This window comes from Trifolium pratense, linkage group LG6 (assembly GCF_020283565.1).
Source record: "Trifolium pratense cultivar HEN17-A07 linkage group LG6, ARS_RC_1.1, whole genome shotgun sequence".
In the NCBI taxonomy this organism is placed as follows: domain Eukaryota; kingdom Viridiplantae; phylum Streptophyta; class Magnoliopsida; order Fabales; family Fabaceae; genus Trifolium; species Trifolium pratense.
This window is the reverse complement of record NC_060064.1, coordinates 245,340-298,658: the sequence shown is the minus strand read 5'-3', so window position 1 is coordinate 298,658 and position 53,319 is coordinate 245,340. Positions and strand designations below refer to the sequence as shown.

At 33.8% G+C, this 53,319-nt stretch overlaps 6 protein-coding genes across 14 annotated transcripts; 3 read left to right on the top strand and 3 right to left on the bottom strand.

The window, feature by feature from the left end:
• The first annotated feature begins 671 nt into the window (after window positions 1-671).
• LOC123889525 (protein CURVATURE THYLAKOID 1B, chloroplastic-like) lies at window positions 672-2,651 on the top strand. Its single transcript, XM_045938896.1, has 6 exons — window positions 672-1,535; window positions 1,617-1,777; window positions 1,887-1,973; window positions 2,075-2,137; window positions 2,282-2,319; window positions 2,422-2,651. Exons 1-6 carry the CDS (start codon window positions 1,364-1,366, stop codon window positions 2,480-2,482), a joined length of 582 nt encoding a protein of 193 aa, XP_045794852.1. The 5' UTR covers window positions 672-1,363; the 3' UTR covers window positions 2,483-2,651.
• A 4,297-nt stretch (window positions 2,652-6,948) lies between these two features.
• Window positions 6,949-8,648, bottom strand: LOC123889524 (anthranilate N-methyltransferase-like). The gene is made up of 4 exons (XM_045938895.1): window positions 8,089-8,648; window positions 7,669-7,979; window positions 7,516-7,580; window positions 6,949-7,399 (listed from the first exon to the last, which is right to left on the bottom strand). The coding sequence occupies exons 1-4, from the start codon at window positions 8,538-8,540 to the stop codon at window positions 7,103-7,105; spliced, it is 1,125 nt and encodes a 374-aa protein (XP_045794851.1). The 5' UTR covers window positions 8,541-8,648; the 3' UTR covers window positions 6,949-7,102.
• Window positions 8,649-13,856: 5,208 nt separating this feature from the next.
• LOC123889523 (caffeic acid 3-O-methyltransferase-like) lies at window positions 13,857-17,544 on the bottom strand. The gene is made up of 3 exons (XM_045938894.1): window positions 16,649-17,544; window positions 16,483-16,547; window positions 13,857-14,292 (listed from the first exon to the last, which is right to left on the bottom strand). Exons 1-3 carry the CDS (start codon window positions 17,382-17,384, stop codon window positions 13,996-13,998), a joined length of 1,098 nt encoding a protein of 365 aa, XP_045794850.1. The 5' UTR covers window positions 17,385-17,544; the 3' UTR covers window positions 13,857-13,995.
• Window positions 17,545-26,147: 8,603 nt separating this feature from the next.
• Window positions 26,148-35,257, top strand: LOC123889521 (protein LATE ELONGATED HYPOCOTYL). Of its 9 annotated transcripts, none has more exons than XM_045938885.1 (9): window positions 26,148-26,279; window positions 26,428-26,514; window positions 26,754-26,779; window positions 26,957-27,158; window positions 27,242-27,353; window positions 27,452-27,513; window positions 32,737-32,961; window positions 33,057-34,493; window positions 34,579-35,257. In XM_045938885.1, exons 4-9 carry the CDS (start codon window positions 27,120-27,122, stop codon window positions 34,969-34,971), a joined length of 2,268 nt encoding a protein of 755 aa, XP_045794841.1. In that variant the 5' UTR covers window positions 26,148-26,279; window positions 26,428-26,514; window positions 26,754-26,779; window positions 26,957-27,119; the 3' UTR covers window positions 34,972-35,257. The 9 variants fall into 9 exon arrangements, with proteins under 9 accessions (XP_045794841.1, XP_045794840.1, XP_045794847.1 ...); XM_045938891.1 differs by having other exon boundaries at window positions 26,160-26,279; window positions 33,060-34,493; XM_045938887.1 differs by having other exon boundaries at window positions 26,161-26,279; window positions 26,963-27,158.
• Window positions 35,258-38,863: 3,606 nt separating this feature from the next.
• On the top strand, window positions 38,864-40,427 carry LOC123889520 (soluble inorganic pyrophosphatase 1-like). The gene is made up of 8 exons (XM_045938883.1): window positions 38,864-38,993; window positions 39,097-39,125; window positions 39,220-39,285; window positions 39,368-39,475; window positions 39,627-39,692; window positions 39,775-39,895; window positions 40,126-40,207; window positions 40,323-40,427. The coding sequence occupies exons 1-8, from the start codon at window positions 38,864-38,866 to the stop codon at window positions 40,363-40,365; spliced, it is 645 nt and encodes a 214-aa protein (XP_045794839.1). The 3' UTR covers window positions 40,366-40,427.
• Window positions 40,428-41,154: 727 nt separating this feature from the next.
• On the bottom strand, window positions 41,155-51,530 carry LOC123889519 (endoribonuclease Dicer homolog 1). The gene is made up of 20 exons (XM_045938882.1): window positions 50,259-51,530; window positions 50,027-50,140; window positions 49,533-49,743; window positions 48,982-49,376; window positions 48,677-48,908; window positions 48,132-48,304; window positions 47,911-48,033; window positions 47,652-47,812; window positions 46,602-46,835; window positions 46,355-46,505; window positions 46,087-46,269; window positions 45,186-45,347; window positions 45,002-45,097; window positions 44,275-44,906; window positions 43,862-43,962; window positions 43,573-43,772; window positions 42,586-43,497; window positions 42,123-42,287; window positions 41,655-42,022; window positions 41,155-41,550 (listed from the first exon to the last, which is right to left on the bottom strand). Exons 1-20 carry the CDS (start codon window positions 51,078-51,080, stop codon window positions 41,373-41,375), a joined length of 5,613 nt encoding a protein of 1,870 aa, XP_045794838.1. The 5' UTR covers window positions 51,081-51,530; the 3' UTR covers window positions 41,155-41,372.
• Window positions 51,531-53,319: the final 1,789 nt, after the last annotated feature.

Sequence of the window (53,319 nt, the reverse complement as noted above, 5' to 3'; positions counted from 1 at the left end):
TTAAGCACACGGTATTTTAATATAGAAACTTTACATATAATGATGTAAGAAAATCAATGTTTTTTTCATTTATTTTGCACGGTATTCTAATATAGAAATTTTACATATGATGTAAAAAAAATTAATGTTTAAAAGATTAAAATGCACAAGTTTTAAAAGAAAAGTTTCTACATTTATTTTTCTTAACATGTGCCCTCATTCTCTTTCAATTTTAATTGATATGCTGCTCATTTGGTTTCAAATGTTGATGAAGTTTGTAGAACTGTAGTAAAAAGAGCAGTTGATATGTTATATGTACATGAAAAAAGTCCTTTCTTTTTGTATCACCAAATCCAAATTTTACACTACTGAACAATTCTGTTATTAATTAATTCATTTTTTCGTATTTTTTTTTGCTTAACAGATAAAATAACAAATTATTGAAAACTCATACATACAAAATAGAAGGATTGAAGTTCAAACACCAATCATGGTCCAACCTAACAATTTTGCATTTTTGCTAGTTAATTTAGAATTTGTGGATTTTTCGTCAATTGTTTTTAAAAATAGCACAAATAAACTTGATAATTTATTGTTTAATTAGAAGTTTGAACCATATCTTTCCATAATTTTCACTTCTAACATGCTCGCATATTTATAAAAATTTAGGGGAGACGCAAGAAGAGTGGGGGCGTGACAAAAAATTCACTCAAATCATTGCTTGTTGTTATAGATAGATAGATAGATAGATAAAACAACAAGATAGAACTATAGGAAGCATGTCATGTGGTCCGCGATACTTTAGCAAAATTGAAATATCAACAACATGAATAGAATTAAAGAAAAAAAAAAAGTATTGTAAGCTTTTAATGAATGATTTTGATCAAATTAATGAATAATTTTGAGCCTTTGATTAAATTAAGATATTCTGTTAGAGTATATAGCGTTAGAGCTAAGAGTGTCAAAATAAACTTTGACACCGTTGATGTTAATTGATCCCTTTGAGTTATAATTCTTATTGGAAATATGATATGATCACTCTAAAGTAAGGCCAATGCTTGGATCTTTCTTTATAAACTATATAGTACTCAGTTGCTTGGGTAGAAAGAAAGTGAATTTTGTGGAAGATATTTTGGAAGGTTAGTTGTTAATTTATAATTAGATATGAAAAAGGTGAACCAGGAAGGAAGTTAGTAGTATCCAATGAAAGGTGTATGTTGAAGCCAAGTCAGCACATTATCCATTCCAGATGATATTTGGAAATGAATGAGTGGCTCACCACTTCAATTCAAACTGTGGCACCAGAATCAATATTGATCTTCATTCATTTGTAGATTAGATTAGTATCAATCAAACAAACAACATCCAATTTCTAAATCAATTAATGGCCTCCTCAACCTCATCATCTAGTTTCTCAATAACATCCACCCTTATTGATGGAAAACTTCCCTGCAGACAATCATCTGTATCTCCACAATGTGTGAGCCTTCCCACTCTTCCACCTCCACCTGTGCAGTCTCATACTCGTACTAGTCCATGGAAGACCACATCATTCTGTAAGAGTCAATTAATATAATATATAACTGAATGATATATATATGGTTTAATTAATTAATATATATATATATATTCATCAGGTAGGAAGATTGCTCGCAATGTTATGTCAATGGCTTCCAGTAGTACCACAACAGATCAGGAAACCACAGCAGCAGTCGTCGATGAGGTTGCTGCAGCCTCAACTGAGCAGCTGAGTGTTAGTGATGATTCTCCTGAATTTCTCAAGACTGTTCAGCAAGCTGTAAGAAGAATACAACTTATAAATTTGTTTTCTTAAATTGATACAATTGTATATATCTCTGTGTTGGTTGCTAATGTTATTAGCTTGCTGCTGCTGCATATATATACAGTGGGAGAAAGTTGAAGACAAATATGCAGTGAGTACACTAGCGGTAGCTGGTACCGTTGCATTATGGGGCACGGCCGGGGTGATCTCAGTAAGTTATTGATGATTACTTACTGCATTTGATCAAATTTATTGTTATTAGTGACTGACTGACTGACTGACTTTGTTTGTTGTATTGTATGTATATAACAGGCAATTGATAGGCTTCCTTTAATTCCTGGGGTTCTTGAAGTTGTAGGCATTGGCTACACTGGGGTAATAATTAACAGTACTACTATACTACTGTCATGGTTACATATTTACATACATACATATATAGTGCACTTAAGTTACACTTTGTATTCCATTTCACGAGATTATTAAAAAATAATAATAATTAACATGTATCATTTTTTGCAGTGGTTTGCATACAAGAACCTAGTTTTCAAGCCAGACAGGTACATACATACATACACACACTCTTCAATAATCTATTACTATACTATAATTTGGTAACTTAAATGAATTCAATTCATGATTGAATTATTCCACATTTTCAGGGAAGCTTTGGTACAAAAAATAAAAGACACTGTTAAAGAAATTACCGGAATCGAAAGCTAAAACAGTACTGGGAAATGAAGATTCTTCATTTTGTGCCAATATAAAACCTTCTCAACATAATTTGTTTGTCCCAAATATGCAATCTAGCCAGAAATTAAATAAATGTAACTTTTTATGCATACATATATTTTCAATAAAATTAATGCAATTGCTACGCTTAGTTATCCCATTTGCAATTGAGATTATGGAACATTAAAATTTTATCATCGTATATGATCTTACGTGATGACCTTGTTCGGTAGTGTTACTTTTCAGCTCCGGTGAGTGGAGGGGGTTTTGTACTTATCGGTATTCCGACGCTCAAGTCATATGTCCATGTGTTTTATGCACGAGAAGGCTTTATATAGCCCCCAACGCGGAGTTAAGGTCATCAACAGGAGGACGAATATGACGACCTCGCCATTAATGGTTTTCGGAGTAACGAGTGAAAAACCATGATTGACAGTAAATGTCAATCATTCCGATATTCGCCGTTATGAAAGGCCGACTTGCTTGACCGTTGAGTAGGGGAAGACGCTTTTGAGCCTTCGCGTGATTTGGGCCAAATTCAACATTTGGGAAGGTGGATCTCGAGTTTTAGGCCCAGTCCAAAACAATATATTATCTGCCATATTATATAATTCTAGGGACTGTTTCCATTCCATGTTATGTGTGAACTATATACGAAGAGCACTACTAACTAGTACTTCCTCTGTATTAAATTATATGTCACTTTGAGAAGAAAAAAATTGTATCAAATTATAAGTCATTTTACGTTATCAATGAAACATCTAATGATATTTTTCCTATTATACCCTTAACTATTTATTACTCTCTCTTCTTTCGATTCTTCAATTTTTCTTTCTTATACCATTAATGAAGGACAATTTTATAAATTAACTCATAATTTATATTTTTCATATAACATTAATTATATTTATTAATTTGTGTAATTTGGTCAAAGTGACATATATATTGTGATACGGAGGAGGAAGTATTTAGGAGAATTACTGAGGTTATTTGAAAATTATCTATGCAATGGAAATATAGTTAATTTGGGAAGTGTTGGTTGATGATACTTTCCTTTCCTCTAATTGAAGAGAATAAGTGAGTGCTATTAGTAGTTCGGAGAATTGTTTGTTGCCGCCTAATTGGGCCTTGGCCCATTAGCTAACATCGTACATTCATCCAACTTTTAACTTATGTTTTTCTTGATTAAATAAAAACTTCTTTTTTTCTTAAAAACAAAAAGTGCTTTGGTATGTCCGATAAGTCCTAGTTCAATTGGCACAAAATGCCAAAATTATTAGGCTGAACGTCGTGACTCAGGTTCGAACCCGACAAAAAAAAAAGTGTTTTGGTCTCAAATAATAACAAAACTGAGTAGGAATTAACATTTGTTTAAGAGATGAAAATTGTGATTTTTCCTTTTGGTGATATGAAAATTGTGCTTTTATCCTTGCAATGGTTTGCACTTTGCACCAGTGTGTGGTGCATATTGGTGATCGGTGAATTTCTCGAATTCCTATAATTGCTTAATTGGGTTCATGCAGATAGGGATGGACTAAGGTGGGCCACAAGCCACCTTGATCTCAATTTTTTTATAGATAAAGTATTAATTCAAATGTATTGTTAATGATTTTAAGTTATTTAGTATATGTATTAATTTATAGTTTATTATTGACGATTGTAAGTAATTCGGTCCACATATTAGATAAGTATTGTTGCAAATATTAATTCATACCGTAGTCTATTTTTGATGATTTCATGTTCCTCAATATACGTAAAGTATTAATTTAAGTTGCACAGTTACTCAATATACATAGAGTATAAGAAAAAGAAACCACTGTTACTTTTTTTATTACTATTAAAAAAAATTGTAATTTTCTTTTTGAGGTAGGAAAGAAGAGTGAAGAGGAACAATATTGTTGAAGATATTTTGTGTAAAAGAATTATATTTTTTGTTTTTTTTGAAATTTAACTATTATGTATTTTTGGTCATTTTATATTTATAATAGCTAAATTTATTAAACACTGCAATTTTAATAAGTTAGCTTTTCAACTATAAGCTATAAGCTAGTTTATTAGTTATAAGCTAACTTTTCAGCTATCAGCTAGCTTATTTTTACCAAACAAATCCTAAGGTTCTGCCACACTATTTTTGCCCACCCACACTATTTTTTCCAGTTCTGCCACTAGGTTCAAGAACTTAATTTGGGATCTATAGATTTTGAGCTAGATCGAAATCAGTGGTGGACAGTTTCTTCTCACAATAAATTTGTTGACATTGGAGATATTGAGTCTGTTTGTTATAGATTTTTTGAAAATAGATTCTTATAGTGTTAAATAATTTTGTGTAAATTTTTTTTTACAAAGAAACCTTTTATAAAAGCTTCAAATGAAAATTTGGTTTGAATAGTTATTCTTAAAATGTTATTTTAGGTATTTGATCATTTTATTGAAACTTTTTTTGGATATCAAAATTTCGAAAAATCACTTAATTTTGAAGTTATTTCAAATAGATTTTCATAAAAATCATTTTTGAAATACAACTTTTTGAAAAAAAAGTGATTTTGACTATATTTTGATTTCAATAATGTGTGTTTATTTTATATGATGTCTAAATTAGTGTTTCAATTTAGAAAAAACGAATATAAAAAACTTGTAATATTTTGAAAATCGGTTTTAGAAAATCTATTTTAAAAAATACAAAGAAAAAATCATTTTTTTTAAAGCTGAAACAAATATGCCCATAATTTACGATTGTAAAACTGTCTTTTCTTTGTATGTAAACTCTAGTGTTGAATTTAGTGATGTTATTTACAACGTTGTTCATGATCTTGTAAAAACGACCACATTTTCGACTAGTGTCCAAATACTGGTTGACCTATATTGGATTGTATTGAATACAAAATTGATTAATGATATGCTATATAAGTACCCTTTTATAAAATAAAAATTGAAATGTCAATTGAACTAAATGACTTATAAGATCAAAATTTGCAAAAAAGTAAGGAATTAAGATTTGGAAGGTCAGAGTGGTTGATGCCTAGGAATAAAAAACTAAACTGAAATGAAACTAGGACACGTAACACGTTTATATTTTTTTGGTAAAAGAAGAGAGGACAAATTAATAATAATAATAATAATAATAATAATAATAATAATAATAATAATAATAATAATAGAATATATGAGGAGGAAGGTTCATGAATGTACTATGTAAGTCTGCTTGATTTTACTTTTAGGTTTGTTTTTGAGTGAGTGGAAGGAATATTATTTGTAAAGAATAATATATTATTTTGCGCGTGAAAAAGAAGATTGTCTGGCTGGCTGTTGATTCACTTCAACAAAGCAGATGGAGAAAGGCAATATGAAAATGAAAATGAAAACTAAACTATAATAATGATATTGATTTGACCCTCACCCAAAAATCATTTCCTTTCAAAGTTTAATTAAACTATGTTAGCCGTGTTTAATTTGTCTTAATTGGTTTGGTAAACAAATTCACGAAATTTAAAATGATATTATTGACTTGAAACCTCACCCAAAAATGAAAACTAAACTAAAATGATATTGACTTGACCTCACCCAAAAAATCATTTAGACATCTCCTTCTCTGTCCTTTCAAAGTTTAAACTATGTTTTCTTATTTCATAAAATTATCTTGTTCTATTAATACTCTCAATTTTTCTTTGGCTTTCACCACCAATTTAATCTGATTCGGGAATCAGTTCTGACATTAAGTGATTTCAGCTTCTTCCCGATTAATACTCTCAATCTTAAATACTACAGTAGTATACGTTAATGTTAATCATGAGTACGTAGTATTTATTTATCATTTTCTAAAAAAAGATTTGATTTATGTTCTTCACATTAATTAAATTAAATTTCTTAACATTGTAATATTTTCAATCTCATCCCTCTTTTCCTCCCCTGAATTTGGGGTCGTATGTGGGTGGGTGGAGGTGACAATGATAATATAGTTGTCTTAGATGTCATTTGTTTTTGTCTTAATTGGTTTGGTAAACAAATTCACAAAACAAGCCAAGTCAGTTGTTTTCTAATGAATGAAAGTGGATATATATAGTATATACTTCAATGAAAAACCTAATGGCAAAGTGTTTACGCAATACCAACTAATTAAAAAATTAATAGAGCTAATTAGAAACATGTTTAATTATTGTCAATTTGAAAAACTTCATAACTGAGTTTTTGTTTTGACGCAATAACTGATTATTTTTTTATTTTTCACCACCAGTTTAATCTGGTTCGAGGGTCAGTTCTGGCATCAAGTGGTTCCAGTTCCTTCCTGATCGCAATTGCGGGGGATCGAACCGTGGTCCTCCCTATCAAGTTCAGCGTCAATCACCACTAAACCAACTAACGATTGGTAACTGAAATTATCAGTAAGCTGGTACTCCTGTTCCAATATCTTAATTTTAAAAAACTGATTAACGAACTCATTAAGATAGGACAAATCAATGTAATCATACACCTTTCTAATCCCATATTATTTATTGTAATCAGTAAAAAAACAATCAACATTTGAATTAATGCACAAATTAAATATGTAAAACATTTGTTGAGACACAACACAAACTAAGTTGAGATACTCCCAAGTCCCAAACCAAGATATGATTACTTAAAGAACTCAATAACCCATAGTCCAGAGACACAACATATAGGTTTTATGCCACTAAAACCAGATCCTTTTGCCAATTCTATGAATTGCTGCTCAGTTCTCTCTTTTCCTCCTGGATTTTGAGTCATCATTACAAGATCAGACGCATAACCAAACTTGGCACTCCCTGTTGTCTCCGGCATGGCCGGAAGGATTGAGTCCACAACAATAACCTTTCCATCCTCTGGAATAGCTTTGTAACAATTTTTCAACACCTTCAAGCAGTGTTCATCACTCCAATCATGAAGTATCCACTGCAAATTATTTAATAAAAAAACTCAACAACATGTTATAATCCAATCAATGTTAATGTAATTAATTAATTAATCACATTTTTTGTTTTTTAATTCTAAGCATAAATAAGTTCTACCTTCATAAAAACGACATCCCCTGCAGGAACGCTCTCAAACATATCTCCTCCCACATGTTCAACACCTGCATCAACATAATAACATTTTTCAATTTAATTAAAGCATTCCTATTAGTAAATAGATAGTTAATTCTAATACTAGTAACTACCTACCTGGGTAGTTAGGAGCATTTTGGATGACATGAGGCAAGTCAAAATTAATTCCCTGAATATGAGAATATTTGGCTGTGATCAATTTGAGGTTATGTCCAAGACCACCACCAACGTCAACCACCTTAGTGACATGCTCAAAACCTTGATAATGATCAAGAATCCTCTTCATATTTATAGTGGTTGAGTTAACCATAGCTTTGTTGAAAACATCATTGAACCTTGGATCCACACGTGGATACTCAAAGGCATGCATTCCATATACTCTATTGAACGGTATTCCTCCTTCCATTATCGCTCCTTTCAGCTCCGACCTATTATTAGTAATTAATTAAGTCATCATCATTAATTATTAATTAGTACATTAATATTAATACTACAACCATGATTAATTAACTAATCAATCCAATTAATGAAACTTACCAACTTTGGTAGAAGACATTGTCGAGGATTAATGCCAAGGTGGGTCCCAACGAGATACCATCAGCATCGGTGACAAAATATTTGGAGCGATTAGAGAGGCTGTAGAATATTTGAAGGCTTTGTGGATGTTGAGGAACAGATGAGTTTAGAATAGAGTGACTGGCCAACAACCTAAGAAGACGATCCAACATTGTTGGTGCTTCCGGGTTGTTGGTTCCAATCTCAACAGCAATGTCTTGTGCAGATAGTTGTGCTCCTTCACCTGCTTTGGCTAGGATGTCAAAGATGCCAAGATCAATGGCTGACCGCAAAGCCAATGGAACAACAATGGAACCTGTTATTTGTGAGGCAAATTGGAGGGCTTCTTCATCATCTTGTTGTGTTTTCAGGAGATTCTTGTCTTTTCCGTTGGGGATTTGTTGTTCATTAGACTGTGTTGTTGAAGGAGACATGTTTGGTTTGGTGTGTGTGTGTGTGTGTATGATATGAGTTTTTCTTATTATGAACTACATACTAACCAATTACTTATATAGAGATATTAGAGAGGCGGGTCCAATCACGTCTCTCTTGTAAGTTGTTGTTTGGGTATATTAAAATCAAAGTTTTTCTATCATACTTTTTTTTTTATGATTGAGAATAAGTCATTTTATACATGTGAAATAAAAATTTATTAAAAATTAATTGTAAATATCACAAACAAATTTATTTTATATGTCATGTTCTCATTAAAAACAATAATATTATTCATTCAAATCGATGAATTACATCAATCAAGATCATCACATATTCAAAATCACTAAAAATTAAAAAGAATGAATTTGCGAACAAACTCACAGCATCCGAGTTAATAACATAAAATGTCTTTATCTTTAAGTCTACAATTGAAATGACGAAATACAAATGTCCAAAATAGTCATGCTCCCGGATCTGCAACGTTGAAGACACTAAAGTCATCGAATCTGTATTTGATCTAGATCGAAGCAAATCTGAACAAAATAAACACCGTACTAAAACGGGACTCAACACAACGGTTGCTTGTAATGAATTATGTTAGAATACAATTGTTAAAATATTTAATTTTATGTCATGTTCTCATTGTTGAAAAAATACTTGTAAATTATTAAGAGTAGCGTATAAGATTCACTAGAAAAAGTCTCTATCAAATAGAACACCTTCATAATTAATTTTATTTTAAAATACCTCGTACACATCTTAGGCTCTGTTTGGTAACACAAATAAGCTAGCTTATAGCTTATTATATGAGCTTATAAGCTTGTTTCAAAAAATTAGAGGTGTTTGGTAACAAGCTTTTTGTACTAGCTTATAGCTTTTTTTCAGATGCTATTTCAAGTAGCATTTGAGCTTATAGCTTATAGCTTTTTACACTTTATTCCATTTTTACCCTTTAATTTAATAACTACCCACTCTAAAAAATAAACTACCCACTATCAATTATGTAATTTTATATTTAATAACCACTTTAAAAGCTAATTTTACCAAACACTTTAATTTCAATAAGCTAGCTTTTCAGCTATCAGCTATAAGCTAGCTTTTCAGCTATCAGCTAGCTTATCAGCTATCAGCTAGCTTATTTATCTCTATCTCTCTCGTAAGAGTTGTTGTTTGGGTAATATTAAAATTAAAGTTTTTCTATCATACATTTTGATAATTTAGAGACATTTATCTAATAATTAATGAGAATAAATCATATAATACATTTAAAATATATTTTATGTGACTTATTCTCATTAATTATTGAATAAATATTTTTAAATTATTAAGAGTAGTGTATAAGATTCCCCTAAAAAAAGCCTCTATAAAAAAAGATTCACCTAAAATAGAACACCTTTAGATACTCCCTCAGAATACAAATATAAGCAAAAAAATTTGTTTACGCAGTTTTAAAAAATTTAGTGCAAAAACATGACTTAAGTTTACGATATTACCCATTTTGAAAAGTGTAAAAGTGTAAAAGTGAAATAAATGTCTAAAATAAAATAGAATTAAATAATAGTATATTAGGAATAGTAATATTAATTAGTTTAAAATTAGTTAACTTTTGTTTATAATATTGACCAAAATTTGAAGTATCTTTTTGCTTATATTTATGTACGGAGGGAGTATACGCATGGCTTGCGCAGCATTAGCCGCTATTAGTGGTTGTAATAATAAAACCAAAATGTTAGTAGTTGGACAAACAAACAAAAAGTTGTAACATTCTTTGAAGCCCCCTACATCCACTTTGATTGACCACTTTTTGCTTATATTTTGGGACGGAGGGAGTATATGAATGTCAATTATACAAGTAAATGAGGATTCTCGTATAAATCAACCCGTTTAGGATTTTGAATGCGGAGAATATTTTCCAGCAAAAGTGAAAATGAGGAAGAAAGTTCCTAAAAAAAGTTTGGATATGGACAAGATTTTATTTTCCGAATATTAATTAAAATAATATTTATATATTAAATTTAAGAAAATGTTAGGGGCACTAGTTAATCATATTAAGGTCCCGTTTAGATTAGCTTATTTTTGAGCTTATGCAAATAATTTATGCAATATAAATTAAATTTTATGCTATTTTATAAGTTCACACTAATGAAAATTGTATTTTTATAAGCTATTTTATCATATATTACCTTGATAAACTTATAATAATACATAAAAATTACATAAGCTGTTTGCATAAGCTCAAAATTAAGCTAATCCAAACCTGGCCTAAAGGGAAATCTTAGATACCGAAGAAATCAATGACCTTAAGTTTACCATAAAATTTCTAAACATTTGTTTACTTTTCTTATTGACAAGATGAGGAAAAAATTAACTAGCTGGAAAGCAAGCTCTCTTTCTTTTGCATGTCGTATCACCCTACCCTACCCTACCCTACCCTACCCTAGCTTAATCTTCTTTGACTAATCTTCCTAGTTATGTTATGCAAACTTGTTCTATTCCTATTTCTATTTTTGAAGATGTAGAGAGAATTTGTAGAAATTTTATTAGGGGATCCATCAAAACAAAAGAAGTGTCACATTGTTTGTTGGAGTAAGATTTGCTCATCTAAAGAGGAAGGTGACATTGAATGTAAAATTATTGTCATGTTGAACCAAGCCTACATCTAGAAGCTAGCCTGAAATATTGTTGCTAATACAGACAAGCTTTGGGTTCGGGTGATGAAAGCTAAATATATTTGTGACCCTAGCTAATGCTCTCCTTCCTGTACGAATAAGACAAAAATGTTCAAACATCTGGCGAGTTATTTGTAATTGAGAAGACGCAACAACTAATAATATATGGGTCATGTTAACTTGTGCCCTAAGGGCACATGTTAAGCTACCTAAAAATAGAAATATAGCATTTAATGATACAAAGAATTTAATTTTTAGATAATTAAATACACCACAAGTTCAATAAATTTTTTCCACATTTATCTTCTTAACATGTGCCCTTAAGGGCACAAGTTAACATTCTCCATAATATATCTTGGTCCATTCAAAATAAAATAGATACTAGGTTATAGAATGATAAATAAATTATTTAGAGATGTTCAGGGTGACCTTATATATCCAAGGTTTCTATTGCAATCTTGGTCGCAATAATTCTTAGGATATGTGGAGTTTACTTCATGCTATGCATTGCTCGTCATCTTCACCTTGATTATATTATTTTTGAAATAGATGCTACCCTTGTTGCAACTGTTGTCCCTAATCGTTCTACCATCATCTCTTATCTCAAACTTCTTTTAAAGATGTTATTAATTTACTACACCTTCAAGATTGGTCTCAAAATTGTTTGAGTGATGCCAACTCATGTGTGGATTTTTTTTTACAACTCGTGTGGATTATTAGCATGAAAAAAAAAAAGAGGATTTGATTTTTTTTTAATATTAATAGGTCTATGTGGAAATATATGAAGATATGATACGAAGAAAGGATATTCCTCAAAACAAAAATTGAAAATAAATATAGTATTTTAGATTGTAAGTAAAAAAATGAAAATACTCAGCCACTTAATTCATGCTTTATGGACATTCTTATTTCTTACTCCCTCCATTCTTAATTATAAGCAAGAATTCTTTTTAGATTCTTTAAAAAGTGATGTATCTGGTCTACATTATAGTCTAGATACATAAATTATTCAATGAATTTAAAAAGTTGACTTTTACTTATAATTAAGAATGGAGGAGTAGAATCATACAATCCAAACTGTCGGTATAGTATAGTACTTATTTTTGTCCTGTTCCTGTCCATTAGCAAATGATCCATCGCTGAAAGTGTAGGGGGGCTGATTCTCTTGACCACTTCTACATTTCAAAATAAAAATATTATTGAACACGTTTCATCAAATCCTAAATACTATATCAACTACTAGCTGTATATATGAATTACTCCTTAAACAAATATTAATCAGGTATTTGATATTTGACTTTTGAATATAAATTTTTTTTAATTTGTTTGACAGAGTAATAAAGATTAATTATTGTTAAACGGGAGTTAAGATTTTATTACTTATTAACATGTGCATGGTAACTTTTTTTGACGGAAATTAAACATGCATGTAACTAAACATATATATAAACATGCATGGTATGAAAACTGGTTATTTAATAAAAACTGGAGAAAATATATAGAAATATTAAATCAAATTACTTTTATGTAAATTTAGTTGTATTATAGAGAATTTCTAAAACAATGTACAAGCTATATATATATATATATATATATATATATATATATATATATATATATATATATATATATATATATGAATTTGAACTATGAAAAATCCAAAGTACAAAAATAAATCAAACCTTTCTAAAGGGAAGCACAAATTTTCATCCAAATTTCATGTTTACACTTGCTTAGACTTGTTGATTCACTCGGATCAAAGAGACGTCATGAATGAGGCAATATTGTTCTAGAACCTTTATTTATCTCTTTCTATCTTGTTACAATAGATAAAAGATATTACTATAGTATAGTTCTTTCTTTTCCGTTTATGCGGTTGTTAACCATATCACATCTCTTACCTACTCTCTTTTTGTTTTCTATCTTTGTATTCACTTTTAGTTGTGGTTAGTTAAGGTAAATGATTAAATATTGCTATTAGTCTTATCTTCCCACAGTCCAAGGAACTAGTACAGCTAAGCTAATCCCATCGTGTTCTTACCTCCTAGTCATCATTCACGCTTAAAATTATTGAACCTCCATCCATGATTTTTTTTAATCTACCTTTTCATAAATTGAAATATTTACCCATCAATCAATGAGAATAAGTCATACCAGTTTGGCCAGTTCATACCGGTTTATTAGCACAATCAGCGCTATTGAGAAGTTAAAAATGCAATATTTTGCGTCGGTCTAAATTTGCTTAATTTTTTATTTTTTTAATGATTTTTTGTTGTTGTTTTTTTGGTATCATTTGGATGTAATCAATAGACTAATACTACCTTTCAAAACTCAAACTATTTACGACTAACTCGTACCTGTTTAATTCATTTGTTATGATATGATCGAAAAATTATGGTTGCTCCTGGTCTCCTTAAATTGATCAAAATCCTCTATTTTCTCCATCTATTGGGTGATATCTCCTGGTAGTGCAAATCTTACCATGAGATGTTTTTCAGTGGTGTGTGTTGTTTTCTAGTGTGATCAATCCAAGGCGGGGAAGAGCACAACCAAGTAGAGAAATAGGATGAAATACATTGGTGAAACTAAAAAGAAAAATATCAAAGTTATTATGTTTCATTTTCACTTTCTCTATTAGTCTATATATCATTCAACATTTCACACGATTGGGGTATTCATAAACTGAAATAATGATAAATGTAAACACACTTCAACTGTTTGTCAATTTTGCAATGAAAATGTTATGAACAAAAACAAAAATCGCAATGAGCAGAGCGGATGGTATCTACTTAAAGAACTCCATAACCCAAAAAGTATGGACATAACACTCATATCTAATGCCACTAAATCCAGCTCCATTTGCTAAATCCATGAATTCTTGCTCAGTTCGCTCTTTCCCTCCTGGATTTTGAGTCATCATCAGAACATCTGACTGGGCTGCAAATTTCCAGGCAGCATTATTCTCGGGTATAATAGAAAGAACTGCCTCCAAAACAATCACCTTTCCATCATCTGGAATAGCATCATAGCAATTCTTCAAAAGCTTCAAGCACTGCTCATCACTCCAGTCATGAAGTATCCACTGCACAAATTATCAGCATTTATATATAATAACATATCAGTCTCAGTAAGTTGCATATAAATATAATCTATCCATAGCATTGCATATAACTCATCCAAAATGCATTATTTTGCTATTTACAGAGCAAATCACAATTCTGGGCTATTAAAACTTTATAAGCCCAAAACAACTGTCCTCGTCTGCTAATGGAATTTATTTTGGAATTGTGGACTATGTAAGCCCAAAACAGTGAGCATATTTGCTTTATGCTTCTATTTTTCATTTCTATTTTTAGTACTCTAAAATTTTAGACGACAAATTATGAAAATCATTATGATTATGATTAATTTTCAACGAAAACTTTCACTATATTGTCTTTATATAGTTAGCATTTGCTTTATGTTTTCCTTCTCATGTCATATGCCCCACAACTCTGTCTGCATGGTTGTGCAAGAACCCAAGATTATACAAAAAAAATGCAGTGAAGAACCCCTGATAGTCTCTTTCAACTCCTCAACCAGCTGCTTCTTTGCCTTGGTTAAGAGAAAAATCTACCAATGTCCAACACCAGGGGGTAATGCAAAACAAAGAAGACCCTTTGAGCATATCTAATTCATGCTTGTTTATCGTTAATCATGATCCCAGTAGATAGAGTGGCATTCTAAAAATACATGTTAGTTACTATGATTTCCGATAGTGGACGCCACAGTCCTAAACAACAAACTCCAATCGTCTTAGTTACATGTAATTATTTCATAATCCAAGTTTTAATTCAGCCAACTTTCAACATACCAATTGAAAAAGTCTTGGCATAGTTGGTATGAAACAAAACATTGCCAAACATTTGAAGCTTTAAGTCAACCCTTTTTTACGTGTGGAGCAACGGCACAGGCCACTTTCAGTAATTTGTCAACTCCAACAGCTGGCATTGGTGAGAAGGGCAACTTGAGAAAACAGCCATATTCTCTGAACTTGCCTTGAGAAGGTAAGAATTCTAAGACAAATCGGTATCCAAACTTTCTTCATAACTTCCGTATATTCTCTTAACCCTCACCTATGATAACAGCTACAGTAAACCTTAGACAGAAACTATAATCTTTAGATCCTTCAAGTCATAGTATCAGTAAAACTCATTTAGGATGGAGGACTCGTATTAATAAATCACGTGCTAATCTAAACCAATAACCACCATGTTAATTCTCCAAGTCCTAACTGCCAATCAGTTTCAAGATTTCTGTTACTGATACTTATAAATTGTCCGGGGTAATTGATCATATAGCCTTATCAACTAGTAGACCAATTAATTTATTTGAATTATGGGTACAATTTGATTTTAGAATTATCTTCGGGCCTCCATATGATATTCTCTTGTATCTTCAACTTGTCTTCACATATACATACCTTACCGTAGTTTAGAGTCTCTTTGCCTCCTGCCTGTGTATATCTGATCCACATTTTTATTTTGGCCGAAGCAAGTTGACCCACAAATCCGTATTTTGGTGAATAATTTCCATCCCTAACTTCATCCTTCTAGCTGAGTTAATTGGTCGAGCCTGCCCTGACCCCAAACCTCTTTTCTCCTTCAGCTGACAGTCTGCACTCCGGTTAACTAGTAGTGTGTTTGGAAAACCAGTGGCCTGTCACTGGACGAGCGTTTAGTTGAAGCTACACGAGGTAGCTTTTGGTCTGCCATGGGTTATCAGAGTGGAAACAAGAGTTTCCAAACATAGGCTAAGTGAATATTCCTGTAAATCTCTAAGGGAAGACTACCCCTAAGAGAAGGATCTCCTTTGTTTGTCAAAATCATCACATAAGGAATTTGACAAAAACGTCATTTGCATAACATATATAGGCAAGTAATGTGTTAAGAAATGATTCAACTGTCTTAATCCCCAAACCAATATTTTCCGCATTACAACTGCTTAGGCATTGACAAGATTTATCAAGGATACCCTGTCCTGATACACCCTTCTCATCACCATAAAAGTATACTTAATATTATTTTGGACCTCTAAAACAACAAGTAAATACAAAAAATCATCTAAAATAATGATTAAAAGAGAACAGACATAGTAATTAGAAATAATACTAATGATGGACAACTAGTAAATATTATCCCTCAATCATCATTGCATTGCAATTAAGTTTTCCTAGACAAATTAATTAATAAAGAGCTTAGTGACCTACAAGAAACCACAAACATCCACTCACCTTCATAAAGATTGCATCTGCTTTAGGCACACTTTCAAACATATCTCCCCCAACGTGTTCAATTCCTGCCAACATTATTACATCAGGTTGTTTACTTTTGAATAATAATAATAATAATAATAATAATAATAATAATAATGCACAATTGAATTGTGGATTATATTACCAGGATAGGAAGGGGCGTGTTGTATGACATGAGGCAAGTCGAAATTGATACCCTGTATATGAGGGTATTTTGAAGTGATCAAGTTAATGTTAACCCCGAGACCACCACCAACATCCACAAGCCTTTTGACCTCATCAAAACCTTTGTAGCATTCAAGAACTTTCTTCATAACAATAGTAGTGTGATTGATCATTGCTGTATTAAAAACTTGATTGAACCTTGAGTCCAAACTTGGATACTCAAAGGCATGAGTGCCATGAACCCTGTTGAATGGAACACCCCCTTCACGAATTGCATCTTTAAGCTGAGACCAGCTATCCAAGAAGATCTTATCATGATGCAAAGCAATCAAGGGTCCTAAAGAAACGCCATCGGAATTAGGAGCAAAGAATTTGGCAACAGGAGCCATAGTGTAGAATCTATGAAAAGATCCAAAGTTATGTTGATCGGGAAGTACAGAACAGTTGATGACGGAGTGAGAAGCAAGAAGAGCGAGAATACGATCTAACATTTTGGAGGCATCTGGATTTGTACAGGAAAGACGAGAAGCGATCTCATCGGCGGATAGTTTAACATCTGTACCTGCTTTTTGTAAGACTTCAAATACGCCGAGTTCAGTTGCAGATTGAAGTGCCATGGATAGAACAACAGAGTTGCAGAGTTGAATAGCATATGCGAAACTTTCTTCGTCTTGTAATTCTTCATTCTTCGATTGATCAGGAAGATCATCGCCCATCGCACTTTGTTTGTTAGTTAGTTACGTATAGATCTGCTGGCTGCTGCTCCGCCTTTCTTCCTTCCTTCACTCACTCGAGGATTTTTATTATTACTTACACATCCTTATCCACTTCTCTTCACTCTTCTCATATTTTCTCCAAATTCATTCATCTATGTGAAAAGTAAGTTTTCAAAAACCTTTTTGTTTTCAATTTTAAGGTAAAGGTAAAAAAAAAAAAAAAAAATGCTTACGGTTCCTTCAAAAATAAATTGATTTAATTTAATTTTAATTCATCTTTTCTCCAAATTCATTCATCTCATTCAATATCTACTTAAACTTTCATTAAACTCAAAGTTAATCTGTCAATCAGAATCAATCGAACACCACAACAAGACGGAAATTCAAACAAACACCACACCAAGATAAGAAATCAAACAACGTTGATTTATGTAAAATTCATTTATTTAAATTAAATGAGATGAAAAAGATACACATGAGTTACTAGGATTGGAATTTACTACTATAAAAGTATCCCACAGTTACACACATTTGAGACAATCTGAACTTTTAAAGTCATTCAATGTACCAGATTTGGATTAGAATAAACTTTCTGACACATTAGATGCATTGGATGACTTTAAAGGTTCAAATTATCTCAATTGTGCGTAACTGCGGGATACTTTTATTGTAGTAAATCTCAATCTGAATGATTATATGTTGCACGGGTACTCCGTTTTAGACAGAGTACCAAGTACGTACCGGGTACCGGTACGCGTATGGTACTCCATGGTACGTACCCTCAAAGTACCAAGTTTTTTTTTTTTCATGCGGGTACACGCGTGGTACGCGTGTGGTACTCTCAGGGTACACACATGGTACATATTTCATCAAAAACTATTCTATTTTTTTTGCAACACTTTCCAATCCCATTATTTTTTTATTTGTTTAGTTTTTTTAATAAAGATTCAGTTTAGTTTAAAATTAGAATTGATTCAGTCTCCTTCCCTTTTTATTTATTTTTAAAAGTAGAGCCGCATAGTCTTCCTATTGTCTATTACTCCTAATTTCCTAAACATGTATACCACAATATAACTACTTTTAAAGTTTCATATTTTTTATGTTTAATTATTTGCTTTAAGAATATAATTTTATTATTTTAACTATATAACTATATTTAAAAAAAAAATTATACGAGTGTACCCGTACCTTAGTTTTTTTAAAAATACCGTACCTATGCAACTTATGAGTCAAAGAATACCAAAGATCACCCTCTTTAATAAAAGAAGAAAACCATCTACAAGACTTAAAAAAAAAAAAAACTCTTCATTTTATAAATAATTCCGGGTCTTAAATATTCATACACTCCCTCCATCTCATATTATAAAAAAACAAAAAAATCACACATATTAAGAAAAATAAAATATATAATTTAAAGTATAACTTTTTATGTTTTCTTTAAAATAAATTTAATAGGAATATGTAAAATAATTTTTTATTGGTTATTGATTATGAAGAAAATAAGAAAGAGAGTAAATTAAATAAAATTTAACCTTAAAAAAATAATATAAATTATTTTTATTTATACTTTAAAACAATCAAAAGTTTTTTTTTTCTTTTTTCTTCTTATAAATTGAGATAGAGGGAGTATTCCTTAAAAACCCTATCCTAAGAACTTTGGAGGTTGGATAGTTAATGCAAGGAGAAAGTGGGAAATGCAGTTTTTTATTTTTTAGGGTAGAAGAAGCAATTGATGAAAAATAATTTACTTTTAAGCCATTAAATTTGGTTTAATAGTGTGCAGATTTAAATAGTATACTAACGATTTTAGGTTTGATTTTCAGCTTCATTATTTAAAAAAAAAAATTACTTTTAGGATGTTAATTCTCTGGCTCTTATAAAAAAGACTTCACCAATTTAAAATTTGACCTCAAAATAAATAAAATTTAATAAAAATATATTCTTTCTAAAATCGCAACTAAATTTTCTAAACAATTCATTACTCTTTAACCGGCTACTTCTAATGTGCAGAAGTAGCACAAATTGTGCACTATGCACAAGTTGCTTGTATTATTATAACGAATACGAATTTTATAAAATCCACCGTTGGATTGAAAGTTTATATCATATAGATCGTCCATAATTTTTTTTTTTAAAATTGAAAATTGTTTGATATGTTATTGTGACCCATCAAAATTAACGGTTTATGAATTTTAATTGAATACCGTTAATCTTGATGAGTCTCAATAACATATCAAATAATTTTTAATTTTTTTTAAAAATTTATGGATGATCTATATGATATAAACTTTCAATCCAACGGTAGATTTTATAAAATTCGTATTCGTTATAATAATATTCGAAACTTGTACACCATGAAAGACTTAGTGAAGTCTTCCGTGTTAGCCAAAGCCCTCTTTAACCACTTGAATTAATCACTTTATCGTAAAATTGTTTATGACAAAACGAGCGAATCAATAGCGACCAGCCGACCACATACTTAATATTTTCCTTCTTATATACTACTTTCCAAGTGGCCACACGGCAGCTCCTATGCCACAAAAATACAAACCCAAATTTCTATCATAATCATAAATTAATATTAAATAAATAAGCAACCTACAAAAAAACAACAAATATGTTTTTTATAAAAGAAAAGAGCTATAAATATTAAACAATAAATAGTTACAAGCGTTTATGGCTTTGTTTGGTAAAATTAAGCTATAAGGTAGCTTATAGCTGATAGCTGAAAAACTAGCTGATTAAATTAAAGTGTTTGGTAAAATTAGCTTTTTAAATGATTGATAAATATAAAAAGACATAAAATGACATTTATATGTAGTGGGTAGTTTTTTTTTAGTGGATAATTTTTTATTTTATAAAAAATAATAAAATTAAATTAAAGGTTAAAATGGAAAAAATTGTAAAAAACTATAAGCTATAAGTTCAAGCGCTACTTGAAATAGCATATAAAAAAAACTATAATCTCGTGAAAAAAGCTCTTTACCAAACACTTTGATTTTTTCAAACAAACTTATAAGCTAGTCCAATAAGCTATAAACTAACTTATTGAACTTACCAAACACACCTTATAACTTTTTCTTCATATTTCTGCAAGAAAAAACTTATTTGAATAACTTTCTTAGATAACTTTGGGACAAATTTTTTTTCATTTTTTCTTATTAGACAAAAATGATAGAAAGAAAATAATAATACAATGTGAGTATGAGAGAAAAAAAAATATTAAAAAATTGTTCAAATAACATTGTTCATTTATGCAATATGTTGTAGTAAAAAATGGAAATTTTTTATGTTTTGAATCAAACTTAGCTCAGGTCATTTAGGCGTCGAGCTTATCCCATAGGATGATTCAGAGTCAAGCGTTCATGCCCAACAACAACAAAAGTCTGAACTTTTATGTAACGAGAGACATCAAAATGGTTGATATTTATTGTCAATCATGACTTTAGTCGTTATTTCGACAGTCATCAACGTCGACACCGAAAAATATGCCCTCACATCGATGATCATGGCTCCACGCTGAGAGCTATATATATATATATATATATATATATATATATATATATATATATATATATATATATATATATATATATATATATATATATAATTTTTTTTTCTCATGCAGAAGGGTCATGAAATTTAATTTTTATTCTCTCAAACCTCTCACTTCACACAGATACTAACTTGAACATTAAAGTGTCTTGCAGGTACACCTCTATCATTTACAACCACCGTGCGGAGATGCATTCACCAGCAACAATAATTCTAATAAGGTAAAATCACCTAATTTCATAATGTTATTGCCAATTTGAGTACAAAAAAATATTTTTTTTTTCTTCTTCTTCAAAAGTAATAAAAGTCTTGTAAAAAATTCAGAGTGCATGAAAATTTCAAACACTAAATCACAAAAACGTTGATTAGTGGTTTGGTGGGGTAATAATATTTTTTTTAGGTAATAATTGTTCTCACAGAAAGAATATATATTTTAATAAAACAATCATGTTTTTGACAAGGTAAATAATATTCATACTATTAACGGTATAAATTTGTATCTATATATGTCTAACAAAACTTGTAGTTCTCCATCAACCTTAGCGTAAAGTGATTATTGTTGTGACATCAAGAATTGAATGACTTGTATTTCAGAAGAAAATTGATGTGATAATTTTGAAGTGAGTTAAGTTTTATATTGTTAAAAAAAAGTTAATGTTTAATACTTTATAAATAATATGATCCATAAATCTAATGACATAAATTTTTGTGGAAAAATGTCAAACTCACTTATGCGATTGTTTTTAATCTCAATGTGGATGATCTTCACTTTCCCCTCGTAACCTGACATTGATATCATAACTGATAGTTCGATGAATGGTTCAATCGTCTTCTTGTATCGAAAGTTTTGATGGTTATGTGACGTGTCTTGTTGAGTGTAGCGGCTACGGTGGTTCAAGTGTATAGATGAAAAAGTTTTTGCTTTATTGAGAGCATAATGAATTGAACGACCCATACTTGAGTGAGTTGAGTTCCACATTGTTTAGAAAGATAAAAGTTGAGTACTTTATAAATGAGAGGACCCATAAACTAAATGCATTAAGGTTTTGGGTAAAGATATGGTGTCCAACTCACTTATAAGGTGTTAAAGTTCAGAGAGAAACAAAAAGTGACGGCTAGGGTTTCAATAATATTATAATAGCATTACTTAACAAAATAAGGATTACAAAATAATTTATAATAATTCCTAATGGACTACTAAACTACTAACATATAAAGCCCAATACTTAAAGCCCTAATAATATTATTATCTAACACTTCCTCTCAAACTCACGATGCATTATCAGATAATCATCGAGAGTTTGTCAAACAAAAAACGAAAATCAAACTACTCTAACTAAATATTTTATTTCTAATACTACCCCTCAAGCTAAAGCATACTAAGCTTTGAGCTTGTTACAAATCAACCCGAAAATAAACTAAATTAACTAATAGCTTCAAATTCAACTTCTTCAGATTTCAGACTTCGAATTGTGAGTATTCCTTCACCGGATTCAATGTGAGTATTCCCTCACCGGATTCAATGTGAGTATTCCCTCACCGGATTCAATGTGAGTATTCCCTCACCGGATTCAAATTTCAAATTGTGAGTATTCCCTCACCGGATTCAATGTGAGTATTCCCTCACCGGATTCAATGTGAGTATTCCCTCACCGGATTCAAATTTCAAATTGTGAGTATTCCCTCACCGGATTCAGATTGTGAGCTTTCGCTCACCAGACAGATTGCGAGCTTTCGCTCACCAGACAGATTGCGAGCTTTCGCTCACCAGACAGACAAATTGTGAGTATTCCCTCACCGGATTCAGATATTCAGATTGTGAGCTTTCGCTCACCGGACAGACAGATTGGAGCTTTCGCTCACCAGACAGATAGATTGCGAGCTTTCGCTCACCAGACAGATTGGAGCTTTCGCTCACCAGACAGATTGGAGCTTTCGCTCACCAAACAGACAGATTGCGAGCTTTCGCTCACTAGACAGATTGGGAGCTTTCGCTCACCAGACAGACAGATCGTGAGTACTATCTTAACTCACCAGACAGAACCAAACAAAACCAACCATAACAAAACAAAACCAATTCAGTAAGAACCAAATCAAATCAAACGGAACTGAACCACAAAAACAAAAGATCCAAAATCAGTCCAGAAAACAGAACCAAGACATGGACAAAAGACCAAAATAAAATCAATTCAACCACCACACAGCATTATATCAGCATCACCCTTGTTTCTAAATCAAACAAATCAGGTTGAACCAAACAGATCAACAAAACTAACTAAATACCAAAGTACACACATAGAGCAATGCACTCAGAAGTCAAACGTGTGCCTTATCATGAATTGCAACGCACCAAGCAAACCAATAAAAATATATTACCTTCAAAGTTCAATTGCAAAGCCACCCACCAAAACTAAATCAAAATTCACCGTCATAAAACATCATTGGCAACCGAACAGCAATCAATTTCCTCATGTACCTATATCAACGATTCAGCCGAACAAATTTTTTTTTCTTTTTCATAGAACCGAACTTCAAAAGCTAAATCAAACACATGTTCCCAAGGGTTTCAATAATATAAGGAGGATCGAAACAGGCTCTGATAGAGAGAAACAAAAAGTGACGGCTAGGGTTTCAATAATATTATAATAGCATTACTTAACAAAATAAGGATTACAAAATAATTTATAATAATTCCTAATGGACTACTAAACTACTAACATATAAAGCCCAATACTTAAAGCCCTAATAATATTATTATCTAACATAAGGCTGCTCTTTAAATCAATACAGATGATCCTTCAGTTTTGACAGATTATACTTCGAAATGCAAATAGAAGATGGATTTGACATTTCTCCAAGTATTTAGGAGTCACAACGATTTTTATCTCAAAGTTGAGGGGTATTTTCAAAGAATTATGTATGGCTAAAAAGTAAGAACCAATAAATTGTCGGGCTTGAGATTCAAATAATTTCGGTGGTGAGTATTGTTAAGAGTTTACAAAAGGATCGACATGAAAGTATGCCTAGATGGTAACTCATACAAAAGATTAAAACCTCACTAGCACTCGAATGCAAGGTTAAGATTGAACATGCTTACTGATAAGCAAATAAGTGTGCGAATGTGATTGCTAATTTAAAATTTGGGACGTGATCAAATGTGATAATTTATAGTGAACCCTTGCAAGTATTTGTGCTATATATTTTTGGATGTTTTTCATATTATGAGTTTGATAAAAAAAATTAACCCCAAAAGGTGGTGTGATTTATGCCTCCATGAGTGGTGATTTATTAACTCAATTATAGTTTTAAAGATAATATCACTTTAACTCCAAAAACCACCATATTTAAAGTAAAGAATGTGTGTAAGTTGAACTAAAACCGCAAAAAACATGATATATATGTTTGATGACAAAAACATTTAATTTTAAAATTTGGAGATTATTTTTGTCGACGTGATAAAAAAATAAGGAAAATGCTCTTTAAAAAGTTAGTAGCATATTCTTAATTAAACTTTATTAAAATAAGAAAATAATAACTTGTGTTCTAAGTTAAAAAAAAATCAAATATAGAAATATAATTTAAAAAAACTCTTTATCTAATATGTTAAGAATTTGAGTAAATCAGTAGAAATATTAAATATAATATGAAAAAAATTATATGCAAAGACCGACATTCATTTGTTCACCTTAAAATTATAAACTTATAACTACCAAACTATTTAAAAAAAAAATCTCTTTAATGCTCGATTTTTATTTTAATGAGTGTTGGTAACAAGTACCCGGACACTCTTTAAATATTTTATTTAAAATTTTTTTTTGATTAAAAAGTGAAATTTTTCAATTTCTAATATACCACACATTTCGATAATTTTTTTACAAAATTTTACTATTTAAAATGTTTAAAAAGTATCCAAAATACAAAATACTCGTTAGCATTTTCATATTTTAATTCATTTTATAACTTGAACATTAAAGAAGAGAACAATTCTGTGTCAAAAATAAGAGAAGAATTTATGGAAGAAGTGTGATAGGGGTGTACATGGGTTGGGCAAACCCGGTCGACCCGGTCAAACCCATCCAATCCAACCCAAAAAAGTGGGTTGGGTCGAGCAAGTGGGTGAATATGTATTTCAAAAATGAAAAACCCATTAAAAAAATCGAGTTTCGGGTAAAACCGGACCCAACCCAAAAAACTCACTAACCCACTAGTGCTATGTTTTTTGAATTTTTTTTTATGAAAATACTAATTTTTTTTTTCATTTGATTATTAAATAATTTTATATTGAAAATAAGTTATACTATTTTTTACGAAAATATAAAAAGATTGAATAATTTTTATGAACAAATATAATAATTTTTCGCATTATTTTTTTAAAATTTTAAAAAATTGAATAATTTTCATAAACAAATATAGTGATTCATGGTTTAGTCATTTGATATTAAAAAAAATAAAAAAATCATTTTGATAACACGCTATCCAACCCGTAAATTAGTAGATTTACACAAAAAAATGGATGATTATTTTTTATAGTGAAAAAAAGTTACCCTATTTTTCAAGAAAATATATTGATTGAGTTATTTTTTATGAAAAAATATTATGATTCAACATTTAGATATTTAATATAAAAAAATAGAAAAATAATTTGGGTAACCTACAACCCAACCCAATCCAACCCGGAAATTAGTAGATTTACCCAACCCGGCCCAATGTTATAACGGGTGGTTATTTTACTAAACCTAACCCGGAGTACCATATGTGGTTTGAGTTTTGGTTTTGACCAAACCCAACCCAATCCGGCCCACGTACACCCCTCAGTGTGATTGCATGATCTCACAGCGAACCTGCACGCGTCCTTGAAGCGGTTTCTGAAAAGTGAATGCCACGCTGTCTCAAAACGAAAGCATGAGGCAAGACTCTCCGTACAGAAGTAACCGGACGCAATCCCTTGCCATTGACACGCAAGCAAAGATTGGTCCACAATTGACAGCTGGCGACACTTTTTTACGGACCAAAACCAAAGCCCAAAGTGTTTGTGGGTGAGATTTCACTTGGAATGGAAAAGACCACAAAAAATATATATAATTAATAAATTTGTAAAAATAAATAAGGAAAAGTGCAAGGTGGGCGTTTGTACTATCAGCCACTAAATTCATGCCACTTGTCGAAATCGTACGTATTTTGCCCTTGAGGCCTTATCGACCTCAAATTAAAATTGATAACAAAAAAAATTGAAAATAAGGGTCGAAATTGTAGTGGCTGAGATTGGTTGTGAATGTTGAACAGTTGGATGTGGATGCTTCTGGTCTGTGTGTGATGTAGTAGTAGTAGTTAGTTGCAGAGGTTGCTCCCTCCTCCATTCCTCTCTTCGACTACTTCTTCTATTCTATTATTATTATTATTATTATTATTATTATACTAACTTCTCCTTCTCCTTCTACTACAATCTCTTATCTTTCATTTTGTTTCTTCCTCCGATCCAAATACTCAGATTCGCTTCTGCCGGAAATGACTCGTCCGGCTGAATTCTCATGAACGATCGCACTTACAAACTTCTTCAACATGACTTTGATACGAGGTACTCTTTGCTTTTCCTCTCTTTTTTTGAATAGTTTCCGAGTAAATTTAATCACAAAACCGATTGTTCATTAATAATTATTAACTTTTTCTGGATTGGAATATTGAAGGTGAAATTGACTTGCTTTGTGATTAAATTTTGTCGACAAATCAATGAAATAGGAAAATGAAAATTGAACGGAGTACTAGTTAGATAGAAGTGATGTGTATACTAATTTTAGCTGTTTCCACTTTTCCAAGGTTTTGGTGCTGTGCAGTTCGTTTTGGTGAGGATCCTGATTAAAGAATTATGTTGCGGTCGATTCTTATAATTTGTTATTATTATTATTATTATTATTCGTAGGGAATGAATGTTTATGGTTTTTTTGAATTGCTTATTATTATTATTATACCAAACAGAGACGGATCTCTACCTATTTGTTTTTGCTTTCTTTCTTTTGCAGTAGCAGTAGCAGTAGCATCAGCTTTTGCTTACTTTGACTACTACAACAACGGCTTTACTATTTGCTGTGCTTCATGTCACAAAAAACAAAAGGAGGTATTATTTTTATCCACTCTTCGTCAGGGAAGATCTGAAACAGCGTTAGCAGCTGCACACGTCCTCTCATGGACGCTTACTCATCTGGAGAAGAAGTGTTTGTTAAGGTCACTTTCATTTTTCTACTTTTATTTCTCATCAAGAATAATAATAATAAATCATCTAAGTAGATACATACTACTATTTGCAGACAAGAAAACCGTATACAATCACAAAACAAAGAGAAAGATGGACAGAAGAGGAACATGATAGATTTTTAGAAGCCCTCAAGCTATATGGCCGAGCATGGCAGCGCATAGAAGGCAATATATTTTGTTTTCTTCAAAAGAATAAATTCATTTTGTATTTCCCACCCTCTGGCCCCCCTTTGCTCATGTTTTACTATTGTTATGTTATGCAGAGCATATAGGAACCAAAACTGCTGTGCAAATAAGGAGCCATGCCCAAAAATTCTTTTCAAAGGTTGATTGGTACCCTCTCTCACTTGGGATTATATGCTGAAAGATTCATTTACTTGTTTCCATTCAATTTATGCTTTATTTTGACCTGCTGTTGATTTATTAGTCAGTTTAGTATATTAGTATTTGATTCACTTTACTCAATACCATTCAAAGGCATGAAGTAGTGCTGCAATCTCAAATTAAAGACCTAAAAATTCTAACAATATGAATAACTTTCATAGCAAAATTCGCCACACTAAAAACCACCGTTTCTTCACATTAAAATAGTATGTTGAAAAATGGTCAGTACTTGCTATATGGGTTTGTCAGGCTGGTTTTAAATGATCATTGATGAATCAATATGGATCAAATAATGGATTAAGAAAACTAAATTCATTTGTTGGGAATTGAAATTCGGCACATTGAGCAACAAGAAATGGAGGGCAGATATGCTTTAAATGAAAACAAAATGAAAAACAAACCAATCACACCCTTAAACTGATAATGTTTTCATATTTAAATTTAAAAAGTATCAACTACCTTTAACGTGGAAGCTTTTTTTATCATATAGTAGGTGATTGAGAATGAGTGATGCTCCTGTACACTTGATAAGCCGCCATGTTTTGAGTCTTATTGTCTACAAAAATCTTGTAGTGTCTATAGGAGAACCCACCCAAGTTGTGTCAAATACATGTTATGCTTTGCCTGAGAGGCTCCATTAGACATCCGAATGAGTGTCTCTTGGGGGAGACATGAACCTATACCAAAAAATGCAACTTAGGGTGCATTTAATTTGTTAAAAAATAAGGGACTGGACAACTCTAGTTGTACTGTGTGAGAATGTAAAACTGCTTCTGGGGCTGAACAAATTGGGGAGCAAGAGCTCAGACAAAAACTGAAATTCTTGTCCCTCACCAAACCACAAGGCAAGTTTGTGTTTCAAGTATAAGTTGTCTAAAATATCAAAATAACATTTTGTCTACCAAACATCGTGCATGACAAAAATATGTTCAATACTTAAAATGTTTGTGTTGTTCTGGTAGTACTTACCTTTTGCAAATCAAACAAACCCTTAGAGATACACAGTTTACTGACAAGCTTCTTTAGTGTTCATTGAACTGCCACATGCTCCTGCAATATCAGTTATTTTAAAGTTGTACAAGTCAAGGATATACTTTCTTTGAGAAAAAAAAGTTACTCTTCTTGCCCATCCAAGAAATTCTTCAAACTATCGAGATCTACGGAATGGAATAGTACGTTAAGAAAATATTATAATAATGTTACAAGAATTTTGTGGTGAAACATTTTTGGCTGCCTCTCCAGAGTTCTCCTCACTCAGGCGCCCCTCACCAGCCGTTTTTCAACTCTATTTGTCATTGCCTCTGGCAGTTCCGTTTCTCTCATCTCTGTTGCTCGGCTTTGCCCTCTGTTACATTAGCATATGGCTCTCAAACAAAAAGTTCAAGGCAGTGCTCAAACACATCCTGCTCCTAACGCTTCCTTAAATTTTGTGCTTTTTGTTCCAGGTTGTCTTTTCAATTTAATATCTATTTGCAAACTCACTCAGATTGGTGTGTGTATGAATGTTTGGAACATGACACGAGTCTTGAGTATCATTTTAACTTTCATCAGGAGTTGCTTTTGTCTTTGGTGCTTCTCAAACACTTCCACATTAACCCTTATGTTATCCTAGTCTTGAGAAAATGCGTCTTACGGTTCCCAATTTCTCCAAAATTTCGTCTTTCGAATGCTAGTCTTGTCAGTTACGTCTTACTTCTAGTGGTTGAGTTAATAAAAGTGCTTATCACTTTTTGCTCTGGTTCACTCCGATATTTAGAGGCCTGGTTTTGTTTCTTTAACTTTAGGCTATTATTTTGTCCCTTTCATTGATAATTTTCTTACGTTTTACATACACCGATAGCACAGAACTGATAGCGAATGCGTCCTCATCAGTTATGGTCTGCATTCATCTCTCGGTGTCTTTGGTTGCACATGTTTTGTTCATGACTTCACTCTAGGTAAAGATAAATTGTCAAATTTCTCAAATGTATTTTTCTAGGTTACCAAAATGGCCGTTAGTTTTAGACTTCCTCCTTCTTTTCTTCTTCTGTTGTACTTGATGCCAATTTCATCTAGGACCTTCTTCATATTCCTCCAATAGTTGCTTATGCTCCACCTCCTTTGCTAACTGTCAAATTTTATATTGGGCCTAACTCATCCATACAAAACCGGCTTGTAAAGTGAGTGTTGCCAAAGCTATATAAACACTACACAGGCCATATCTCTTAGCAATGTGGGACTAAATCCACCCCTTCACACCCAACACAATGAAGGTGTTGGAGGCTGCAATGAAGGCAACTCAAATGCCGCAATTAGGCATATGGGGGCGGATCACAATGAAGGCGGAATATCCAACACACCCCCTCACGCTCGGGCCCAATGGGCCTGAAGCGTGGACGATGCGGGAAGCCCAACAATAGATCAAGGATAAGCTCTGATACCATGTCATATTTTATATTAGGCCTAACTCATCCTCACAAAACCGGCTTGTAAGGTGAGGATTGCCTCTAGTATATAAACACTACACATGCCATATCTCTTAGCAATGTGGGACTAAATAGGCTGCAATGAAGGCAACCCAAATGCCGCAATTAGGCGGACGAGGGCGGACCGCAATGAAGGCGGAATATCCAACACTAACTTACCAACATCAGACTCAAATTCCAACTGAACTTCATTCTATTTCTGTTGATTCTCTAGCCTCATTTCCTGCTCCAACCACCCTCCCACCTACGTCACATGCACTTGAACTTCCCATTGGATTACATACAGGTATTCGTTCATCTCACAATCCTCATCCTCTCCAAATTTGTACTTTTTATTATGATTGTGTATCTCCTCTGTACTGTCCTTTGTCTCTGCTTTGGTGTTTATTCCCAAGCCTATAGGTGGAGTCATAGCTGGTCCCAAGTGGCGCTAGATGATATTGGATGAAATTGAAGTACTACACTCCAACACAACGACAATCGGGAACTTGTTCTCCTACTTTCTGACAAGACTGCAATTGGTCATATTGATTGTCAAACCTTTGGTCTAGATTATAGTCATATTGATTGTCAAACCTTTGGTCTAGATTATGGTCATATTGATTTTGTAAAATTCGTATTCATTATAATGTCATTCATGACTTGTGCACGGTGAAAGATTTGATGAAGTCTTTCGTATTAGACAAAGCCTAATTTGTTTAAGACATCGCTTTTGGGGTCTAATGTTACTTTAGGCAGTGATGGTAATCCACCACCGTGAGAAGAGTGTTAAGTTTCTGACTACCACCGGATATAATGCTAACTAGTATTCATAAGGGGAATGGAATGACCAATTCACCCTCCCCAACATGTATGGTTTTGAAACTTCAAAATTGTGAAATAAAACCCCCTTCCTTTCCAAGTCTGAGATTTAGTAATCTGACTTCTCTAAATTGAAGGGTTTACCTTAGAAGGAAAGGCAACAGGTTATATCCAATCAATGTCTATAACTCCTCACCTTTTTTCTTGTCAGTTAAATTCCTTATTTTAGAGGAGCCAAATCCTTGACATAGTCCATCCATTAGATTTTATTTCTAACAAGAAGTGACTTGAGCCTGCCTATGAAACCACCTTCCTTTCCAAACAACACAGCAAACTAAATCTCAATCTTCCACCACATTTAGTCCCAAATCACAACCTAATCCCAACGCTGTGGGCTACTTGCTATACACAAAGTTACACATGAAGTTTAAAACTGGTAGGAATAGTACAGTTGTCGATTGGGAAAAACCCACCATCTTTGAGGAGATAGAACTCTCAACATACCTAGAACCACTCCTTTATTAGTTAACTATTTTCAATCATGTAGTATGGAGTGAGGGGGAGTTTTGGTAACCAACTTAATTAATCATGTCTTTAGTAAGCACGTATCATATAAGATTCTATGTACGAGTTTTTATAGATGAAGAGAAAGCGAGGGTACACTCTACATAGTTTATGCATAAGATGTTTCTATAAGCTATCTTGGAGAGCTTATGAAAATAAGTTGAAAAATATATTGTTTACAAGCTCTTTCAAATATTTACACAAATTATGTGGTAATATAAGTACAAATAAGTTATTCCAAATTCCCTCTAAGAGTGTTGGGAAGAAAGTTTGGATAGTAGAATTGTTATGCTTGATTTAATAATTTGATTTTAAAAGCAGAAGGTCCTTTCCAGGATTAAATATACAACTTAGATGCATGCCCATCTCATGGGGCTCTGTTTCTCGCTCTAATATAAAAATACCTTTTCTGGATTTGATAACCTCCTTTTACTATAAGGCTTTTTAGATTCAAGCTATATATTCCCCTAAATTCATGTTTAATTCTTCTTTTAGCATTAGTCAAATTTTTTTCCTTCTTCTTTTAACATCTACAAATTCAGAATTACCTGGCAATGTCCAATATGTTTGTTTCTGACTCCATGATTGTTTTATCTAGTTATTGGCAGAGTCAATTTTGGCCCTTTGGAGCATCAACCGCCAGAAAAAGAAAGATTTTTTGTTGAAAGAATAGTTTTTGAGAGAGAAAAAAATGGAAGTTTTAAAAAAGAAAATTAGGTTTTTAGTTTATTAAACTTGCTTTTGTGTTCGATTCCTATCAAAATCTTGGCCATGTTTCATGTTTGTGTACAAGTCAACAGTAGTGGTTGGTTTCTGCAAATCATAATATATGGTCATGATTCAGATAGATTACATTTGGCACTGTCTGCTAATTAGTGGAGACTGTTAACTGACATGTCTTGTTTCATATGACTGCTTAACTGCACTTTCTGGCCCGGATAAGTTGAAGCCAATAACTCCGTACATCATTAGAGTCTATAATGAACCAATTAAAATGTATCTCTTTTCCATTAAACTAAAATGAATTTCCAGCTCACACACTCCTTATGAATAATGCACGACTACACCTATAGTTGATTTATTTTCGTATCTCGTTGGTAGAAAATTTGTTCATTTGTTTAGCTGTCTTGGAAGATAATACTCTATTAGAAACCATGTATCCAGTTGATTCTGCTTTATACTTGAAATCATTGGAATGTTAGTATTAGAAAGAACTATTACATAAATCTAGACAGTATTTTGAGAATCAATATTCAACTGCTCCAATTAATGCTTTTCAATTAATTTTGTAAAACTTCACCTGCTGAGTATTGTTTTACAACTTTTACTTTCAGTTGGAGAAGGAAGCACTTGTAAAAGGTGCTGCATTAGGACAAGCTCTTGACATAGACATCCCCCCTCCACGGCCCAAAAGAAAACCAAGCAATCCTTATCCTCGCAAGACCAATGTTGGTACCCCAACATTACATAGTGGAGCAAAGTATGGAAAGCCACTTATTGCAGTTGCATCTTCGCATGGTAAACAGGCAATGGATTTTGAGAAAGAATCACCTCCAGAGGTTAATATTATCTTTTTTATAACTCATTTGTCATATAAATTTTCTGTGCTTTTTCCTTTCAATAAAACCATTCTACTTGTTTTTTTATTTCTTAGAAGCATAAAGATGAGGAAAGGCCAACAACTGGAAAAGAAAATAACAACGAAAATTGTTCAAAAGTATTTACAATCCTCAAGGAGGCACCCTGTTCGTCTGTCTCTTCAGCAATCCAGAGTTCAATCTCAAATTTAGTGCCACAAACAAACTCCTGCACCTTGAGGGAGTTTACACCTTCAGTGAAAGAGGTAATAACTCGAGATGAAACAAACAAATCTTTTCCTGCTACTGAGATTGAAAATCAGATGTTGGAGATAGATGATGGCAAACAAACACATAAGACTGATGGCACTTGTAAAACCTCTAAGTTGGATAATTCCTGTTCTCCTAAATCGGTTCAAGTTGAGAAAACAGATGGTCTTACTTCGGCATTAACAATAGATGAGATGCAAAGTAATCAGAATTACCCAAGACATGTCACTGTGCACGTTGTTGATGGGAACCTTGGAACTAGCACTCAAACTCCATCACAAGATATGTTGATTCAAGACTCCACATTTCAGCCAATAGGAGGGATTAATGGGCAACGTAATCTTTTCACAAATTCAGCTGCATCAAACACAAGTGAAAGTCAAAATAACATGGCACGATCCTCTATTCATCAATCATTTCCTCCTTGTCCTCCATTTGCACAACATAATCATGATGATTACCAATCCTTTCTCAACATGTCTTCTACATTTTCAAGTCTTCTTGTCTCTACCTTGCAGCAACACCCTGCAGCGCATGCTGCAGCAAGTTTTGCTGCTACATTTTGGCCCTATGCAAATATAGAAAGTTCAGCCGATTCTCCTGCTTGCTCTCAAGGAGCTTTTCCATCTAGACAAATTGGTTCACCTCCTGGTGTGGCAGCTATTGCAGCTGCTACGGTAGCTGCTGCAACTGCATGGTGGGCAGCTCATGGACTGCTTCCTTTGTGCGCTCCACTCCATACAGCTTTTGCCTGTCCTCCTGCATCAGCAACTGTAGTTCCATCAACGAATCTTAGTGAAGCACCACCGAAGACAAAACAAGGAGATATTACACTACAAAATCCTCCTCTGCAAGATCAGATATTTGATCCAGAAGACTCGGAAGCTTTGATAGCTCAGCATTCAGCTGCCAAGTCACCAGCTGTTTCTTTATCTGAATCTGAGGAGAGTGGAGACGCCAAATTAAATACTTCATCAAAGGCCACTATTAATCTTGACATAAACCGACCAATTTCTGAAAACCCCGATCCCAACAAAATGGAGGGCAGAAAACTGGTTGACAGGTCTTCTTGTGGTTCCAACACAACCTCTAGCTGTGAAGAGACTGATGTGCTAGAGAAGGATGATAAAGAAAAGGAAGATTCCAAAGCACCTGAGGCAGACCATTTAGCCACTGATCCTAGTAGTCGTCGATATAGAAGCATTAGCAACCTTATTGATTCTTGGAAGGAGGTGTCTGAAGAGGTATCACAGTGTATTTACAATGACCTATATTTTAATGTATTGTATGCATGTATTGCTTCTGTCCTTATGCCAATGTTATTTACAGGGACGACTTGCCTTTCGGGCTCTATTCTCCAGAGAGGTGTTGCCCCAAAGCTTTTCACCTCCTCATGATTTGATAGATAAGGATCTACAGACGGACAACATGAAGCATAACGAGCAAAATGTAGACGACAGAGATCAACTTGACAGCATGAAATGCAGTTCTAATTGTGACATGGTGCAGCAAAACCTACCATTTGTACAAAATAACAATGAGGAGGATGGCCTGCTAACCTTAGGTCTTGGACAAGGTAAGCTTAAGACTCGTCGAACAGGGTTTAAACCGTACAAAAGATGTTTAGTAGAGGCCAAGGAAAACAGGGTTGGAACGGCTTGTAATCAAGTTGAAGAGACGGGTCCCAAGAGGATACGCCTGGAAGGGGGGAGTTCTACTTGATGCTTGATATATGCATGCAATCACGCAAAGAAAATCTTTGAGTTTTGCCCATCATTTCCAACTCCCCTTGCTCAGTGTTTGTACTGTTTATTTTCTAATTCTGCAGCTATCGAAACTTGTTGTGTAGGTGTGTGTACCATATTAAATTACTACCTACGTTCTTTTACTTTCTTGGACTGATGTTACTGCAGTTAAAAACTCCGCTAAAATAGCCTTAGAGAAGAAACCTTAAGTACTGTTTTGAGCATTGAAAATTAAAAGTAATTTATGATCATCCTTCATTCTACCACTTTCTTCATTTTACTTGTAGTTGTGTGACATCTGTAATAACTATATTTTTTTTCTAATACAAACGCTACCCTGATTGAACAAAATAACTCATGGACAGGATGTGCTTAGTATGTCGATATGCATATTTTGGGGGATGATACAAGGTGCTTGCTTGCGTTCTTTCACTCATTTTGGAAAAACTTTCTTGACACATGTTTCTCGAATTTAAAGTTTTTTTTTTTAAATGACTACTTTTTTAAACCGTAGTAAGTATCGTGTGAAGAATTTTCTTTTTATCAAACTCTACTTTTAATATACAAAAAAATAAAAATAGGAAAATGTTGCAATAATAGCAAAATTATTTTGGTTTCTGTACTAGTTACGTACTTACATGAAGCTTATTCTGTCAAAGATGCGGGATTTAAGTTGATTTACTCCAATATTTACTACGGTTCTCACTTGACTGTTGGCACTTGTGTTAGAACAATGACATTGGGTATTCCTTTCTCAAAACGAAGTTTACAAATATATTAGATTAGTCGATTAATGAGAGTTCATGTTCAACTACTAATAAGTAATAACTACCTAAGAGTGTTTGGATGAGGGATTCCAGAAATTCAAGAGATTTTAAATACTAGGCAATTCAATTGCTTCAATTGAATTCGCTTGATTTTTAAATTCCATTATTTGGATAAAGTGGTGAAATTCCATCAATTGTAAAATTCTTTGTTTGAGTAATGTAATTAAATTTCCTTCATTTAATTTTATTTATCTTAAAAAAATTGATCCTAAACCCGAAAAATCGGCCGAAAACCTAAAATCGACCTGAAACTATAAAAATCGGTCGAAAATCCAAAAAATCGACCTGAAACAATGAAATTCACCTCAAATCATTTGAGTTCCCTCAAAACATTACTTTACCTCAAAAAATTCCCCCATCCAAACACACTCTAAGAGAAAACAAAGATATGATACCATTACCATGTGTGCTGTGTTGTGTTACTTGTGTTTTGTGTACAATCTACAAAAGAAAACAAAGATATACGGTCAATAAGTTAATTAATTAGTAAATAATGTATTCAACAACACAAGACTCCTTTATCTCGCAGCCAAGCCCAAGATAAAGGAGTACATTGTCCATCAAATTGTGTTGTGTGCGACAATAATTATGAGGATATAGAACATATCTTGTTTTCTCGTCCTTTGTCTACCGAAGTTTGGCGCGCCGCTGGGCTGTGGGATAGAGTAGAAAGCGCCGTCAACAATTCAAATCATGCTGCTGATGCAATTTTTCTGTTGTTACAACATTTAAATGAGCAAGATGTTGCGCACATGGTTGATATATTGTGGAGTTTGTGGAAACATAGGAATAGGAACATGTGGTTATGGCAAAATACAGTAGAAACATGTACTCAAATTCTGGACCGTGTCTTTCATTTAATTGAGGATTGGAAGCACGCTAATAATAACAACAAGCACATGCAGGAAGCAACTGCCACCGTGACTGCAGCAACAACAACAAACGACGAGCATGCCGCAAGCAATAGCAACAGGGCTGATCGTGTTTTGAAAAAACCGGCAATTGGAAGATATAAGTGCAACATTGACGCGTCATTTTCGGCTCAACAAAATCGCGTGGGTTTGGGAATGTGCATTCGTGATGATGAAGGTCGGTTTGTGTTAGCCAAAACTATGTGGATTTCATAAATATGTAGTGTGGACTTAGGTGAGGCATTGAGACTCATTCATGCCATCAACTGGGTTCGTGAGCTTTAACTCCAAAGAGTGGATTTTGCACTTGATTCAAAAACAGTGGTTGACTATTTCCACAAGGGAGGGTCCGATATTATTGAGTTTGGGGATGTGTTGAATGAATGTATTCGTAGTTTTAAGTTATATTTCAAAAACTCTCGTGTTGAGTTTAATAGGAGACAAGCGAATGAGGTAGCTCATGCTTTAGCAAGGGTATAGCCCCATCTATAGCTCGCTCCCATATTTTTATTGATGTGCCGACATGTATAAGTCATTTGATTATTAATGAAATGCTATAAGTATCCTTATGTCAAAAAAAAAAAAACACAAGACAAATTTTTTTAAGTAGTGTACAACTCTTATTGATCAGTATGATTTGATGGACAAAATATTATTATAATATTTTACACAACTTATACTTGGGACTATGAAGCACGGACTCCGACACGGACACCGCGACACGACACGGATACGGACATCACGACACCGCTAATGTAAAAAATATAGGACACCGACACCGCTACATATTTATAAAACATATAAATTGAAAATCAAAATATATACATGTAAATCTAATTTGAGCAAGTTATTTTTTAAAAAAAGTTTTAAAACAAGATATGATAGTATTTTACCTTTATTTATCCATCTACGATCGAAAAAACTAAAAATATCGTAATCAAAATGTAATGTTTTCAATCCCTCATTGATCAATATTGTTGTTTCTACACATCTTTAACTCTGGTAGATATTTCTAATATGTGCCTAAAGAGAGTATAATCAAATAAAAAATAATTATTTTTTGGGACACTTGTCCGACACGTGTCAACCGAGTGTCTTACAGGTGTCCGACACCGATCAAAGGAGTGTCAAACTAAAGAAAAAATTGAATTTTTTCCGACACCGATATGAGCTATCCAACATGTGTCGGACGAGTGTCATATGAGTGTCAGACATCGACATGTGTCGGACACCGCGACATGCCTAATCATAGAGGTGTCGGTGCTTCCTAGCTTGGGACAAAATATTGTCTCATGGTTTAGCGAATGACATAAATTTCAATTTTTGCCCAATCACATGCTCTTAGTTTGTCCAATCTCAAAAATTTTAAAATCAAATACATTGCAAATAAAATTATCATGTTCAGTTTTTAATTTTTATCATATCAACCACACTATTTTTTATTTTTGATAAAGAGAAAATTTAGGGTGAAGAGATTGTGCCCCAGTCTAAGGTAGGAAAGACCTTAGGGCTCAAAGATCGTTTACAAAAATATTTACAATTATCTATCTTCAAAGACACTAACGAAACTCGAATCTCGAACCTCTCGGATTCAAGACATGTGATAAGTCATTTACCTTTTTTGTTTTACTCAGATAAGTAAATTTAATTAATATATTAAACCAAAGAAACATATCATTCGTACATCATTAAAAAAAAAAAAAAAGTATTTATCCCGAGAAAAAAGTCCTAAAATTGGGTGAAGAAAGTTTTAATAGTAGAATTTTTGAAGTTGCATTTGAGGGATTAATTTGGACAAAACAAGTGGAATGGTAAGCGAACATGTCTCCTATAAAATGGGTGATGAATTGACTAAGTCTCTTTTCTTCTTCTTCTTCTTCTTCCCTTCCTTTAACTAACTCTCTTTCTATATATATTATCAATCATAAGTAACACTAATTACTACGATATCTCTTTCATTAATATATTCATTCACTGCTACTACTACTTACTCTTAATTGGTCAAGGTCTGTGTGTCTTCCTTTTCTTTTATCTGTCTGTAGCATAGCATTGCATTGCATTGTATATGCATCTAAGTTTGAGATTAATTAATTGTGTTGCTTGCTTATTCGTTTAATTATGTTGTTTAAAGATGAGCGGGCATGATGAACAAGTTCAAGAAGCCCAAGAAAACCGTCCAACTCCCCGTTTGAATGAAAGGATTCTTTCATCTCTTTCAAGGAGATCAGTAGCTGCACACCCTTGGCATGATCTTGAAATCGGTACGTAGCGTACATACTCTTTTATTCCATTCTATATATTTATAAGTTTCATCAACATATATCTTCTTAGTTACATTTTCTCAATATATATTCATCCATGCAGGACCTCAAGCTCCCCAGATTTTCAATTGTGTAAGTTCTCATCATCATCATCATCATCATCTACTAGTCACTAGGATTAGTGCTACTAGATGTCCTTCATATGTCTTTCTTTTGATGAGTGCAGGTTGTGGAGATTACTAAAGGAAGCAAGGTCAAATATGAACTTGACAAGAAAACCGGATTGATTAAGGTATAAACTAATTTCCTGCTTAATTGCTGCTTATTCAATTAATATGAACTAGTTCTCATCTTAATATTTGAATATTGCTCAGGTTGATCGAATTTTGTATTCATCGGTTGTTTATCCTCATAACTATGGTTTTATCCCCCGCACACTCTGCGAAGACAATGATCCAATTGATGTCCTGGTTCTCATGCAGGTAAACTATTAATAATAATAATATTATCCTTTATATATATATATATATATAAATCTGGGTGGGTGGTTTTGTTGAGTCTTTAAAAAAGTGTACTTAGTTATCATTAAAGAATGAATGTATATAAGTTAAATGTGTTAGCTGACGTTGATAGGAGCCAGTCCTTCCCGGTTGTTTCCTGCGAGCCAAAGCCATTGGACTCATGCCAATGATTGATCAGGTATCCTATCTTATCTATTTGGTTTTTCACCCTATAAAACTTCTCTCCCATTTCCAATAACAAATTTGTGCTATTCACACAGGGAGAGAAGGATGATAAAATCATTGCAGTATGCGCTGATGATCCAGAATATAAGCACTTTAACGACTACAAAGAACTTGCACCTCATCGTATCATGGAAATTCGACGCTTTTTTGAAGACTGTATCCATAAAAATCTTGGTTCAATGTTTTGCTACAATCTTTTTTCGAAAATTTTCTAGATAGGAACATGTTTAATTTCTTCATTTATTTTTAATCATAAAAAGACCACATTGTTTACAAAATTCCTTATAGGAAATGATGAAAACGGCATGTGTTTTTACTATTTCCTACTTGAAAACAAGGTTTTTCTTCTTCTCAAGTTGAGTGTTTTTTCTTAACATACTGCTAAGACAAAAAGAATGAGAACAAGGAGGTGGCGGTGAATGATTTTCTACCTCCAAGCACTGCTGTTGAAGCCATCCAGCACTCAATGTCAGTATATCTCAACCACTTTTTCTCATGCCTATCTGTAACATACTATGTTGCATTATGCAATCTGCATCATTCATATCTGCTACTTTAATATCTTATCAATAATTTGGCGCAGGGATCTTTACGCGGAATATATTCTGCATACCTTGAGGCGATAGACAAGAATAAGCTGCAATCTCCAATCTCCAATCTCCAATCTCCATTAATTAATCAGAATAAGCTGCAAACACACGGTTCTAAAGTATCTTTTGATCAACCGTATCTACACTTTTATATTTTATTTAGTTGGATAATATTATACCACTTGATTAGTTCATCAAGTATTAACTGTGCTTGATATGTAATGTTTCTCATGTAGAATCCTCCAAATTGATTTGGCATTATGTTTTTATCAATGTTGACCCGACAAGACATACTTGTAATCTTCATTCAATATTCGTGTCAAACCGAAATATTAACTAGCAAATTTATTAGTGGAAAAGTAGAGCATATTGATTCTTACCACAATAGTGCAAGAGGAACTTACACTAAAGATATATTTAAAGTGGGGTGATTTATGATTGAACGTTTTTACTTATGCAAGTTCAATGTTAAATTTGTGTAATTTTTTTTGACTCAATGCAAATTTACTTTTTATCACTTCTAGTCTAGTTAAACTGGGATCTAGAAACAAAATAAACATGTATCTTTACTAAAATCACATTTGATAGAGACAAAATAAGTTCCGAGAATTTAAACTTTGAAACCAAACACACATGAAGTATGCTTGCTTGCAATATGAATGATATCAAAAAGCTACGCTTGTTTTTGACATACTTTCTGAACAGCCACTATGATAAATTAAACCAGAGTTGTAAGAATAAAAAACCCTCAATGGAACTATGAACGGACAGAGCCAGACCTAATTGAAGCTCCAAGAAGCATAAGAAGCTAGCAGGTTCGTATGCTAGCAGAAATAGTACAATGTAGATTATAACTTTTATATTTTTATCATTGGAATCACAAATGTTGGATACCATTTTTTTTCGCAATTTGTAAAATATCGGTGGTTTCTAATTTATTTCACCACTGTTTGTTATTGGGATATGGTAGTTTGAACAAGTTGATTAATGATTACAAGATAGAATGTGAATAACAAACACTTCATCTATTTATCTAATATCTATCACGAGTATAATTTGTTTATTAGCTCTAAGAGAAGAACAGCAGCTGAGTCTTTGGCCTTCTTGACGCTTGGCATTGGCTCTCCAATACATTCATCCGTCCAACCTCTATCGGTAGTATTGACGCGCACAGCAAACGTAAACTTCTTTGCATGTGCAGGACCACCCTCACTCACACACCTACAAATAGTAATAGTAATAATAATAATAATAAAGTCAGGTCATTTTAGCTCTATTAAACCATCCATTCAAAGTGATATATAAGTTACTTGATAGTTTCGTACCGGTATATTGGCATAGGCCAGCTTCTTCGCAAACAGATATCGTTTAATGTTTGTCTAGTAAATGTCTGGTTGCCATTCTTTGTCCCGTTTTCATCGTTTTTATCCTGAATTTTCTCCATTTCCTTCTCTTTCAAAGCAGCAAGAGCGTTTCTGGCAGCTAATTTCTGTGCCATTTTTTTCTGTGGATTTTGAGCAGCCCCTACTTGTACCCCATCAATGAATACTTCAACAGTGGCCAAATTGCCAGCACGACTTGCTCTATACTCCAAACCTTCAGCCTGCTGTTGACATCGCTCTTGCAGCTCACGCACAGGATGCATTGGCAAAGTCTCTGGTGTAACCATAGGATGCAAAAGAGGCTGAAAAACCTGAGAAAATTGAAAAAACCAATAATAGTCTCCATCAAAATTTTACCCATTTTGGCAAAAATATATATATAGGAAGGGTGCTTAAAAGCTAGGGGCTAACCTTCCAAACAACAGCAGTATTTCTCCCACTGTCAAGAAAAATGGCACCAGCAATAGATTCAAGGATGTCTCCAAGGACCTTGGGAGCTTTGCAGTCTCCAAGACCAAACGAGTTAAACCCTGGTTTTGACAATTCATCTTGAACTTCCTTCACAAATTCTTTAATCTGTAGACAATCAAAAGCGCAATGTCAGGTGGACCATGGACCCCAACACCAAAAGATCACCAACAACTTGCTCAAGAAATTTAGAGATGTAGGTTACATGATCCATCTCCAAGTACTAACTAATACTCTCTCTAGTCCTTATTATAAGAAAAAATTTGCTTTTTAGGTTCATTGAATAATTAATGTATCTAGTCTATATCATCGACCAAATACATTAATCATTCAATGAACCTAAAAAGTAAACTTTTTCATATAATAAGGACTAGGAGTAAATGAAGTCACTGGGGAGAAATAAAACCTGTTTTTCTAGAGCACTGGACCCATGTCGCAGATGCAGGTGAAGACTGTGTTTAACTGTAACACGTGCAAAATTTTCATTGTTTACAGCAGCAGCTCGAAGGTCAGTCAGACGTCCTGGTGGCAGATCTGTGTAGGAGAAAAATAAGTGCTTGGTTATAAGATGGTCCAAGACAGCATCACCAACAAACTCCAGCCGCTGATAACAGGATACTCCTGAAGATGGTCTGGAGGCATGAGTTATGGCTTCTATCAGCAGCCCCTTGTCTTTAAACTTAATATTTAGAGCACATTCTAAAGCATCAAAATCAACACTCTTAAGTATGCTGTCCGGAACAATGGATGGCTTTGTTATACACTCCATCTCATCGGGATCAATCTCAATGTGAATACCAATCCATTTCATAAGGTGGTTAGCAGCATTCTTACCACCTTCGACATAATATACCCCAATCAGTGCTTCCACAACATCTGCAAGTGTCTTGCTGGAGAGAACTCGGTAAGAACTTGAATCACTCTCAAGCTCACCATCTTCCATTTCATCATCAAATCCGTCAGTGTTGTCCATCCTCTCAATCTTACAAATCGACTGCTCTTGGTCAAATAAAGATGACTCCCCATCCTTCGTATCCTCATCAAAGACAGGCAGCACCCCAGGAGCTGCCCATCTGGATGGGGCAAAGCGATCTGCTAGGATATATGATTGAAGACCTTTACTTAATGCATACTGGTACAATACCATGTTACTGACCATTTGTTGTCTCATCCTAGTAAGCTGGCCTTCATGTTTCTGTGGATATTTTAGGAAAAGAAAACGACTAACAACCCATTTAAGGTAAGCGTCTCCTAGAAGCTCCGCTCTTTCATAGCAGAATGTCTCCTGGCAAGAGGCAGCGGTCAAGGCCTCCAAGATCTGTTAATGTAGAAGGCATGGGTTAACTGTGGAAATTATAAATTACAAGCTAATTACCTTGAACTGAGAAGATACCTTGGAAGCCTGAACAGGATAATTTATCATATTCTTAAGCTGAACTGCAAGCAACATGCTTTCAACCCTCCTCATTATTGAAGGCAGCCTTTGAGCACCACGAACGAGTGATCCAGGGAGTGGGTGTACTAGGCACAGCTCAGGAGGAAGGAAAACATAGTAAGTTTTGTCCTGAGTCTCTTCAGATTCACCTTCATGTGCTACAAAGACGCAACAATCCCCATTAAAAAAGATCAACATATTTGTGGAAAAGATTAATAATTACAGGATAGGAATTAGGAGAGAGCACCTTCACTATGTTCAAATCGAGGGGACAAAAGATTCTTGCAGTATGATACACCACGCCCTCTTATAAGAGGTTGCTGCTTGTAAACCAAATCAACACCATATCTAAACGAAAGCAATAAAAGAGAATCAGTAGCCATATGCACCTTGAGTTGTGCAGGAAGACACAAAAAGCTTTCTGTAATCTGGAAGGATCAACATGCTACTGTCACATTCCATGGGACATTCTTGACAAAGTCCTCACTATTGGAAGTAACAAAAGATGCATCCTTCACAGATTAAGATTAGCTTCCCGGTCTTCCTGCACAACATTATAGGTGCAATGTGGCTAACATATTATCAGTAACATATTTCAAGACACAAAAGGGAAGATACTAGATGACAAACATAATGTAAAAAAGAGAATGCACATCATACTTTTGCTTGTAGTAATCAGCATAGGAACTGTATTCCAGAGGACCAAGATAACCTTCTTTCCTAGGGAAAGAGTTCTCTGCTGACATTTCATAGCGTATTGAATCAACATAAAACCTCTTCCCTGAATGAGCAGCAGTTACAATTCTCCCGACCAGATCATCTGCACTGGTACAGGTATCTGCCATTATCAATTTTCCTTTGCTAGTCATGTTGATATGCTTTTGAGTTTGCATGGAATCTCTGTTAGGAACCAATCCTGAAGCTTTCACTACATCAAACTGGGCCACAGCTCCTCTGATTCCATAGGTTGGATGCGATTTTTGCCCAAAAGCCAAGCCATGACGCAATTTCCCAAATCCGTACTCCCTTCTATCGCCACCTAAAGTTCTCTCATTAGTACCAAGGTAAACATCTGGTCGAGCCTTCTGGAGGGGATTTTTCCATGCATCGGCTCCAATTATTGTCTCAACCAGATGCCAGTCAATTTGTTTCATAGGATCTAAAGACTTATCGCCAACCATTGGGACAAACAAATATGCTTTTGCAGGATCCCAAGGAGTGGTAGATGGTTCAACATCCACATCCAAGACAATGCTCATTAATCTTACATGAAAGCTTTTCAGGGAAGCCAACTGCATGGCATAAAGAAATAGGTTTCAACCAGTTATTAGAAACTAAAATGTTTAAAACTTATGAAAAAATTATAGACAGCTGTTAATCTTTCAACCTGACTCTCTGTGATATCTATTGACTCTCTAAAGACAAGAGATGCCTTGGTAGTCACAGTTCGAGCGATAAATAGATCCATCGACATCGATAACACCTACAAAAACTAATGTAGTCAGAGGGAGAAAATGAGTTATAATACTCAAATATGATCTAGAAGCAGCAGCACGGATAGAAACTACTACCTCTGCATCCAGCTCAGTGCCAAAAAGTACTGCAAAATCTGAAGCCTGAGTCAAGAACGGATCTTTTGAATGGCCTACATTCTCGCACTTTATGGTATACATATAAAGATGAAGCAATTTGGAGTCGTTGCAAGCATCTTTTCCAGATAAGATCCATTCTCCCTAAAAATAAAGATAGCATTGAGGACCAATGGATATTTTGGGGCAAGGCAATAAACTCAAGATACAAGTTGTACAAGTATTGGCAAAAACATGAAGGTAAGATTAAATCCCCTCTTGTAACTGAAGACCAATAAAAGTATGCACAGATACATAGTAGATGCATTCTCATTTGTAGAAGCATCCTTGTTCATGTCTTTTCCTATATGGGGAAATAACTAGAATTCTAAATTCTAGATTCCACTTATTCATTATTTATCTTCTTTGTTCTATTGAGAGTTCCACATTGGATAGTAATATGGCCTGAATAATGGTTATAAGTGGTGGGCATCATCCCTCACCTTATAAGCTAGTTTTGTGGGGTTGGGTTATGTCAAACCCAATTTCTAAGAGTTCCATTGATGATTCATCTCCAAAGCCTTTAAGCTCAAAGCATTTGATTGGAGATATTATTTACAACACAAGCTTTGTACACATATAATAAATTACGTGTTCTGGTCATTAAAAGGAATTGGATTTAAATGATCTGACATTAGATATATTTTTTTAAGTGAGACATTAGATATTGTTATGATAGGAGATTATGATGTCATTTGAATCATCTAGCCGACCCCACCTAGTAAGAAAAAACATTGGCTGTTCTTGTCTGTTCTGATCAACTATATACCAAAAACCTCACATCACAAAAAAAAAAAAAAAAAAAAACTTAGACCAGACCGCATAACCTTCAGAATGAACCAACCTTCAGTATATCAGCCACACCTTCAGGATAGAACTCCCTATGTCTAGCAGTCCCTGGAAGTGCATCCCCTTCATCATTTTGCTCAGCCTTTTCTTTTTCTCCTCCACTTCCTTTATCAGGCAATAGCATGTCAGTGAATGCTCCCATCTCATGCAATTTTTTGCAAGCAGCTAGACAAACAGCCTGCAAACAACCAAAACAATAACCAATGCTTGCATATAAAGATGAGCAAAATCAAGGAGGTTCATAATAATAAATGGTGACATGCCTGTTGTGCCAAGCGCATTGAACTGCAGATAGGGCCCTCCAGATTTTCAAATGGTGCATTACACGGCAGTTGAAGCCTGCAAGAATATTCAGTGGAGCCTCCGGGGTTTTCATGCTGCTCCATAATGAACTCAGGGCGAAGAATTGAATATCTGGATAATAAACAGAAGACACCCAAATTATAATTTGAAGCTCAAAATACAAAAGTTAGTAAAGCAAATCACCAATCTCAGACAGAAATGCAGCACCTGTCACTAGGTAGCTGAGAGCAGTAGAAGTGGACAAGACCTACAGCAGAATTTAAGCTAACCACTGCACCAGTAGATTTCACCTGGTAAATTGTTTCTGGATGGGTATCTACAGAAATCAACCTTGAAGTGTCTTTCAGATGACTAAGGTCTGTTCTCTCTATTGCTTCTCTCCGCAAAGTTTCCTCACTGTTCCTGGCATTCCTTAGGAATACTTCATGTGACAAATTTCCCCTATTTACAATTACAATACAAATTAATCTAGGGGGTGGAAACAGTTTTCAGTTATTCAGAACCTATTGTCATATAAAACACCAGGTATAAAATGTAAAAGAGGGAAAATAACGATGATCAATGCCATATCCATAAAAAATTCCAAGTGTCAGTTTCTGCATGTCTACTGGAGAAGGAAAAACAGCAACTTTTGACAGCCTAACTAATCATTGATTGAAAACTCAAACACATTTTGCAAATAAATCATTCTAACACAATAAAACAACCAGTTTAGTTTTATTTCAAATGGAAAACCAATTAGTCCAAGAGACTTGCATTAAGTTGCCCGTAGTTTAGACTACATGATCCAAATCCTATGTGACAACTATACTACAGCTTCAACCTACCCTCCAATCCACACTAATTACTCGACCTCGTTTGCAACAAATATATAAGAAATCCTCTTAAACCAAAGTACCTCGAGAAAACCCAGCCGCAAAGAATAGAAAATCAATGCTTGGAGGAAAATCATAATGATAATAATAGTTTAAAAGCAGCCAAAAAATAATAAAACCGTTTCTAGTTACACTGGTTGAATGGGCTATCTGAGTCTTTCACCATGGCGAAACTAATGCTATAATAGCAGGTAATTGACTTGATTTCATGTAAACCATAAGTAAGAAAACAGGTCATCCAAGGAAGGATAAAACCCAGAGGCCAAACATAATTCCGTCACAAAGAGGTTCTAATTTTATTTGGCTTACGAAACTCTTGAAAACAATACTTGAACAACAAAAAATAGAAAATGCCAACAGATGACACAGCCATAACAAGTACCTCTCAACCATTAGGATGTAATCAGACCCAGGCTTTCTAGCACGCCCCCTAGACTGAATGTATGCCAGAACGGTCTTTGCGAGATCAAAGCGAATAACAACATTGCATTGCCGGATATCAAGTCCTTCTTCAGCAACACTAGTCGCAACTAATAATGTGACCTACATATGAGTAAAAAATGAGATCGCTAAAATACAAAGGATTAATTCCCCCTTGGGAATCTGATCGTGGAGACAAGTTAGCAAGATATAAATCTTACCCGCCCATCACGGAACTTAGCAATTGCATCATGCATTTGGTAGGTCCGCATTTCCTGGCTATTGTTGTGACCAATCAAGCTTGCACACTTCACAAAACTAAGAGAAGGAAGCTCAGCAAAAACCTGCAATATTAATACACAATGGACCAATAGGATCTTGTTCATGCAATTGAAGCAACCAAAAGGAACTATGCATGTAAATTGTAATTTACATATATAACCTTGGGTAGAACTAATGCAGATACAACACGCTCAACAAAGATGATTGCACGGAAGTCGTCTGTGTTCTGATACTTGAGGAGTATTTTGATTAAAGCCTGCACCTTGGGGGTCACCTTGCCATCAGCCACAGCAGCACCTATTATGACATCCACATGCTCCCCACCAGAGACAACTACACAAAAGGGTCCTGGCTTAATTAGAACACGAAACTACATTCCATCTTAATCACTTTACATATTGAAGCATACAACATGATGTTGAATGATAACAAGCACAATGTCAGTGTATATTTTAGGCTCTTGGTGACAATAATTCTTCTTGATACTCCTACATGGGAAGCAATTCAGAGATAGGTACCACCAAGTGTCCAAGTTCTGAATGTTCATGCAGAAAATACTAATACTTTTGCACATGTAAAATATATTGTCTAAAATCCTCAGAAGTCCTATTTTTTTATGCATACTAGTAACTTATCAGGATAAACTACAACAAACCATGAACTATGTAATTTTAGCCATTACAACATTTGAACAACCAGGCTCACCATGACTGTCCGGAAGTTCTCCTTCTTCAATCTCTTCGTGTTCATCAGACCCACTGTGAGCTGCACCATTGTCTGAGCCATCTCCTCCATTTTTGTCCAAAACGGCACCCTCAGACAGTTGACATTTCAGAAGAGACACAACTTTACTCAGATAAGATTCCTGAAACTTGACATCAAGTTGGTAGTTTGCCCTTTCATCATTTTGCAGAGCTGCAAGAAAAGATTGTGCAACCTGAAAAGGAAAGAGAAATTATATAGCTGTGAAATTCATGATTTGTCACTATCCATGAAATAGTATATTATACCTTATATGCACACCACTGTCCCAGTTCACCGAGTGCATAATTAATAGCTCTCAACTTCTGAATTAGGTTTGCAGCTCCATCACTTTCTGTTCTTTCAGAAACACCATATACTTGGCGCAGCTCTTCCTTAGCTCCAGCATCTCTAGCTCCCATAAACTGCCATTTGCTTTTTCTTGAACTAGATTTTGCAGCTTCCTCAACTTCAGCCTCCATCTGCTTTATTTGCTCATGTAAATAACACAGACTGGCCGCTTTATCATACTCCACAACAATTTCAGAGGGCATAGGAACATGTTTCTCCAGCTCTTTACGATCTTTAATGGTACAAACTATTGAATCTAGCTTACTTTCAAGATTACGAATTTTTATTGCGCAGTCTACTTGGCTGGAGACACCTGAATATACCATAAACACAAATAACATTGATCATATATATACTAAAAGAGTAGAAAGTTGTTGAACTAAGAATTCAATCCCCAAGAAAATCGTGGCTTGAAATAAAACAGTAACAGTCTAGGATCTGAAGTTTAGTTAAGCATCTTCACAATTACCCTTTAAGTTAACAGGAGAAGCAGTCATTCCAAATACAGATGGCCTCTTTTCTTTCGGCGTCGTATGGTAGAACTCGGACATCACCAGCGAATATGGGTGTTTCTTCACAGCATGATGGCACTCATCCAGAATCAGGAGATTGATCGCTTCCATTTTTATTATGCTATGCCTCAAAATGTTCAAAAGTATTTGAGCAGTCATGACTAAAACCTACAGAACGAATAACCAGTTGAGCAATTGCAGTACAAAAAGACATCAGGCCAATGAAAAAGAATAGCAACATGGTCAGGGAAATCAATTCAAAAATCTTTAAACTGATACAGAGTCATGTCCTTTATGTACGAATATGATTTACTAGCATCCTCCTAAGTGAAAATATAGAAATCAACTAGAAAAAGTTTACAAACAATCCAACATGTACACATTTGACCCCAAAAAGGCATGTCATATGAAACAAGATAATAAAAGAGATAAAACAAAGTTGAAGAAATACATGTTTGGTGTCGAATTCACGCTGCCACCTTCGAGCATCCCAGAAATCCTGCCCCATTTCTCCACAATAATGCCCCACTTGATATCCGGTGCGCTCACGGATTACTTCAGCTTGCTGTAATTAAACAGAGAACAAGAACAGCATGAATGGAAACACACACACATTGCATTGCATTGCATTAAACCTTATAGAGATAAAAAAAAAATAGGTTGTGAGAAAGTAGATAGATTACCTGATAAACAAGTGGAACTTTTGGAACGAGAAAGACTGCAAGCATCTTCTTGTTTTGTTGATGTAAAGTCTGGTGTATGGATTTAATGAGAAGAACAGCAATGAGGGTTTTGCCAGCTCCAGTTTCAAGAAAAGCAATGGTGTTTCCGTTCTTTGCCTGGTCAAGAACATCCAACTGATACTGTCTGGCATTTTCCTGAGGAAGCTTGTCCAGCTTAGCAGGGAGGTCGGTAATGGTATCCTCCTGTTTGGTGTTGATGTTGTTGTCTTGGGTGGGTTCCCAATTACCAGAACGGAAGACTAAGTTATTGGAACCAGACTTATCCCTCTCCCAGTAACCCCTTTTATTGGAGGAATCTTGATGATTATTCCCTACTGGCCTCTTCCTCTTTCTACTATCAATCACACTTGGTCTCTTCCTATTGAAAGAACTCTCAAACCTGTCATTGGTGGGTGGTTGATGATTGATTCTCCTGTCATGATTATTGTTGTAGCCGCGAGCCCTTTTGTTGCATCTATTATCTTCGACAGGCACAGTAACAGTAACAGCAGCATTAGGTTGTTGAGGGAGACCAGCACCGTTCTTGATGCTGTCCAATATTCGATCAATACCACCAAAAAAGTCTTGATTACTGGGAGTAGGAAGAAGCACATCATCATCAGCAACAGCAACAGCAGTAGTGTTGTTGTTGTTGTCTGAAGAAGGTGAAACATCAAAATCAATGAAATCGCAAGAGATATCCTCGCAGGCATCCAACCAGTAAGAGGGAGATGAAACCCTATTTGCTGTTGCTGCATTCGCCGCACCATCATCTTCATCCATAGTAACTAGTAAGTAAGTAAGTAAATAAGTAGTGTGCTAAAAATAAAAGAAAAGAAAGAGAAGAGAAGAGAAGAGAAGAGGAGTTGACAACATCCACAGATTGATTGATTGGTTGATTATTCCCTCCCTCCCTCTCACTCACTCACTCACCGCGCGGTGTATCAACGCCTATTCTATTCTATTCTATTCTCTGCTTTTCACCCGCACGCGTGCATCCCCACACACGCACTGTAACACACTATAACAAGAGAAAAACACAACAGTCCAGTTAAACCATCCTCTTTTTTAACCCAAGTTTGCTAAATCATCAACACAACTATTTGTTTCTCTATTGACTTGAGGGTATGAAAGATACATACATATCATCATCCACAATATAGAGATGATGTACCTTTTTTATTAATATTCGTATACAAATTATATACATTAATAAAGACATAAACAACTAACTACCTAAAATTTCTTCAAAAAACAAAACTAACTACCTAATTTATAAAGTTAATAGAATCATACAGGTCTTATACGACATAAATATGTGAAAATAAGACAAAACAAAGCAATTTCGGATTTTACGTTCCGAAATATTTGAATTTTTGGAAAACATTTTCCAAAGTCTATTTTGAAAAATAGATTCCCAAAAAATATAAATTTTGAAAAAAAATTTACAAAAATATTTATGAGGGCAAAATTGAAATTTTAAAGAGCTTGAAAGAAACATGGGGTTGGAAATCATGTGGCAAACACATAAATGAAAATTTCTCATCTCACCTACTCACTTTCTCACACATCCCTCTGTTTTTCCAATTTTGCCCTTGGTCAAAAAATTCGGAACGCGTTTTCCGAATTTTTTTTTGCCTTTAAAAACAACTTCGGAATGTGTTTTCCGAATTTTTTCCAAATTTGAACTAAAAAAATTCGTAAAACACGTTCCGAATTTTTTGACCAGAGGCAAAAATGGAAAAACAGGGGGTGGGTGAGAAAGTGAGTAGGTGGGATGAGAAATTTTCCACATAAATACACTTTGAGAACATTTCAAATTGTTTGGGTTTCTCTCAAATGGGCCAGTTCGACATGGCCGCTTAGATGAAAATGTATGAACTCACCCCTCAGGTTTATTTTTCACCCCCCAAAATTTCAGAAAATATGTTCCGAAATGTTTTTCTAGTGTAAAATTTACACTAAAAAAAAATTTGGAAAACGTTTTCCGAAGAAAAAAGAGAAATTCAGGAGGTGGGTTGAGAAATTTTGCGCTTAGATGTACCGAAATTTCTTAACATCTCTATTCAAAAGAACTAAAATATGTCTACAAAATAAATTATTACTGTATTTTTTTTAAAAACAAATTCTTTTTCCATCCTGTCCTTTTTCTCACGTGCCATACACAACTACTAAAATACATTTGTCCTCTACTTAATTAGCGGATTCAACGTTTAAAATCTTGAAAATTTCATTGATAAGAGAGTGTTTTTTTTTTCTTCTCAAAATTCTCATTTTTATAATATCTGCTACTTAATTAAGCAACAAAAAGGTAAACCTGGAAATTCGTAGGACGCACGAGAAACTAGTGGAATTCTCAAAAGAAAAATGATTTTGAGTGAATTACTTTTCCGACTAAAATTGAGTTGAAGATAAAATAATTTATATTTGAATACATTCAAGTAAAAGTAAGTTAAACATTAAATTTATGTAAAAATTAATTATAAAATTATAAACTATAATTTTTAATTTTAAATATAATCAACTTTAGAGGCAAAATCTATTACACTCTAAAAAAACCAGTCATGTCAAGTAAATTGTATACTTCTAAAATATAAATTTTTTCTTTTTCTAAAATATATACTAAGGATTAGTTGAATTTTTGGGTTCATTGGGTCAAAAAAAAATCCAAAGAAAATATATTACAATAGAATCAAACGATGGGTAGTGATCCCCATCAAGTAAGTTCCTAATGACTAAGCTCAGACAAATTATCAAGATAAATATTACGATTTAATAAAATTTTAGTCAAAACATTCCCACACAGATTAGTTTCTCTGTAAGAATGTGAACTTTCCAATCCATTAATTTGTAACAACCGCTTTATATTTTCGACCAAGGTTTACCATATTACTCCTCGTTGCACCTATTTTTTAAGAACATGAGACACCGTTATTGAATCAATATTTAACTCAATATCTCGGAATCCCGGTCCAACCTTCGATCTAATGTAGTCCATTAATTCATTCAAAAACTCCCCACA

What these genes read in the sequence shown, in the direction of transcription:
- LOC123889525 (XM_045938896.1), top strand. Translation starts at nt 1,364, where the DNA reads ATGGCCTCCTCAACCTCATCATCTAGTTTCTCAATAACATCCACCCTT. An exon ending in ATGGAAGACCACATCATTCT is followed by an intron (nt 1,536 to 1,616) that starts GTAAGAGTCAAT and finishes TATATTCATCAG; the next exon opens with GTAGGAAGATTGCTCGCAAT. An exon ending in CTAGTTTTCAAGCCAGACAG is followed by an intron (nt 2,320 to 2,421) that starts GTACATACATAC and finishes CCACATTTTCAG; the next exon opens with GGAAGCTTTGGTACAAAAAA.
- LOC123889524 (XM_045938895.1), bottom strand. Translation starts at nt 8,540, where the DNA reads ATGTCTCCTTCAACAACACAGTCTAATGAACAACAAATCCCCAACGGA. An exon ending in AATGTCTTCTACCAAAGTTG is followed by an intron (nt 7,980 to 8,088) that starts GTAAGTTTCATT and finishes TACTAATAATAG; the next exon opens with GTCGGAGCTGAAAGGAGCGA. An exon ending in AAATGCTCCTAACTACCCAG is followed by an intron (nt 7,581 to 7,668) that starts GTAGGTAGTTAC and finishes ATGTTGATGCAG; the next exon opens with GTGTTGAACATGTGGGAGGA.
- LOC123889523 (XM_045938894.1), bottom strand. Translation starts at nt 17,384, where the DNA reads ATGGGCGATGATCTTCCTGATCAATCGAAGAATGAAGAATTACAAGAC. An exon ending in ACACGCCCCTTCCTATCCTG is followed by an intron (nt 16,548 to 16,648) that starts GTAATATAATCC and finishes TAATGTTGGCAG; the next exon opens with GAATTGAACACGTTGGGGGA. An exon ending in CAGATGCAATCTTTATGAAG is followed by an intron (nt 14,293 to 16,482) that starts GTGAGTGGATGT and finishes TAATTTGTGCAG; the next exon opens with TGGATACTTCATGACTGGAG.
- LOC123889521 (XM_045938885.1), top strand. Translation starts at nt 27,120, where the DNA reads ATGGACGCTTACTCATCTGGAGAAGAAGTGTTTGTTAAG. An exon ending in CCCAAAAATTCTTTTCAAAG is followed by an intron (nt 27,514 to 32,736) that starts GTTGATTGGTAC and finishes TTTTACTTTCAG; the next exon opens with TTGGAGAAGGAAGCACTTGT. An exon ending in AGAAAGAATCACCTCCAGAG is followed by an intron (nt 32,962 to 33,056) that starts GTTAATATTATC and finishes TTTATTTCTTAG; the next exon opens with AAGCATAAAGATGAGGAAAG.
- LOC123889520 (XM_045938883.1), top strand. Translation starts at nt 38,864, where the DNA reads ATGAGCGGGCATGATGAACAAGTTCAAGAAGCCCAAGAAAACCGTCCA. An exon ending in CTCCCCAGATTTTCAATTGT is followed by an intron (nt 39,126 to 39,219) that starts GTAAGTTCTCAT and finishes TGATGAGTGCAG; the next exon opens with GTTGTGGAGATTACTAAAGG. An exon ending in GAAGCCATCCAGCACTCAAT is followed by an intron (nt 40,208 to 40,322) that starts GTCAGTATATCT and finishes AATTTGGCGCAG; the next exon opens with GGATCTTTACGCGGAATATA.
- LOC123889519 (XM_045938882.1), bottom strand. Translation starts at nt 51,080, where the DNA reads ATGGATGAAGATGATGGTGCGGCGAATGCAGCAACAGCAAATAGGGTT. An exon ending in CTGCATTAGTTCTACCCAAG is followed by an intron (nt 48,034 to 48,131) that starts GTTATATATGTA and finishes TTAATATTGCAG; the next exon opens with GTTTTTGCTGAGCTTCCTTC. An exon ending in ATACTGCTGTTGTTTGGAAG is followed by an intron (nt 42,023 to 42,122) that starts GTTAGCCCCTAG and finishes CAATTTTCTCAG; the next exon opens with GTTTTTCAGCCTCTTTTGCA.